The sequence below is a fragment of the Paramisgurnus dabryanus genome, chromosome 3, assembly GCF_030506205.2.
Source record: "Paramisgurnus dabryanus chromosome 3, PD_genome_1.1, whole genome shotgun sequence".
Classification (NCBI taxonomy): Eukaryota; Metazoa; Chordata; class Actinopteri; order Cypriniformes; family Cobitidae; genus Paramisgurnus; species Paramisgurnus dabryanus.
Window position 1 is genome coordinate 4,313,197 of NC_133339.1, and position 60,948 is coordinate 4,374,144.

The following is a 60,948-nucleotide window of genomic DNA, read 5'->3' on the forward strand; positions in this document are numbered from 1 at the left end:
ACGAAGACGATGACGAAAAATATTCGTCAACGAACCTTTTTCACGGACGAAAACTAAATAAAAACTAAATAAAATCATATATGATGACGAAGACTGTAACGAAATATAACTGACACTTTAGTCAACGAATAAAAATAAGACGAAAATGTTAGGGAGGAGAGATCCAATCAGAGCTACTCATTTTGTGGGACAGTTGGGAAGAAATCCAATCAGAGCGAATCTTTGAGGGTAGGTTTATCTACACAGGCAGCAGTCGGCAGAGTTGTTTACATTATATTTAGTTGTACAGTCTTAGTTCCCAGCTTTGGCTGATTTCAGTTGACTTCGCTCGTTAGCAACACGCTAACGTTTTGCGGTGCACCCGGTCCGAAGACATGTCTCATTAACAACAAAAATGTCAGAGCTAGCGTCTAATCTGGTCACACTACAAATATGACAAGACGACAGCCTGTAAAGACGACTCATCCAGAAATACATGCGAAGGTAAGCATACACGCTAAGGTTATTTTATCAGATAAACCACAGTGTTTTCGCTAAACTTGGTATAACATAGAAACGAAAGGAATACACATCTGAACTGTATTGATTGTATTGGGTTGTCTGAATTAATACTGAGTATAAATATTCAGTGTCCTCAAATTGAATGAAATGTGTAACGTTACTATTATAGTAGATGTTGTGGTTTTACATGACTGGACAAAGTGCGTGCGTAAGTGCGTGCGTGTGTCTCTGTCTGTGTGCGTCTGTGTGTGCATGTCATTTAGGGACAATGCATATCTTTTTCAGGGACCATGTATATTTTTAGGTAGAGCGGGCCTTATGCTTATTTTATGTGATATTTTTTTTGGTAAAAAAGCCACGGTCAGTTTTTTTGACATTAAGAATAAAATAAAATACGTGTTTTCTATAACAACCATTAAATCTGTGTCTGTATTGCATATTCAAACCTTAATAACATTCCATAACAGACTAAAAAACTTAAGACTAGACTAAAACTCTTATGATATTTCGTCGACTAAAACTAGACTAAAACTAAAAGATTTCAGATGACTAAAATAAGACTAAAACTAAATGGTGTGTTATTCAAAAGACTAAGACTAAGACTAAATCAGAATTTGCTGCTAAAATTAACACTGGTGAGTGACCTTAGCGTTCCCTTTCAATACGGTTCACTTCGCATTTTTGTTTACATCTGTATATTTTTGTAAAATGGAAGAATTCACGTGTTCCCTAGTTTGGGATATCATTTTTATATATCTTTATTTAATTAAATCTTATATGTTTTATTTATATTATTCAATAAACTAGAAATGTGTAAGATGATTTTTGCATTTACATAAAATAAAGAGAATTGCAGGTAAAACCAGTTTTTTTGCTTCTTAACATCTCACTGTTCCTGTTACCTAGCATAGAATCATTTTAAAACACTTTAATAGGCTAAGTCACCCGAACCGAACCAAAAACTGTGGACAGTAATTTTAAATCAAATTAATTAAACTGAAAAGTAACTTGCATTACTTAAAAAAAGTAACTAAAATATCTAAGTGTACATTTATAAAGTAATGCGTTACTTTACTCGTTACTTCAGAAAAGTAATCATTTTACGTAATGCATGTTACTTGTAATTCGTTATCCCCAACACTGGTAATAAGTAATTAAATACTTTTTGGAGATAGTAATCTAATAATGCAATAAAGTAATCTAATTGCATGATTGAAGATGTAATTACTAACTTATTACTTTTTTGAGTAACTTACCCAACACTTACCATGACTAAAGTACTATTCGGACGGGATTAGTTTTCCAAACGACGTTTGAGTTTCAACGTGTCCCCCAGGACGTCTGTGATTTTATGTACCGATTCGGACGGGATTAAAATTCTCAGGCTATTCCAGAGATGGGAGTGTCTGTTTCATGCATTTGGGCGTTGCAGAAGAGCACGTTCTCTGGATACGTGTTTGTAATGTTTAATATTTTTTCGTTAAATGTAAAATTATGACAGAACATGTAATTTATTAATTTAATTTTAACAAATCAAAATAAAATATACAAATCCTACTAAAGAAGCCTACGTGTTTTATATAACTGGCTGCTTATAATAAATCTTATGAAGAAATAATGATTAATAAAAACAATTTATTATCTTTATTAATTAACATTACCATTCCGGAGCTGAAGAACTTTGAACGGAGTTTCTCATAACGTTAATGAAATTACAGTGGCCAGTCTTAACAGTGTATGATATTCAGCTCGTCTTGATTTAATTATTTTATTTTGCCGAATGTGAAAAAACATTAATATCTGAATGAATGGGACTCAGGAAATACAATATACGCGCATTAGTAAGACCTTACGGCAGATCACGTTGGCCAAAACACGAAATGAACCGCGTTTTCAAAAGATATTGCGGGCAAACACAGACATTTGCATTCGGACGGGATTAAATTTCTCAGAGGACCTCTGAGTTCGGCGAAAAACAGTAGGTATGCTCTGGAATTCTTACGGAGGTCGTCAGAGAAAAACACAGACATGGCCGATTCGGACGGGATTAAAAACACAGAGGACCTCTGAGAAGCACGATTTTCTCAGAGGTCCCCCTGTAAAACTAATCCCGTCCGAATAGGGCTTAAGTCAAATTAAATAATTAATCTTACTGAACCAGTAAACATTCAATGCTTTTAATTTATAGTGAGAATCTCACTTGGTACTGCTTTCAGCAAGAAGTCAAACCACTGTCTCAAAGTAGAGTCTCCCATCATGTAGATGTGTTTGTCTTTCAGGCATTGTGTTGTTGTTTCGGTAGTAAATTGACGAGTGCTACACACAGAGGACTTCCAAACATCATTCAGGTAAAACCCAGCTGGAACTGGTATGTGCAAACCAGGATGACATTTCTGTGTTACATCTGCAGACAAAAGTAAAACTCAAAGTTGAAATTATATTTTCACAATGCCGAATTAAAGTTCTCATTCTTCCTGAGTATTAAAGCTTTGATTGTGTTTACAGTGCGCAATATAACATGTGTTCCCTTTCAATACGGTTAACTTCGCATTGCGTCAGTATGGGGGAAACTCCTGTTTACTCCGCGATTAAAGCCTATTGGTTAATGTCTGTAAAAATTACAGACCAATGGCGCTTGACCCCTTTATAAGTCCAGGATAGAGCACCATGAGCTCTTTCATTCTCCTTCAGCGTTAACATCTCGCTGCTCCGAAGAAGAAGCCCTACTCGCCCGGAAAACTTCATGGGTAATGAAGTACACTGAAAATGGTAAGGCAGTCTACAAAAGATTGTGGGAAATGTAGTATAAGGGGAAAAAAGGAAAACTAGTCTAATTTACAACAGCGCTGATAAACACGGCTATTCCAAGCTGCCGCTGCTTGAAGAGTCTGTTGCCACCCACCTCTCCCCGTCTTCAGCCGGTGTTTGTAGGTCAAAGCTGAACCATCCGTCCAAGCCCTGCCGCCTGACGTCTTCACTGGCTTCGAAGTCGTACGCCGCTGATGGCCACACCGCATCTGCTCTCCATACTATGGCAGTGCTGCAGGTCTATCAAGGGAAGCTCCTCCTCAGCCTGATCATCTTGGAGAGACATCTGTGGCTTAAGCTGACTGACATCAAAGACACGGATCGGGATGCCCTCCTTGACTCACCAGGGTCGCTTCACCCAGCGCTTCACTGAGGCACAAAAATCGGCGCAAACCATGCGTCATTTCTTGCCAAAACGAGCTGCCTCCACGCCTGAGACCGGCCACCCAAAACTGCAGCTGGCTCAGCGCTCCAAGTCGACGTCAGCCCCATTTTTTTTTACCTTTTCACAAAAAAGAGCAAATTTCCTCCTCTATGCACACACACGGCTCACCATCCATAAGCATATCGACGCTCGTCATCAAACTTCAAGCTTGGCAATCCACTCAGTGGGGATTCATAGAACAAGGAAGACATCAGGCCGTTTTTAGAAAAGTGAAAACAGCGCTATAGAGATAAGTACATTTTGTGAAAAATTTAGTTTTTTTACTCTTGAAACATGAACCATAAGGTTACTTATGCAACCCTGGTTCCCTGAAATTACAAGAACGAGCATTGCGTCAGTTGCTGACGCTATGGGGGAAACTCCTGTTTACTCCGCGATTGAAACTTATTGGTTAACGTCTGTAAAAATTACAGACCAATGGCACTTGAGCCCGCGACAGGGGCGGGGCTTACACCCTTTATAAGTCCGGGATATAGCGCCATGAGCTCACTATTATTCGACTGAAGCGCGTAGCCAAATAACACTCGCTGCGTTGGCGTTTTTAGCACGGCCAGCTACGCAATGCTCGTTCCCGTTATTTCAGGGAACCAGGGTTACGTGAGTGACAGTGTTAATTTCGTTGACGAAGACGATGACGAAAAATATTCGTCAACGAACCTTTTTCACGGACGAAAACTAAATAAAAACTAAATAAAATCATATATGATGACGAAGACTGTAACGAAATATAACTGACACTTTAGTCAACGAATAAAAATAAGACGAAAATGTTAGGGAGGAGAGATCCAATCAGAGCTACTCATTTTGTGGGACAGTTGGGAAGAAATCCAATCAGAGCGAATCTTTGAGGGTAGGTTTATCTACACAGGCAGCAGTCGGCAGAGTTGTTTACATTATATTTAGTTGTACAGTCTTAGTTCCCAGCTTTGGCTGATTTCAGTTGACTTCGCTCGTTAGCAACACGCTAACGTTTTGCGGTGCACCCGGTCCGAAGACATGTCTCATTAACAACAAAAATGTCAGAGCTAGCGTCTAATCTGGTCACACTACAAATATGACAAGACGACAGCCTGTAAAGACGACTCATCCAGAAATACATGCGAAGGTAAGCATACACGCTAAGGTTATTTTATCAGATAAACCACAGTGTTTTCGCTAAACTTGGTATAACATAGAAACGAAAGGAATACACATCTGAACTGTATTGATTGTATTGGGTTGTCTGAATTAATACTGAGTATAAATATTCAGTGTCCTCAAATTGAATGAAATGTGTAACGTTACTATTATAGTAGATGTTGTGGTTTTACATGACTGGACAAAGTGCGTGCGTAAGTGCGTGCGTGTGTCTCTGTCTGTGTGCGTCTGTGTGTGCATGTCATTTAGGGACAATGCATATCTTTTTCAGGGACCATGTATATTTTTAGGTAGAGCGGGCCTTATGCTTATTTTATGTGATATTTTTTTTGGTAAAAAAGCCACGGTCAGTTTTTTTGACATTAAGAATAAAATAAAATACGTGTTTTCTATAACAACCATTAAATCTGTGTCTGTATTGCATATTCAAACCTTAATAACATTCCATAACAGACTAAAAAACTTAAGACTAGACTAAAACTCTTATGATATTTCGTCGACTAAAACTAGACTAAAACTAAAAGATTTCAGATGACTAAAATAAGACTAAAACTAAATGGTGTGTTATTCAAAAGACTAAGACTAAGACTAAATCAGAATTTGCTGCTAAAATTAACACTGGTGAGTGACCTTAGCGTTCCCTTTCAATACGGTTCACTTCGCATTGCGTCAGTTGCTGACAGCTTAGCTTAGCAGGCGACTGACGTATTCCTGTGGGCAGGGTTTAGTTAAAAACTCTTATATTGGCGTCATTCAACCGGGAAGTAAAGGGCTGTAGTCCAAACCGGCCATTCGCTGTAAGAAAATATATCGCCTTTGAGCTTTATCATTTTGCAGGTATTATATATGCTCTAACATTTTTATGAAAAATTTTATCAGGAAGAACGTGACCTTTAATTAAATGGGTTTAGTAAATGAAATGCATTTCTACAAGTCACAATTGAAACTGATAATGTGAACCAGCTTGAGAAGCTAATAATAAAACATCTCGGTTACGCATGTAACCCTCGTTCCCTGAAGGAAGGAAACAGAGACGTCACATCGTGGCCGACGCATTGGGAAACCGCTCCGCGGTGACAAATCCACTTCGAGAAACTATTAAAAAAGGCCAATGAAATTGGCATGCAGATATTTGCATCTGCTGCGCCGCCCAGCTGCGCGGGTATTTAACAAGAGGCAGGTGCAATAATCAAATCAGCTTATTTTCGCTGAGAAGCCGAGCAATGGGGCCGGCCGAACTCAGCAGTGGAAAAGCAATTGTGGCGACGTGACGTGACGTCTCCGTTCCCTTCCTTCAGGGAACGAGGGTTACATACGTAACCGAGACGTTCCCTTTCAGGCTGTCACTACAACATCACGTCGTGACCGACGAATTGGGAATCCCTACCAAAGCGCCACTGAAGTTGACCCTTTCAGTGCCTGTGTGAAACCTTCCGTCTTCTATCTACGAGAGGCAGAACTTGGGTTTACAGCAGAAGGCCGGTCACTACTTGTTCCTAAACCCACGGTAGTGAACTAAGCAAACTGGAAATCTTGCCTGGGTGAAATAGGAGATGCTGCGGAGCCAACCCAAGGAGTTTTGTACAAATGGGTGGCGCTAGATAGCCCATAGGTCTATGACATAACTCTCAGACTGTATGAATACTAGAGAGAGCGCAGAGCGGGCTCTGCAAGGGAAACCGTGGTAAAGCTCCACGGAAAATACACACATAGGACACCTCAAGGGGGCACTATACGGGTGCCAGGCCAAACACAAGCGCAACATCGACTGTCAAGAAGATGGAGGAAAGTCAAAACCTTATTTTGTGACGTTTTGACCTTATTGCCTTCCATAGTGGCACAGTCGTGCAGCACCAAAAAGGAGGCTGCAATCCAACACAGGAGCCGACTCTGAGTGTCTCTACTGGTTTGAGGACAGAACACGAGAGGATACCGGCTCAATACGAACACTGTAAAATCTGGTGAACTTGTTAGGTGTTGCCCAGCCAGCCGCTTTACAAATGTCTGTTAGCGAGGAACCACGAGCCAATGCCCAAGATGATGCTACACTTCTAGTAGAATGTGCTTTTAAATTAAAGGGGCATAGAATGCCCTGCTTTTCGTAAGCAAGGGCGATTGTGTCTATAACCCAGTGAGACATCCTCTGCTTGGTGACAGCTTTCCCTTTCTGCTGACCACCGTAACAGACAAAGAGCTGCTCTGAGGTCCTACAACTTTGAGTTTGGTCCACATATATACGCAATTAGCGCACAGGACATAACAAAGCCATGGCTGGGTCTGCCTCCTCCAAAGGCAGCGCTTGCAAGTTCACCACATGATCCTTAAAGGAGTGGTGGGAACTTTGGGCACATAGCCAGCCCTGGGTCTCAGTGTTACACTGCAGTCAGCAGGACCAAGCTGGAGGCGCGGATCCTTTTAACCGAAGCCAATGCGAGTAATATTAAAGTTTTTATTGTGAGAAATGTGATACTCACAGAATGCAGAGGCTCGAATGGGGCGTCCTGGAGTGCGTTCAGCACCACAGACAGGTCCCAAGGAGGAATAGAGGGAGGGCGCGAAGGATTCATCCATAAAAACTTAATGACCAAATCTTGCTGACCCACTGACCTACCGTTTATCGGTGCATGATGCGTGATTATCGCCGCTATATCTACCTTAATAGTAGATGGTGACAGCCTCTTCTCCAAGCGATGCTGGAGATACAAAAGCATGACTCTGATCGGGCATTCTCTGGGGTCTTCTCGTTAAGAAGCACACCAGTCAACGAACAGGCTCCATTTAAACATATAAGCCTGTCTAGTAGACCTCAGATTCTTCTGACTCTAAAGGAGGAGGTGACGGGCGAGATGCGACAGGTGACGAGAGCGCAAACTGCCTTGGCGATTGATATACGCAACAGTCGTAATGTTGTCGGTGCAAACTAATACATTCTTGTCTTGGAGCTCGTTGCTGAAACGAATGAGAGCGAGATGCACAGCCAACAACTCGAGGTAATTTATATGCAAGCATCTCTGGAATGTTTGTCTAGACACCCGAAACTACATGCCCTCCTACATGGCTCCCCACCACGTGTTGGAGGCATCCGTGCACACAATGGCATGTCTGGAGACCTCTCTAAGTGATACCCCTGCTCTGAGAAATGACGGGTCTAACCATGGAGTGAAATGGAGACGGCACGTTGGTGTGATCGTTACGCGATGCGCGCCAGGTAGCCACGCTCTCTTTGGGATTCGGTGGTGAAGCCAATGCTGAAGCGGTCTCATATGGAGCAGCCCGAGCGGTGTCACAGTCGCTGCTGCTGCCACATGACCCAGGAGCTTCTGAAATTGTTTCAGCGGGACCGCGCTCTTGCCTCTGAATGTATCAAGGCAAGTCAGGATGGACTGTACACGCACTTTTGTTAGACGTGCGGTTAAATCGACCGAATCCACTTCCATGCCGAGAAAAGAGATCTTGTGTGTGATCGCAAAGCATCTGACGGGACAGGGCTATTATTAACCAATCGTCGAGATACGCTAGAATGCGCACACCGCTCTCTCTCAGGGGTTTTAATGCCCCCTCGACAACCTTCGTGAAGAAAAAGGGAGAGAGAGAAAGCACGAACGGTAAGACTTTGTACTGATATGCCTGCCCCTCGAACGCAAAGCGGAGAAACGACCTGTGTCGGGGAAGTATCGAGACATGAAAGTACGCATCCTTCAGGTCGATGGCTGCGAACATATTGTTTGGACGAATGCATTGAAATATGCTTTTGTGCATCAGCATTTTGAAAGGCAACCTGTGAAGTGCCCGGTTCATTGAATGCAAGTCCAGGATCGGTTGCAGCCCACCACTTTTCTTGGGTACAATGAAGTAAGGGCTGTAAAACCCAGACCTCATCTCGGCTGGAGGGACCGGCTCCCCCTACGATGCTACGGACAACACCGAGCCACGTGTGGAACTGACGGTTTCCGAGGGCAACGTAGAACATATGCCCCCGGTCTCCATCGCCACCTCCTGCTGTGGATCAGGGTGCTGAATTGGCCGCTGCCATCAGCGGATTTGTTCAGCACCGTGATACGCAGATCTTCCTTCGCCTGAGATACGCAGAGATACGCCATCCGACTGCGCAGATCCACCATAGTCATGTTCCCACAAATGAGACATGAACTATTGTGAAACGCTGCCTCCGCATGCTCGATACCCAAGCATGAGAGACAGCGATCGTGGCTGTCACGAGGATTCATGTACAGCCCGCATCCAGGAGTTGCACATGGCCGGAATGTCATCCTTAAAAGGACGCCACCCGACCTGTGACACGAGAGAATGGCTGCCTTTACAAAGGCACAAGTTCAAGCTCGTGCTGCTCTTTTAGGAAATCACTCTTTGATGTAGTGCATAAGTTGATGAAGCATGCAGGGGAGAGGCAACGGCACACTCAAATTAAATTCAAAAGAGAAATTAAAGAGGTGGAACTAAATGCGAGTCTCCGCTGAGGTGCTGGCTGTTCTACCAACTTCGACACACACACAGAGGTTCCCAGGAAAGATTTGCTTCTCGAGAGCAGATTGCTGCCGGCTTCAAAGCGAAAAAGCTGATTTGATTATTGCACCTGCCTCTTGTGTAATACCCGTGCGGCAGATGCAAATATCTGCATGACAATTTCATTGGCCTTTTTTAAAAGTTTCTCGAAGTGGATTTGTCACAGCGGAGCGGTTTCCCAGTTCGTCGGTCACAACGTGACGTTGTAGTGAGTGACCGACTGAAAGGGAACTCGTTTTCTTGCTGCAGGGTTTTTACATTAATTAAAACCTGAAAATGCAGTATGAAGGAATGAAAAATGTCCACCCTTGAACAGTCAAATTATTTACTGTAGTGCTAGCTAAGTTTCACAATATTTTATTTCATATATAGACAATAATATTTATCAAATAAATCTGCCAATCTGCCAATCTGCTGTCAACAAAGCAGATTTCATTACTGCCATTGCCTCACATTCTGGCCTTTCTGTTTTAGCACTTACTGAGACATGGATTAAGACTTGGACATTTCTTGGAGGAGTTAGACGTACTTCTGTCTTCATTCCCTGAGGATGGTACTCCTTTAGTAGTACTTGGTGACTTCAATATCCACCTGGAGAAACCACAGGCAGCTGACTTTAACACCCTGACTGCGTCGTTTGACCTCAAGCGAGTCCCTACTTCACCAACACACAGGTCTGGTAATCTTTTAGATCTTATCTACACACGCTGTTGTTCCACCTACCACACCCAGGTCACCCCACTTCACACATCTGATCACTTCCTAATTACTCTCGACCACGTCCTGACTCCCCCTGTCGCTACATACGATCCCCCATTGGTCACGTTCAGGCGCAACCTGCGCACGCTCTCTCCCTCCCGCTTATCCTCTGCGATTGTTTCCACGCTGCCCGCTCCCAGCCAACTCTCTCTGTTAGATTCTGACAATGCCACTGACACACTTTGTTCCACTCTTACATCCTGCTTAGACACATTATGCCCTCTGACATCTGGACCGGCCCGGGACACACCTCCTGCTCCTTAGCTAACTGAGGCTCTCCGTGAGCATCGCTCCACACTCAGGGCTACAGAGAGGAAGTGGCGCAGATCGAATGATCCTTCTGATCTCTGCCTCTATCAGTCTCTTCTTGCCTCCTTCTCCAAGGATGTCTCCTCTGCAAAGACCCTATACTACCATTCAAAGATTAACAACTCACCTGACTCTCACACTCTTTTCAAGACCTTCTCTACCCTTCTTTGTCCCCCTGCCCCTCCACCTTCATCCGACCTAACGGCTGATGATTTTGATTCCTACTTTGTGAAGAAAACGAAAACTATTAACAGTCAGTTCTCCGAGCCGCCGCTTCTTGTGCATTCTCAAATCCCTGAGACATGCTCCCTTCCCTCCTTCTCTCTCCTATCCAAAGCAGATGTTTCCAAGGTCTTGGCTTCTTATCATCCGACTACCTGCCCGCTAGATCCCATACCCACCCATCTCCTCCAGGCCATCTCTCCGTCTGTTATCCCTGCTCTCACTCACATTATCAATTCATCCCTTTCCACTGGCACCTTCCCTGTAGCATTTAAAGAGGCCCGGATAACCCCGTTGCTGAAGAAACCCACTCTCAATCCTGCTATGCTAGAGAACTACAGACCCGTTTCTCTTCTTCCCTTCATTTCCAAGACTCTTGAACGCATTGTGTTCAACCAGCTCTCCACTTTCTTCACACAAAATAACCTCCTGGATAGCAATCAGTCTGGATTCAAAAGTGGTCACTCCACTGAGACTGCGCTGCTCTCAGTCATTGAGGCCCTAAGGCAGACAAGGGCAGCCTCCAAATCATCTGTGCTGATCTTACTGGATCTATCTGCAGCTTTTGACACGGTCAATCACCGCATCCTCCTGTCGACTCTCATGTCTATGGGTGTCACTGACACAGCGCTTCTATGGTTCAAGTCGTACCTCTCAGATAGGTCATTTCGGGTATCCTGGAGAGGTGATGTCTCCAAACCCCAACGTCTTGATACCGGGGTCCCTCAAGGCTCTGTGCTTGGACCGCTGCTCTTTTCGATATACATGACATCCCTGGGCTCTGTCATTCGGAAACATGGCTTTTCCTACCACTGCTATGCAGACGACACTCAACTCCACTTGTCGTTCCACCCTGATGATCCTACGGTTTCTGCCCGCATCTCGGCATGCCTGAGGGACATCTCACTCTGGATGAAGGATCACCATCTCCAGCTTAACCTTGCGAAGACAGAACTGCTTGTCATATCATCTGAACCAAAGATTCAGCACAACTTTTTCATTCAGCTAGGTTCCTCGACCATCACACCTTCCAAGACGGCCAAAAACCTGGGAGTGGTCATTGATGATCGGCTTAGCTTCACGGAGCATGTTGCCAGCACCGCTCGCTCTTGTAGATTCATCCTCTACAATATTAGGAAAATTAGACCTTTCCTAGATGAGCATGCTACGCAGGTCCTGGTCCAAGCTCTTGTCCTGTCCAGGCTGGACTACTGCAATGCGCTACTGGCAGGACTTCCAGCCTGCACGACCAAACCCCTACAGATGATTCAGAACGCAGCGGCAAGAGTGGTCTTCAATGAGCCAAAGAGGGCGCACGTCACTCCTCTCTTTGTCAAGTTACACTGGCTTCCTATAGCAGCCCGCATCAAATTTAAGGCTCTGCTCCTGGCCTTTAAAACCATCACTGGGTCAGCACCCCCTTACCTTCGCTTGCTTATAGAGCCTTATGTACCCTCTCGATCACTGCGCTCTGCCACCGAGTGACGACTTGTGGTACCATCTCAAAAAGGGAAGAAAACACTAACGCGTACCTTCTCAGGAACTGTCCCACAACTGTGGAATGATCTGCCGGTCGTGACACGATCAGCTGACACTGTAGCTGTCTTTAAGACTCGGCTAAAAACCCATCTCTTCCACCATTACCTAACTTCCTAATTACAGATTTACTATCTTTATTTAGTTACCCTTCTCTTTTTCTCTTTCTCTATTTACCTTCCTCTTTATCTAAAAAAAAATAAATAAATACTAACATACCCTTGGCTATGTATATTGTGTTGGACTTGATGAGACTATTTCCAGTGCACTTATGTATTGCTGTTCTTATGTTGCCATAATTGCTTCTATTGTTTACCTCACTTGTAAGTCGCTTTGGACAAAAGCGTCTGCTAAATGACTAAATGTAAATGTAAATGTAAAGCTTAATTTAGTAATCACAAATGCATAGAAATCCATTGATCAATTCTTTACGTAGACTTTCTGACTTCATTTATGTTGCAGGCAGTGTAAATTTATCACATACGGTCTAAAAGGTTGCCATACCAATTCCCACTGTTTCATTGGAAGAAAGAATCTTGATCGGTGTTCTTTGGCCATTGATGTATTTGTTGGTTTCACTTCTGTCAAAAAATAACATAATTTCCCTTCAGTGTTCAAACTAGTTAATAACTAAAAAATGCTAAATAGGATGCACTTTTAATACACAAATTTAATCTTACATAAACATTGCTTCTTTGGCAGTCACACGTTTGTTATACCCGCCCATAGAGTGATAGACGCGAGCGCTGCATGGCAGGGATTTGGGTCTCTGACAGCGCCATTCTTCTCCACTGCCAGAATCTTTGTAATCACAGCAGCAATCTCCAGTCCCCATCCTCTCCAGTCCATTCTTGTCCCACTTCACATTACACTTCACTGTTTCTCTCAACCTGTTCCCATTTGGTCCTGGTCCTTCAAAATATCCGTTAAAGTAAACTCGGTCAGAATCAGTGTCTCTGTGATGCTTGAGGACCTGCACCCCTTCACTGGAGTGGATCAGACGCACAGCCACCTGTGCCTGTCCAACCCACGGCAGAAGAAAACGCACCGAGTAAGAGCCATTGAGCAAATCCACCACCTCCCCAAACACACTGGCCTGTGACAGAAAAACATTAGATCATATAAAGATAAGTACTCAGTAAACATCACTGATAGAGTAAACATGTAAGAGGATTTTCAGTACCTTTGGGGGATTTTCAGATGAGAAAAGCTTTGCTTGAAAGAAATCTCCTCCATAACGTTTAGATTCATTGTTAAAGTCCTTGGCATGGATAGTAACAAAAAGCTCCTCCCCTTGGTAGCTGTCTTTCAGGTTCTGAATGGTGAAAGTGGAGTGAGCCGCACTTGTACTCATAGAAACATTTGTGATTGGTCTGTCCGGTTCAGCCCAGTAGATTTCCTGCTGTAAACTGGAGTAACTTTCTGAACTGATTCCAATTTCAGAGTAAAATGATCTTGAATTTGACTCTGAGTCTTTTGAATCTAGCAGAACATCAGCAGGAGGGGTGGAGAAGTTTCTGGAGTTCTTAAGTTTGGCAAAGTTCTGAAACAAAATGCTGATTGGAGGTTTTTTCACATCTTTACTTCCAACGTAAGTCCATACAACCTACAAGGTTAATAATCATAATGCTCTTAAAAGTGTCATGAAAACAAATGTATGCAAAGAAGGCTACAGAGCATTGCTTGTTATATACATAAACTAATGACTGAATAAGATACGCCTTCAGTAGATGATCAGACATGATTTTTATATCCAAAGTTGGATATTCAAATGACTTATTTACTTCCAACGTAAATCCATACAACCTACAAGGTTAATAATCATACTGCTCTTAAAAGTGTGAGATGCAAAGTAGGCTACAAAGTCTTGCATAGTCCCAAGGGTATATATAGAAACTAATGACTGAATTAAAGATACACCTACATGATCAGACATGATTTTCACATAAGTCATCAAATATTCAAAAGACTTATTTGTAGTCTTACCAAGAATCCTGTAATTCCAAGGCACAGGCCAGAAAACAACAACTTTAAGCATCTCTCTCTGTGAACTGTGAAATGAAATTTGTCATTGACACAGTCTCCATTAATTAAATGTGTTACAATATTTCAAAAGAATTACAAACACGTTAAAATAAAGAAAACATTCAATTATAATAAATCTGCAACTTTTCAAGAGTAAGACAAGCATTTTGAATATGAGTTTGAAAAGTAATGTTATGAAAACTAAGAGACTGAATAGGCTATACAAAATTAAAATGTTTTGATGTACCGTATGAAATCTCAATATTAAAAACAGCCTACAGGCTGCCAAAGCGAGTTGTTTCATGAATGAAACCAGATAGATTTAAGAAAATACTTTATGCGTAGCCGTCTCAAAATAAAATATGTTAGTAAAATAATATCATTTGAATCTGGTTAGCAGTTATACGACTTGGTTCATCGTGATCCAATCTAAAAAAGACAGCAAAATAACTTAGGCTAATAGATTGTTCTATTAATTTCATAACTTAAATGTTATTTAAGTATTTTGAAAAATCAAGTGTATTTTTCTATTAAATTCCATACTAAAATGTTATTAAATGTTATTTAAGTATTTTGTATAACTTACTGTATAGTCTGCATGTTTCGAGCTTCATTTTGTTACTTAAAGCCATGTGTAATGAAATTCAGATATCATTAAAATCTGCGTCATCGTGTCTTTATCCAAACTGGTTATTCAACCTGCAATCAAAACATTTTAACAGCGTCCCTTGGAGCTGTATGACTGACACCAAATGACTGAATTCAGAGGGAATCATTTTCAGGCCTTGCAGGTGTTTTTTATGACTGACGATAAAACTACCTAAATTACGTAAAGCCAAAACATCATCAGTTAGGGCCAGAAAAGACCAAACGTGCAAGAGTCCTTCATCAAGCGATTGGTTTGTCGAAATGGGGGCCTATGTGTGGTTTCCCCCCAACAACAATAGCGGCCTATGAGGCAAGGGATTTTTATTATGTTTTAAATCTACAGTATTTTTATTTCACATAAACACAGCCAACGGCAGTGTTAAAGCTACACATGTTTGAATAGTCTGTCAGAGACAATTAAAATCTGTGAGAAAAAAATAACCACCACAGTCAAGCTTCAATTTCTTTATATCCAAGTGGCTCTCCTCTAGTAGCTTGAGACACACTTTGAAAATGCAAATAAGAAATGTTTGTGGTAACTTAATGATTTTTTCAAACATGAAATTAAACCGGCAATAGGTGGCGACAAATGTCTGTCTCAAGCATTGAGTCATCATTCAGACAGCTGATGCGTGAGGACAGTGTTTATAATGGGATCAGCTCTACTGCCCTGGAGCAATTTAAAGGGATAGTTACCTCAAAAATTAAAATGTTATCATAATTTACTCGCGCTCATGTTGTTCTAAACACATATGAGTTTTTTTTACTCTGTTGAACACACAAATATTTTGATAAATGATTGTAAGCACACAGTTGACAGTAGCCTACTTATTGACTGCCATGGTATTTGTCTTTTCTACTGTGGAAATTGGGCACCGTCAACTGTCTTCCTACCATCATTTTTAAAAAATATCTTTATCATTTATCACAATACTTGAATTTATTAAAGTAAATGGCTGTCGGCAGTTGTGTGCTTACCATTTATCAAAATATATTTTTTGTGTGTTCATCAGAATAGAAAACAAAAAACCTCACCAAATACTCACCACATTTCAATTTTTGAAATTTTTTGTAAAAATGACAGTATTACTGGCAAAAATGGCGTTATATGGATGGGGCGCGTACACGGACACCACTGCTGAGCAAAAAGGACAAAAAGTTAATCTCAGTTTAGCCAGAAAACCTCTTGATGATTGGGACTGACGAGACAAAAGTTGAACTTTTTGGAAGGTGTGTGTCCCATTACGTATGCCATTCTGACAGAACATCATACCAACAGTTAAATATGGTGGTGGTAGTGTGATGGTCTGGGGCTATTTTGCTGCTTAAGGACCTGGAAGACTTGCTGTGATAAATAAAAACATGAATTCTGCTGTCTACCAAAAAATCCTGAAGGACAATGTCCTGCCTTCTGTTTGTGACCTCAATCTAAGGTGAACTTGGTTTCTGCTGCAGGACAATGATCCAAAACACACCAGCAAGTCCACATCTGAATGGCTGAGGAAAAACAAAATGAAGACTTTGGAGTGGCCTAGTCAAAGTTCTGACCTCAATCATATTGAGATGCTGTGGCATGACCTTAAAAAGGCTCAAAAACCCTCCAATGTGACTGATTTACAACAATTCTGCAAAGATGAGTGGACCAAAATTCCTCAACGGTGCTGTAAAAGACTCGTTGCAAGTTATCGCAAATGCTTGATTGCAGTTGTTGCGGCTAAGGATAACCCAACCAGTTATTAGGTTTAGGGGCAAACACTTTTTCACACAGGGCAATGCGATTTTGGGATTTATTTTCCCTTCATAATAAAAGCCTTAATTTAAAAACTGCATATTGTGTTATTAGAGGTGGGCCAACACATTGTAGTCTGATGGAAAACCAATTCTTAAAGGACAAGTTTGGTATTTTACACTTAAAGCCCTGTTTTCAGATTGTTTATGATGAAATAGAACGGTTTTGACTGAAATTTCGACATATGCGGCTGCCCCGAGAATTTTTTGGGGTTAGTGTTTCACCTCCCACCTTTACAATGGGTTTAATGGTGCACTGGAACAATCCTTCCTAAAATGCATTAAACTTTCGTTTACAAAGACGTGAAACTCACCGAGTGGTCAGGGGTGTTCACTGGTATGCTCACACAAAAATCACTGCAAAATACGCATTTCAACAGGTTTTATCGTAGTTTTTGCCAACTCCATTGACTTGTATTAGTTGTGCTGTGAGGTACGGTATTACTCCGCGCCGGGAACTTTGTTTCTATTCTTGCAATTGGCAATGGCGGATTAGCTGGAGTGTCTATTATTCAAGCTCTAAGCGGAAGAATGTACAGGTGTGAGGTGTTTGGAAAAATAGGTCCACAAGTTAACAACGAATGCGAAAACAGCTGTTGGAAAGCATATTTTGCAGTGATTTTTGTGTGAACACCCCTGACCACTCGGTGAGTTTCACGTCTTTGTAAACGAAAGTTTAATGCATTTTAGAAAGGATTGTTCCAGTGCACCATTAAACCCATTGTAGAGGTCTGAGCTGAAACACAAACATCCAAAAATTCTCAGGGCAGCCGCAAATGTCGAAATTTCAGTCAAAACCATTCTATTTCACCATAAACAATCTGAAAACAGGGCTTTAAGTGTAAAATACCGAACTTGTCCTTTAATGGTCCACTGATTTCTGACTTACCTGATGCTACAGTATATGTGCAGTGCACACTAACAAACCTGTTAAAAATTTGGCAGCTGCTCTAAAACATATCTTGGTTTCCTGTTTACACCCTAAAACAAACAAACTTTCAATTGTCTTTCTTTACAGAGCATGCAATCTTTCACCACAAACGGGTGTTTTATATTTTTTAAAATACTGTAAAATACTTTGTAAGAAGTCTACATGACAGTTAGAGTTTGGTTAATACTCCTTGACAAGTTCTGTTGCTACTTTCAGATTAAATCTCTGGCTACATTTCCAATATTAATATTGATCATTTAATAATTGTTGAAATTATAAAATGTTTGTTTTATAGGCATCCAATGATTTGATAAATAAATAGCCGATTGCAGAGTATTTAATGTAGAATCACGATATTCAGGTTTGCATACCATTGCATGAATGACTGACTGACACACAATTATTATTATATTTATGACAACAATCAAATGACTAATTAGTTAGGAACAAGTTGCTATAAATACAGGTGACATCAGTTGTCTTCTTATGAATGACTTGTTTGTAAATGTTGCTAATACAAGTTCATGAATGACTTGTTTGTAAATGTTACTAATACAAGCCTTTCTTATCGGTTGCATATGTCAGATTTTTGTATGACTCAATCATAGTCAATGTAATGGTGAAGCAATAGATCAAATTGTCCAACTGATTGAAGGTTTAAAAGAAACAGGAGAGAGTATTTTAAAAATACAAAAATACAGTAGTTTATTTTCATACACTTTCATACACTTGCATAAAGTCAATTGTGAGATGTGAACAGTATGTATGTCGGCTTTCTCTATATGAGTGTGACTAAGTGCAGGTTAGTTGTTGGGGTTTTTGTCATGTGTTCTTGTATTTTTATGGTCATTACTTTTTTTTCTTGAAGTTTCAGGTTCATGTCTTTTATTTTGATAACGTTGCCATGTTTTTATCTTGTTTCATGTCTGGGGTCGGTTTTTAAATGTAAAGAATAGGTCGTTGTTAAGTGTAGTAGGCATGTTTTGTTTTATCATGCCATGCCATGGTTTCTTGTTCATGTTATGTTTATTTGTATTAAAGGTGACCAAGATTGGATTGAAATCATATATTACATTGTTCATTGGTATCTTTTTTTTACAGTCCATGGTGCACACACACACACACACCTACACACACACACACACAATTTGTCTGATACTTCTTATGCAAATACATTGTTTAATTTTTAAGAACACTATATTTGTGTAAATAAAAATTTTAAAATGATATTTTGGATCAAACTGAAACTTCTTTTGACATTTGGGTAGGAATCCCCATAACACACCATGGTTTGGACATCTTTTTTTGTTGGCATTGTGGTTAAAATGCAGTGCTGCCAAGAGAAGTCTATATAAATGGAAATAAATAAAAGTATAAGTAAGTAAATCCATAAATAAATAAATGTGCAAAAAATACAATTATACATAAATAAGGAAATACAGGTATAATTTTTTTTTACATTTCTTTATGTATATATGTATGTGTATATATACACATATATGGCAGCCATCTAGAGGAAGTGGTTCAGGCGTAGCGGGCATCTTGGAAGCTGGTTCGGGCGTGGCGGCCATCTAGAGGAACTGGTTCGGGCGTGGCGGCCATCTAGAGGAACTGGTTAGGGCGTGGCGGCCACCTTGGGAACTGGTTTGGAAGTAGCGGCCATTTTGCATACTGCCCCCCAAAAAATGTTTTAGGTGAAGCCTCCTCCTCAGCCTCGCCCACAGTGAAAGGGGACGCCACTAAAAGCAGAGCATAGTCTAATTGAGCTTTAGTGACCCTCAAGGACATTACAGTTTTTTTACTGTATATTTAAATGTATGTTATTTACTGGCAACAGTTTGTTCAAAGTTAAATTAACATTAAACAATAACAAATCTTTGTCTTTACAGAAACACTAACAACATGTAACATTATACAACGTTTTCTCTGTTTATAATTCATTGCAATATATGTTACTGGAATGAATCAGATATGATGCAGAATTCTTCAATATTTTAAGTAGTTTATAATTTTTTTTTTTGCACTGAGTAATTCCAAAATACAAGAATTTGTTTACACACCATCCACTGATATACATACAATAATAATGCTAAACTACTCTGGTCTTCTCCATTTGGCCAACTGTTTTATAGCATTTATTTTTAGGATTTAAAATATACTTCATTAAAATATTACTGTAGAAATGTAGCAAATTGCTGTCTTATTCAGTTTTGTATTTTGTTATTATTTTGAACATAAGTTTAACCGTTTGAAAACATGTAAGCATGTGCAAATTGGCCTGTATGTATAAAGAGTTTTGGCAGTTGTTGTGTCTGAGTGATAAAAGAATTCATGAAATTTGAGAGATGTAGTCATCAACATGTTTTGTAAGTGTTTTATGTTTTATAGTAACCCTGAAATGACATGAAAGAGTTTAAAATGTGGAAAATAACTGGGCTGATACACGTTAAAAGGCTTTATAGGGATCTGTACGTTTCATCTATTAAGTTTTGGATGTACATATCTCTTTTGAATTGAAATGAAATTCTCTCTTTGCTGTCTATTGTCACAGGAAAGCAAGACAAGGGTTGCAGATACTAATGCAGTTTTTAGAGTTTATTAACTAATCAACACGGTACAAAACATGGGCAGGAACACAGGCAAGAACATGACAGCAAACATAAAACATTCACATTACCAATGACTGACCAACAGGCAATGAACAGACAGAGTATTTAAACATGATGACAACCAATGACAGAGCAGAGGCAATAAATTACAAACAAGGAGACAACAAACTAGGCGAAAGTGGTGAATCAATGAATGTCCATGGCAACAACCAAGGGGGCGGAGCCATAGACATTATATAGACCATTTCAAAAGATGTAAACAACACTGGTCCAGAAGCACTTCCTGTTTCCGTTTTTTAACACTAGAATAACGTTGGGATAAAATAAACCAACAGAACATATAAACCTAAATTAACTGAAATTAAACAAACATCTTAAAGACAATGATATATCTGAAATAAAAAAACTGTCACAAACTGTAACAGGAAGTGTTTCTCGACCAGTGTTGTTTACATCATTTGAAATGGTCTATACGTAGATGCCTCATAGACTGACACTTCCTATTGGAGCTGACGTATTAGTGTGGCCGCCATCTTGGATGGTTCTCCAATGCACCCCCTGTATTTATTTCTACTGAGGAAGGTGTATCCCCAACTAAAATAATCATAACTCTGCGAAATTTTTACCATATTTCCACACGGTTTGGTTAACGTTAGTTACGATGCCATAATACAACCCCAAATCAGAAAAAGTTGGGACACTGTGGAAATTGTGAGTAAAGAAGGAATGGAATAATTTACAAATCTCATAAACTTATATTTTATTCACAATAGAGTATAAATAACATATCAAATGTTGAAAGTGAAACATTTTGAAATGTCATGCAAAATATTGGCTCATTTTGGATTTCATAAGAGCTACACATTCCAAAAAAAGTTGGGAGAGGTAGCAATAAGAGGCCGGAAAATTTTATTGTACATATAAGGAACAGCTGAAAGAGGACCAATGTTTACGAATAGGAATGTTGTCCCATTCTTGTCTAATACAGGCTTCTAGTTGCTCTAATGTCTTAGGTCTTCTTTGTCGCATCTTCCTCTTTATGATGCCCCGAATGTTTTCTGTGGGTGACAGATCTGGACTGCAGGTTGGCCATTTCAGTACTTAGATCTTTCTTCTACGCAGTCTTGACGTTGTAATTGATGCAGTAATTTTCATGTTGGAAAATGCAAGGTCTTCCCTGAAAGAGACGACGATGCAATACTGCGTCGGTTATTGCAACCGTAAGCTGCACAAAGTACGGGCATAGTAATATGTTGACTTCGATTGATTCTAGTGCTAGCGTATAGTGAGGAAATCCAACCAATATGGCGGCGACACTGGATTACGTTCCAGTACGTCATGGGCCGTCTACATATATAATGTCTATGGGCGGAGCAACATAGGAACAAGAGGGAACAAAACAGACTAAGGGGCTAATCACACCAATTGGGCTTTAAACGCTTGGAAACGCAGTGTGACGCGGCTTTTTATATTGCTAAGCAACCACAGAGTCAGCTGTCTTGTCAATCAAATATTGAAGCGCGAGCACTCTTTTGCTGTTAACTGTCATATTAGCAGAAACTTTAAAAAAAGGTCACTTGCTCTGACCTTGTTTGATGGTGAGAGGTGCGCAAACACGCAGGAGAGAGTGAGCGAGTGGAGTCCGGTTCTTCAAAGCAACTGTAAACTTCCCTCACCACAACGTAAGGTCTGGCGCTTCTCCACTCTCAGCGCTCTTTCAAAAGCGTGTGCTGCAGCTGGCGGCAAAAACAGCGTGCAAACGCTCCCTGCCCATAGAATATAATTCAAAAAAGGCGCCTGCCTTTATGGCAACTGCCATTAACGCTGTTGGTGTGATCAGCCCCTAAGACAGGGCAGACACGTACAGGACTTGTGACATCCACACTAATACGGCATAAGTTAGATAATTATATAAAGAATAGTAATGAGACAATAAACAAGTAATTAAGGGTTGTTATATGATGTACACAGTTAGGTTATATAAATGAACCTGCAAAGTAACAGCAATGTGCAAAGTAGGAACAATGTAAGTGAAAAGAAACACCTTTTTAGTTTGTTTGTGCCAGATTTTGTTTGACAGTTTGTAATTTATCTGCCACCCTCGGCAGTTTCTGCCACTATTTCTTATATTGTAAAAGAAACTTATAAGTGTATTACCATGTTTAACACATTCAATATATATATTTAAAATAAAATTGAAGACTGTACTTTTACCTCCTGATTACTGACAAAATCATTCAGGGCAGATGAAAGAAAGCAAAATGTCTATCTCATTTTTGATGATGACAGGACCTGGATGAATGTCCTCTTTGTTGTAGTGACAGGATGTCATTTGCCAAACATCCAAAATATAAACATTAACATCCTGAAAAGCCCACCGCATGATTCTGTCCAACTGCAGAGAATACCAGTCACTGCCAAACACATCCTATTACAAAGACAGAAATATACCTTAGGCTAAATATACACGTTTCTCTGTAAACGATTTTGTTTGATATTATTAACTAACTTACCTTATAGCCGGTGTTGACAGTCTTGATTATAAAGGTAGTGTCTGGTGCCCGTTGTAACATATCTAGCACAGCTTTGCGGACCCTCATCACTCTTCGGGTGAAGTACTCGAGAGGGTATGTTGTGAAGTGTGGCCCCAGATTAAATACAATAACAGTGTGAGGTCCTCCAGTCAGATCATCAATCTGATTACATATGTAGTGAAGATTAGTCACTTGTGTTTTAACAAAGCGTAGAGGAAGACCGTGAGACCTCCAGTGTAAGTCAATGTTGTTCTCCACATCCACTGCTATAAGAGGCCCTGCCTGATATTCAACATGCAGGTTCATCCGCTTTAAAGCTGCAGTGAAAAACACCAACAATGATCATGATGCCCAAATTTGTATTTGTCATATGGTATCGACATATAAACCATGAACAGTGTTGGATGTAGTTACTCAATAATTAGTTACTGTAATTTAATTACTTTTCCCTTGAAAAAGTAAAGTAAGGGATTACTCTTATTTTTCCAGGTATTTAATTACTTACTTAAAGGCAGGATAGGCAGGAATTATCTAAAAAAACTTTTTTACATACCAATACATAAGTAAAATGTAAGTCCTCTGAAAAAGAGAGTATAAAACTAGAGTGTCTGTAGACCTCTCACGATTGTTTTAAACACAGTTAATTATTTCCATTCGGGACGAAACAAATGATTGGCTTGCGCGACTATCAATCTCTCTCGCGACCCCTGTTGCTACGTGATCTGCCCACACACAATTGATTTGAACATGCACGAGGCACTCTAGGAAGAGCAAAAGTATGGCAGAGAAAGAGCATTCAGAACTCACAGTACCTACATATGCAGTCAGCGAAGGCAAACAAGGCAAAAAAGGAATAAACGAAGAAATCAAACGAGAGTAAATATCGTGTGGCTTTTCCTCGAGTCGACAATGCGGTAGTGGTATTGTCTACGGAGTGTAGTCCTCATCAGAGTCAACAATGCTTTCATCACGGACACTCTTACATGTAAAACACCGTTATGAATCTTCCACGAAATTCACCTTCATCACAGTGTAACTGATGGTAATAAAAAAACTTGTATCAATGCAATCTGTTTTTAGCTTTGTCTTATAAATACAACTAGCTCGTTTGTTACCGAATCAAACTAAATTTATTGTAAACTTTACCAGTATTGATAGGCTAGCTTAATAGTGAGTACTAAAAGCCATCTTATTTGTTTATATTCATAGTGATAAAGTTAGGTGTATTATTACATGTGTATTGTTACATTATTACATTCCTCTCCGCTCGTCTGAGGTAAATGCTTCTCCCAGCAGAGCCTAAGTTTTTTTAATAGCAATTTGCATAACCTTCCTCCCCGCAACCTTCCCTGCTTTGCTCCTATTGTGTCGTATAGTCTTGTGTCTTAACTTGAGAGACTCTCTCCGCACTGCTCTCGAAACTAAAAATCATGGATTTGATCAACTGGTCTCTCAACACAATTGACACCATATTCTCGACAAGAAGCTTGGGTTCGGGGGAACCTGTCTGCCCTGCCGGAACGTTCGCAGCTGGCTACACGATGGACGCATGGGAGAGGTGGCGGGTCGTGTGTCTGGCGGCTCTTTCCGTGGAGGACATTGAAGATATCTATCTATTCGGAACCATGATAACCTGGGGTTTGCTGACTGGATAAGGCTTTGCCCTGGTTTATCGAGAAATTAAGAAGACGGTGACAGCTGCAAAAAGTCCAATATAGCTGCCCGGGATGATTGAAGCGGTGGGCAGAGCGGTCAGCGCTCAGGCTGGGACTATTAACCGCATTTTGGAGAACAACTTGGAAATGACCCACAATATGGATATCATCAAGAAGATGCAAACGGATTTGAAAAGTATCAAGGAGATGTTAACGGATTTGAAAAAGCTGATGAACCAGAATGGACTAAGAGAGTAGTCGTGTAAAGGAATGCGGCTACTCGCCCCAAGACCAAATAATTCCAATCTTATCTGCTTTCGGCCCCCCTTATCCAGCACTGGCCTCGGCCAAGGCCGCTGCTGGAACAACAACTCCCTCGGAAGAGCACTGCAGCGAGACGCTCTTGCATTCCCTTACCCCTCTCCCACTGACACCTGATGATTGTTTACTCTGTTTGGACCTAATCAAGGTTGTCTCTACGGCAATCTGCTGTGTTAACGCTTTAACATCTTGCGGACTGAGGCACCGAGATTTGGGATGCCGGGCAAAGGCACTCTCTCAAGGCCTACACACACACAAACTCTTACACACACATATATATATGCAATCACCACCCAGTACTCAAATCCCTCGCCTTCGCAGCTTTGTACCCCCCAGCCGGAAAGACCGGTCTGTGACCAGCGGCGAATATGGCTGCAGGACAGGATGGCTGCTTGCCTGCGTTGGGCTATCTCGAACCCCCATTCCTTCCTATCGTGTTGCAAGTCGTGTGTTGTTCATGTTGTAAGGTGTACTGACTATGTGCTTATGTTGCTGAGGTGTTTTTTCCCTGTTCCCAAACTGTACTCGCTTTGGAGCATAGTCTGGAGGTTTATTTTTTTAACATACCCTTCCTCATGTAATGCTGTATTTCTTCTTAATGCTCTGTCGACCTGTTTCTGCGTTGCATAAAAATGGCTTCACAGGCAAGGATATTGTGGCTACTAAGGTTGCACCTACATCAACCATTTATAGGATCATCAAGAACTTCAAGGAAAGAAGTTCAATTCTTGTAAAGAAGGCTTCAGGGCGTCCAAGAAAGTCCAGAAAGCGCCAGGATAATCTCCTAAAGAGGATTCAGCTGCGGGATCGGAGTGCCACCAGTGGGAATGGCAGCAGGCAGGTCTGAGCGCATCTGCACACACAGTGAGGTGAAGACTTTTGGAAGATGGCCTGGTCTCAAGAAGGGCAGCAAAGAAGCCACTTCTCTCCAAAAAAAACATCAGGGACATATTGATCTTCTGCAGAAAGTATAGTGAATGGACTGCTGAGGACTGGGGCAAAGTCATATTCTCAGATGAATCATCTTTCCGATTGTTTGGGGCATCTGGAAAATGACTTGTCAGGAGAAGAAAACGTGAGCGCTACCATCAGTCCTGTGTCATGCCAACAGTAAAGCATCCTGAGACCATTCATGTGTGGGGTTGCTTCTCATCCAAGGGAGTGGGCTCACTGACAATTCTGCCCAAAAACACAGCCATGAATAAAGAATGGTACCATAACACCCTCCAACAGCAACTTCTTATAACAATCCAACAACAGTTTGGTGAAGAACAATGCATTTTCCAGCACGTGGGAGCACCGTGTCATAAGGCAAAAGTGACATCTAAGCGGCTCGGGACCAGAACGTTGAAATTTTGGGTCCATGGCCTGGAAACTCCCTAGATCTTAATGCCATTGAGAACTTGTGGTCAATCCTCAAGAGGCTTGTGGACAAACAAAAACCCACTAATTCTGACAAACTCCAAGAAGTGATTATGAAAGAATGGGTTGCTATCAGTCAGGATTTGGACCAGAAGTTGATTGAGAGCATGCCCAGTCGAATTGCAGAGGGCCTGAAAAAGAACGGCCATCACTGCAAATACTGACTCTTTGCATATATTTTGGATTTCATGAGAGCTACACATTCCAAAAAAAGTTGGGACAGGTAGCAATAAGAAGCCGGAAAAGTTAAATGTACATATAAGGAACAGCTGGAGGAGGACCAATGTTTAGGAACAGGAATGTTGTCCCATTCTTGTCTAAAACAGGCTTCTACTTGCTCAACTGTCTTAGGTCTTTTTTGTCGCATCTTCATCTATATGATGCACTGAATGTTTTCTGTGGGTGACAGATCTGGACTGCAGGCTGGTCATTTCAGTACTCAGATCCTTCTTCTACGCAGTCTTGATGTTGTAATTGATGCAGTATGTGGTCTGGCATTGTCATATTGGAAAATGCAAGATCTTCCCTGAAAGAGACAACGTCTAAATGGGAGCATATGTTGCTCTAAAACTTGGATAAACATTTCAGCATTGATGGTGCCTTTCCAGATGTGTAAGCTGCCCATGCCACATGTAACCCCAAACCATCAGAGATGCAGGTTTCTGAAATGAGTGCTAATAAAAACTTGGGATGTCCTTGTCCTCTTTAGTCCGGATGAAATGGCGTCACAGTTTTTCAAAAAGAACTTCAAATTTTGATTCGTCTGACCACAGAACAGTCCATGTTTTAAATGAGCCTTGGCCCAGAGAAAACGCCTGCGCTTCTGGGTCATGTTTAGTTATGGCTTTTGTTTGACCTATAGAGTTTTATCCGGCAACGGCGAATGGCACAGTGGATTTTGTTCACCGACAATGTTTTCTGGAAGTATTCCAGAGCCCATGTTATGATTTCCATTACAGTAGCATTCCTGTATGTGATGCATTGCCGTCTAAGGGCCCGAAGATCATGGGCATCAAGTATGGTTTTCCAGCCTTGACCCTTACGCACAGAGATTGTTCCAGATTCTCTGAATCTTTGGATGATATTATGCACTATAGATGATGATAACTTCAAACCCTTTGCAATTTTTTCGCCGCAGCATTGGGGGATTTGGTGATTCTCTGCCCATCTTGACTTCTGACAGACACTGCCACTCTGACAGACTTTTTATACCCAATCATGTTGCCAATTGACCGAATAAATTGCAAATTAGTCCTCAAGCTGTTCCTTATATGTACATTTAAATTTTCTGGCCTCTTATTGCTACCTGTCCCAACTTTTTTGGAATGTGTAGCTCTCATGAAATCCAAAATGAGCCAATATTTGGCATGACATTTCAAAATGTCTCACTTTCAACATTTGATATGTTATCTATATTCTATTGTGAATAAAATATAAGTTTATGAGATTAGTAAATTATTCCATTCCTTTTTCACTCACAATTTCTACAGTGTCCCAACTTTTTCTGATTTGGGGTTGTAGTAACTCATTACTTTTTTGAGTAACTTACCCAACACTGACCATGACTGAGTCAAATTAACTAATTAAGCTAAAATCTTACTGAACCAGTAAACATTCAATGCTTTTAATTTATAGTTATTTAAGAGAATCTCACTTGGTTCTGCTTTCAGCAAGAAGTCAAACCACTGTCTCAAAGAAGAGTCTCCCATCAGGTAGATGTGTTTGTCTTTCAGGCACTGTGCTATTGTTCCGGCATTAAAATGACGGGTGCTACACACAAAGGACTCCCAAACATCATCCAGATAAAACCCAGCTGGAACTGGTGAGCGCAAACCAGGACGACATTTCTGTGTTACATCTGCAGACAAAAGTTGAAATTGTACTTTCACAATGCCAAATGAAAGCTCCCGTTCTTCCTGTGTTTTTGAAGCTTTGATTGTGTTTACAGTGGGCAATATAACAAAATAATAACACATCATTTTTTACAGAATTTATTTATCTGTTTTGTTCTGTTCTCACTGTCCTCAAAACGTGCTGATGTCTTCCTTGTAATATGAAGTCCCTCCTTCAGAAATACGTAACAAGTTCTGATTGTGTAGTTTGTTTAGTGTGTTGTGATTCGACAGCAGCTTAGTTTAGCCGAGCCGTTTGAGCTTAGCTAGCGACTGACGTATTCCTGTGGGTGGAGTTTAGTCAAAAACTCTTTTATTGAGGTCATTAAACCAGGAAGTGAAGGGCTGTAGTCCAAACTGGCTGTTCGCTGTATAGGCTTTGAAAGGGGAATTATGTTAAAGAAAATATATCGCCTGGCAGTGAACTTTGAGCTTTATCATTTTGCAGGTATGATTTATGCTCTAACAGCAACATTACACACTAACTAAAGCTTGAAAAATGGGATCAGGAAGAACGTGAGCTTTAATTAAATGGATTTAGTAAACGCAATGCATTTCTACAAGTCACAATTGAATTGATAATGTGAAGCAGCTTGAGAAGCTAATAATAAAACTCGTTTTCTAGCTGCAGGGTGTTTATGTTAATTAAAACCTGAAAATGCAGTATGAAGGAATGAAAAAAATGTTCACCCTTGAACAATCAAATTATTATTGTAGTGCTAGATATGTTTCACAATATTTAATTTCATATTATAGACAATAATATTTATTAAATAAAGCTTATCACAAATGCATAGAAATCCATTGATCAATTCTTTACGTGGACTTTCTGATTTATGTTGCAGGCAGTGTAAATTTATTACATCAGGTCTAAAAGGTTGCCATACCAATTCGCACTGTTCCATTGGAAGGAAGAATCTTGATCGGTGTTCTTTGTCCATTGATGTCTTTGTTGGTTTCACGCCTGTCAAAAAATAACAATTGGTTTTTCACTTCAGTGTTCAAACTACAAAATGCTAAATAGGATGCACTTTCAATGCGAAAATGTACTCTTACATAAACATTTTTTCTTTGGCCGTCACACGATCGTAATACCCGCCCATAGAGTGATAGACGCGAGCGCTGCATGGCAGGGATTTGGGTCTCTGACAGCTCCATACTTCTCCACTGCGATAATCTTTATAATCACAGCAGCAATCTCCAGTCCCCATCCTCTCCAGTCCATTCTTGTCCCACTTCACATTACACTTTACCGTTTCTTTCAACCTGGTCCCATTTGGTCCTGGTCCTTCAAAATATCCACTAAATAAAATTCTGCCTGAATCAGTGTCTCTGTGATGCTTGAGGACCTGCACCCCTTCACTGGAGTGGATCAGACGCACAGCCACCTGTGCCTGTCCAACCCACGGCAGAAGAAAACGCACAGAGTAAGAGCCATTGAGCAAATCCACCACCTCCCCAAACACACTGGCCTGTGACAGAAAAACATTAGATCAGATAAAGATAAGTACTCAGTAAACATCACTGATACAGTAAACATGTAAGAGGTACAGTACCTTTGGGGGGTTTTCGGATGAGAAAAGCTTTGCTTGAAAGTAATCTCCTCCATAACGTTTAGATTCATTGTTAAAGTCCCTGGCATGGATAGTAACAAAAAGCTCCTCTCCTATTTGGTAGCTGTCTTTCAGGTTCTGAATGATGAAAGTGGAGTGAGCCGCACTTGTACTCATAGACACATCTGTGATTGATCTGTCCGGTTCGGCCCAGTAGAGTTCCTGCTGTAAACTGGAGTAACTTTCTGAACTGATTCCAATTTCAGAATAAAATGATCTTGACTTTGACTCAGCGTTTTCTGAAGTGATTTCTAGCTGAACATCAGCAGGAGGGGTGGAGAAGTTTCTGGAGTTGTTAAGTTTGGCAAAGTGCTGAAACAAAATGCTGGTTGGAGGTTGTTTCACTTCTTCACTGCCAACGTGAGTCCATAAAACCTACAAGGTTAATAATCATCATGCTATTAAAAGTGTCATGATAACGAATTTAAAAATGAAAAGGGAATGAACTGAATACAGTGATTAAGATGCAAAGTAGGCTACAGAGCATTGCTTGTTATATACAGAAACTAATGACTGAATTAAAGATACACCTACAGTACATAATCAGACATGATTTCATATCCGAAGCCGGATATTCAAATGACTTATTTCTAGTCTTACCAAAAATCCTGTAATTCCAAGGCACATGCCAGTAAACAACAACTTTAGACATCTCTCCCTGTGAACTGTGAAATGAAAATTTGTCATTGACATAGTGTCCATTAATTAAATGTGTTACAATATTTCAAATGAATTACAAACACGTTAAAATAAAGTAAACATTCGATGATACTAAATCCGCAACTTTTCAAGAATAAGACAAGCATTTTTATTAGTAATGTGAAAAGTAATGATATGAAAACTATTGGTAAGACTGAGACATTAAATAGGCTATACAAAAATTAACATATTTTGATGTACCGTATTCTCAAGAAAATACTTTAAAATACTTTATGTGTAGCCTTCCCAAAATAAAATATGTTAGTAAAATAATATCATTTACATCTGGTTAGCAGTTACACGACTTGGTTAATCGTAATCGTATCTAAAAAAAGGCAGCAAAATAACTTAGGCTAAATAGATTGTTCTATTAATTTTTATTTTAATGTTATTTAAGTATTTTTAATAATCAAGTGTATTTTCCTATTAAAATTCATACTAAAATGTTATTAAATGTTTTTTAAGTATGTTGTATAACTTACTGTATAGTCTGCATGTTTTGAGCTTCATCTTGTTACTTAAAGCCATGTGTAATGACATTCAGATATCATTAAAATCTGCGTCATTGTGTCTTTATCCAAACTGGTTATTCAACCTGCAATCAAAACATTTTAACAGCATCCCTTGGAGCTGTAAGACTGACACCAAATGGCTGAATTCAGAGGGAATCATTTTCTAAAAAAAAACATTGAATTCCTCTGAAATCTTTCACATCTAATTCCAAGAAGACCACCCCACTGTTTGGAGACAGAAGAGTCACACCTCACCAAGATTACTCACATCTGTTTCTCGTCTCCCCCGCTCTGTAAAACCTGATAAGTTAAGTTAACTTAACTCAAACCATTTGAGGAAACTGATTGCCTTAAACTGTAAGTTTTAAAACGAGTACTGTGTACTTAAATATAATTGCATATGTCTCAATTTATCTATGTTCACAGTACTGCATGTTGTTTTCCAACTTAAATGGTTTAGGGCAATCAGTTTCCTCAAAGAGTTTGAGTTAACTTTTTTGGTTTTACAGTGTATTCTCTTTGGGCGCACTCACATTATCCAAACCAAACCAAACCATGCCCCAGCGCGATTGTCACCCCTTCCTACTCCCCCAGGTGCACGCACTCACACTGTACTTTTTTATCGATCCGAGTCCGGGCGCGCTTTCGTCATTAAGATGTGATTGTTTTGAAAAAAGCAGGAAGTAAAGCGCTCTCTTAACACTGGAACCCACCACCAAACAGTCTGTGTTTTTTATTTGGAGTCGTGTCGTGTGGTGCGCGATTACAGACAGCCCTCTCACATGTCATCATATTGCTTAGTTGATCTGCTCGCATCAAAAGGTTTTTACGGAGGCAGATGAAGGTGAGTGGTCGCGCAACTGACGTCGCTCACACCAGAGCCTTCCGCGCCTGAGCCCAAGTGAACCGCGCTCCGGCCCACCTCTGCAACCTGGCCGCGGCGCGATTAACCAATCCGCGCCCGGGCATGGAACAGAGCGATCACACTAGTCAAACAAACCAGGCTTTGGGGGTCAAACGCGCCCGAGCGCGGTTTGGTTTGGATAGTGTGAGTGCGCCCTTACCCTAAGTCTCACCCATGAATTGTGTTATATGAAATGTTACAAATGGTCTAAGTGGTTATGTTTGATATAATTTGAAATATTATCTCAGTGAAAGTTGTACAATGGTCTCACTCCCATAACAACAGAATTCAATGATAAAGTGTAACAATAAATTAAGCTCAATTCATTCAATGTTAAGAGACACCTAACAACAACATAACAACCAGTGTTGGGGAAAGCTACTTGTTGTGGCATTACAGTTACTTTTCATGGAAAGTAATGCTTACGTTACTTTTTAGTTACTTTTGCGTTACTTTTTCTTAGCTGAGGCTTGATCTCTTTCAGACCTTCCGGGTGTTTTTTATGACTGAAAATTTCATTCAGAAATTGCATATTTCATCACAAAAATGTTGAGTTCTGGTCTAAACCTAAACCTACCCCAAACCCCAACCCTAACCCTAACCATAACCAAACCCTAAAATCAGAGGGACATGACAAGTAAAAACAATGGTCTAGAAACAGATAAATCCTGGTTATAAGCTTAAACTTAAAACAAACTATAATCTTATTTCTGAAATCTGATTGGTTGATTTAAATTTTGTCTCAGGGTCAACATAATGTTGGCTTGAAGACATCAACCACTTGGCAAAATCAGGAGAGCCTCACGTAATGCATGTTACTTGTAATGCGTTACCCCCAACACTGATAACAACTTAGTTAAGTAAGGAATAATTAACGACCAGCCGTTGACTTATAAGAAAATAATTAAACGGCCCATGCATAAATAATGCCCAACCCCGGTGTAAAGGCACTTCGCTTCGCATCGTGTCACATTGCCACCTTGGGTGTGCATAATTTTCTTATAATTCAACGGCCCATCGTCAATTATTTCTCAGTTGTTATGTAATCGTAACATATGTGGGCTATCAAAGTGGTAGTCATATCCCTTGCTCATTGTCCCTGCTTTATTTAAGTTGTTATAGTCATGTTGTTTGCTATATTCAGACGGATGTCATTGGCCTGAACCCCTGATTATTCTGGTCTTTGCACTAAGTTGTGTAGTGGGCGTGGGGTAACATGGGGACCTTGTAGCAATAGATTGTGGGAGCGGCATTGTTAAATTGCTTAAGTCATAACTTCTGGTATGATCAAGTTTGCGTTTGAAACCCACACAATGGCCAGTGTGGAGCGAAACAACATTGGTAACTGATTGAATAAGCGCAAAATCGGATAAAGAGGTAAGACAGAATAACCAAAAATGTATCCAAGTTCCACAAAGATAATTGATTTATAATTATGAATAATGAGATTTTTTCTATATAAAATAGTCTAAACTGTGTAACTTTAAAATGTCATGGCGAAAAAGACAGGATGCTCAAGGACCCTTCCGTTGGCTGATTCGTTTTCTACCATTGGGCCAACGTATGTTTTTCCATACAGGGCTATTCCAACACATTTTGTTTATTTAATGTAGGGGAGAGCAGGGGCGAAAGCACAATTTTTCAAAAAAATAATTTCCTCCTCTTTTTGTGTGATGTCACATACTGTAAATCAAGAGCCCCATCTGCTGGAGCTCAGCCTAAACAAGTTTATGTTCTGTATTTCACTTAACTAAAGCATGACTATTAAAATATCCTAGAATTCAAGTATTGGGTGTTCGCATGGTGAATTCTGTTCATCCAATGTCGTTCCCTAATTTATACCCAAAATCCCAGCACTAAAAAAATTGGTCAATCATTTAAAGCATCAAATCTGTCAGTCCAACACCCGAGAGATTAATAAATAAATCACTCAGGTATTAATATTTGAATAAACAAAATAATATACAATCTCCTAATATAAAAATTAAGTGATTAATATAAACAGAGAAAAATTCCAAATGCTTGCAATAATGCCAATTAATCTGACAGAATCTTGATTATAAAGCTAAAATAAAACATTCAATTGATCAAGTAGAAATAATTCATTTATTGATGTTCCAGAAACCCATATATAACGATAAAATAACTAAATATACATCAAATAAAATGTATTAGGCATATATGAAATTAGTCAATGTTAGTAAATACATATATAGGTAAGAATTTAAATTTATAGTAATCAAAATACTTCACCAGTGTATGCTTTTCTAAAAAACTAAACATCTATGTGTACTTCTATGACTACACTTCCGCAGAAACTTTCTAGCTCAGGTTTTTCGCCAGCCAGTGTAAACTTATGAAGAAATCTGGGAAACGATTGAGCATGTTCTCCCCTTTTTATCCTTTCTGTTGTACAGCAAACAAATGAGATTTAATTTAACTGCAACTTAAACAGTAGTATTACAGTAAACATTAGCCTGTTAAAATTAATATTTAGAGGATTTACATTTGTATGATTCATGACTGTAAAGTTACATTGCAATACTAAGAGAAAAGAAGCCACACCTCAGGACAAGCTTTAAATAAACTTGCTTAAAATTGACCTATAAATACCACATTTAAAAATATTTGAACATAAATGTGTGCCCACAGTATTTGTAAACAACAACCCTATAATGGCACAAAATACCCTTTTCTTTTTGATCATCCCTACAAATCAGAAAAAAGGTGTCTTGTGGTAAAAATTTGCATTGTTTTAAAACGTTGACAGGAGTCACACAACAGTATGTTTATTTCTTTAAAACACGTATGAAAGATTTTGATTATTGGTGTGCATTGGCATTTCTAACAAAACACACAAGACTATAAAGTATTTGTAATAAATCCATTGCATGGTTAGTCAAGACTAAAGAATTTAAAACGTTAATATGTTCTTAATCCTTTCTCCTTCATGGCGCTTTTTGTCTTTTCTGCTCCGCACGGATTGCTTTGTTAGTAACCATATCCATATATCAGGACTCATTTCGATATACGTGTCAACTGCATTTGTTGACTGATAAATGAAATTTAAGTAACGTGAGATCAGACACAACTTTTTCTAGAAATAAAAACACATTTAGGCTTTAAAACTCATAAAAGTTGTGTTCATCTTTGATAATTCTCTAATTGGACAAAACATGTAAATGTCATACTTTTGATAAGAGCTTGACAGAGCTTATTTTTTTGCAATTATCCAAAAGTCTAAGGGAAAATGAATGGGTTTTTTAGCAAGGGAACCAGTATCCCACCAACTTTGAGTACTGGCCTACAAAAATAAATCATCCCTGCGGCAGTCTATGCTTTCAAATGGCTCTAGCAGCACAGTGCTGCATAAAGTTAAGTGCAAGGGGGCCCCCTAGTGGTTCGGGGAACTAGGCAGCTTGCGTACCATGCGTATAGTGAGGTTCGGCTCTGCATAACAAAAAACAATCACAAAGCAGAGACAATAAGTAACTGTGACAACAAATAGGCAGTGGGAAGAGTGTCAATAGCTGCATCCCAATTCAAAGGCTGCGCCCTTTTCTAAGACCAATTGCATCACAGCAGCTTAACTGAAGGCTAGTAAGACCATCCCAATTCAAAGGCTGCTTAAAATGAAGCCTCAAAATGCGTAATTTCTCTGCACTGCTAAGAATAGAACAAAGGGATCCATATTTATTGCAATGAGTCAAAAAATGTCTCCGCTGGGTCCCAATTGCAGGTGACGCAACTTATGGATCCTCCGAAGGCTAGACCGTCTCATTTCAGTTTTCTTTGTGTACTGGGGAGGTTGTGACCTCCAAAGAACGAGTACTCGATTTCGAGGACGTGTCTTTTGAAAGACCTAGCCTTTGAATTGGAACACAGCTAATGAAAGTCCATGGTAACAAACGAGAGAATAGAACAGCAGAGAAAACATGACATCAACAGAACATAAAAAAATTCAAAATAAGAGCACAAGACAAGACAGGGGAAACACAAGGCAACACGATATCAAGGGTGAACAATTGCTAAGATCCTTTGAAAAAAATGTAATGACAAAAACAAAAACAGATATAGTAAAAAAATGTGTTTGTTCATGGTTTCTCTTCTGCATCATCGATTTTCCAGCTCAGGTCTTTCGCCAGCCCATACAAACTTATGAAGAAATCTGGAAAATGATTGAGCATGTTCCTCCCATAAAATTCATCTTGTCTGTTGGACAAACAAAAGAGGGAGAATGAACAGGACCTTAAAACTGAAGTATTACAGTGATCATATCTCTGAAAATTAATATGTGTTATACTGAGGGATTTATATACACTTCATAGTTGCATATAAAGTTTAAAGTCTCAATATTAAAGATTCGCAGAAAATTCTAAATAAATTAATATTTGTAAAAAAAAACATGTAACATATTACACGATTAAGATATCTAAATTTCCTCAGGGCATTAAATGACCTTTATCGAAATTATTTTTATTATAAAACAGATACGGGATCGAAATACCACCCTCCATTGTTAACTTACGCATGCTTCATTTTGTTGCACAGAGCGCGTAGGAGGCCAATCAAGTCCTCCGGGAGCTTTGTGCTAATGTCATTCCATATCTCTGAAAGCTGTGAAGAAACAAACAACCTCAGTCATTTAAAGATGTTAACCAACCTTCTGGTCATATCGTGAAGCCACCACGGAAGTAACTTAAGGGACACTTCACCCATTTGCATTAAGCTTTGTATCGTTCGAACCCCAGTCATGTTTTTGAATAGTCGTGCATCATTTTCTAGTTTCCGCTTAGACAGGAGAAATACAGTTTTCAGTGTTACACTTCCTTCCTTCAATGATGCAAAATGATGATTTTTACATCATTGAAAGAAGGAAGGAAGTCCAATATATTTGTTGAGGGGGTGAGACTACAAACACCCCTTTTTTTGGTCAAATAGGCACCAAATTCGAAATCTGTTACATTTCGACTACAAATATGACACACTTTCAATAAAGATGAATGTTTCTACGGGTGAAATGCTCCTTAAAACTGCAATTCATCGACTGGCCACTAAAGACTCTAAAAGGGGTCAATCCCATAGACCAGGAGTGCCCTCGGTCCTGGAGGGTCGGTGTCCTGCAGAGTTGAGCACCGACTTGCCTCAACGCACCTGGCTGGAAGTTTCTAGGATGCTGAGTAAGACCTTGATTATGTGCTTAAGATGTGTTTGATTTGGGTTTGAGCTAAACTCTGCCAGACACCTGCCCTTCAGGACCGAGTCTGGGCACCCCTGCCATAGACCCACATGTTAAAATGCCTCTTTACAGCAGAAACATGGTACAAAAAGTGTTTTTGGTCTACACAGTATATCCATATATCCACTGTGAGGTGGTGAATTTTTTGTAAGTTTAATTTATATTAAGTTCTGAATAATTAAGGGTGTGGCCACTTTGTAAGATGCTTTAACTCACATCTGTTTTCCAGCGAGAAAAGGTTTTATCGTTAGTGTACTTCTTTGCAGTGTCGCAGAGATTTGGAAGTTTAGTTAAATCCTCACCCATCAGTTTAAGGATGTCTTCCCTAGAAAGAAAAAAGTGCAAGTAAATGTAGCAAACAAAAAAGTTATCCCTTTTAATACACACCAAGCCCCACTTATTCCATGTATATGTAAAGACAAAATAATTGTATTAAAGAAGATTTTAAAGGTGCAGTGTGTAAATTTAAGCGGCATTTATCGGATTGCAACCAACGGCTCAGTCCACCGCTCAGTACTCCCTTTTTAAGCACATAGAGAAATATATTTAGTCAGTAAAACAATGTTATTTTGAATCTTATTGTTACTTGTACATCATTGTGTCAAAGTTGCTGACTTTAGCTAGCTTTTTTGCATGGTAGTTAGTACAAGGTAAGAGTAGTGAAGTAGCCAACGAAGAAGATCAACACTTGAAACACACTCTGTATAGAAGTTTTTCTGCTTAGGGCTAATGTAGAAACATGGTGGAGCAAAATGTCAAGCCGCAGTGAATAAAAGGCTCATTCTAAGGTAAAAAAAGATAATGGTTCATTTTGTAAGGTACACCACTGATAAAATACGTATGTTTATTATATTGCATTTCTATCAATAGATCCTCCTAAAATCTACACAATGCACCTTTAAATAACAATTTATAGGAATATATAAGCCAAAGTTTACAATAAATTCCTGTTAACAATTTTTACTGGTGTCAGGACCTGTCTGAATCCTGTCTTTAATTATATCTAGTCCTTGTGACAGGGTCCTGGCAGTACCATGTTCTATGTGGGAGATGCATGGTTTTAGTATTGAATTATTCTGACCACGCATTTCCCGGGTCTCGTCACTTTTTACTCGCTCCCTTACTTGTCATTGATTTCAGCTGTGTCCCTCATTAGTTCTCCCTATTTATTGTCCTTAGCCGTTTCTCAATACCAAGTATGCCAAACTCGAACTTGTGTCCTTCGTAGTTCTAACTTGCAAGTTCAGACTCGGAAGAACGAACTTCTGACGCGAAATGCATTCTGGGAAACTTCGCTGTCATAAGTCCACACAAGTCTCCTCTGATGCATCCTCGATAAAATGGGCGGATCAAGAACACATCCGGGGATTTTATGTGAACTTGGGCTTGATGCGAACTTTGAATTGGAACAGTACTTGGGCCGCGACCGATGACGTTTCACAAGTCCACAAGAACAGACAAGAACGCATATTGAGAAACGGTGTTTGCTGTTCTGTGCTCGTGCGTCTGTTGTATTCCTCATCGTGTTCCTGTTTTGCATCTGTGAGTATTTAAGAACATCAAGTCTAGTCTGTTATATGTAGTGTGAAGTTTATTGTTGGTTTATGTTTAGTTTAGTGTTAGTTTAGTGTTCCACTCATCCTGTCATGTTTTGCCCCCTCGTGGGTTTTGTTTTCACCTGTTTCTTGTACAATAAATCATTCATTTTGTGTCACGTCCGCACTTGGGTTCATTTCTTTGTTAATTAATTCCTCACATTTGGTAGAACTTTTTTTTTTTACTTTTCTTTTTGCTCTCTTTAAATATTTTATTTTGACCATAGGCCACCTGCTTTCCAGATATCACTGTCAACCACTACTCTTATTAACTTACCTCCTTTCAGCTGGGATTTTATTACAAGCCTCAGTGATCTGTTCTGCTGTTGGGTCTTTTCCGTCACCATTCTCACTTCCGTTATTTAAGATACTGTAAAGTTTTCCTAAATCCTCATAATATTGAACTTCTTTTCTCTCACCCAGGTTGCTTAGAACAGTTTTTTTCCTAAAGGAAATACAATTAAGCAGACACAGAGTAGGTAAATAACAGTGTTTTGATCTTTCTTTTGTGTTTTTTTTTTTTTTTTTTTTTTGATTCACGATACATGATTTAATAAGGTTTGCAATTGTGAAATTACTTGTATTTGGTATTTATTAACGCCAAAAAAGCATGTCTTAATATTGTGGTTGAAATTGTTGCATTTGTTGCTGCTAAGAGAGATCAGAGAGCGCATGGTAGAAGGAAGAGGATTTTTCTCCACACCAGAAGAACAAAATATGCAAAAATATTGTTTGCTAAGCCATGTTATTATTAATTTGCTGGAGGAAATGAAAGTTGACTACTCAAATACAGTAGGAGGAGTCACGCAATACCAGGTGTTTTCAAAACTTTCTGAGGTTTTCTACTGATGCTTCATTAGCTAAGATTTTTACATGCGCTGTCCGTGGTACTGAAGTCACTAATGAAAATAGTGCATGAGCATATAATATGGGTGGTATAACCAAAAATCTATTTCACTTATTGAGTCAATTTATTTCACGGTAATGGTATATTTCAGAAAATGTTTCATATTTTAGAATTAGAAATTAGGATTTAATTACATTTTGGTTTAAGAGATCCTGCAGCTGCCTGCAAGTGGAAGAAAAGTTTACCCTAAATACTTGACACTTCAGCTTATACTTGTATACAGTTTTTAACATACACATTTCCTGTATTTCTGGTTGTATTCTAATAAAGAGACTGAGAAATAATTATATATGATCACTATACAATTGCAAAAACATGTAGCATGGTGCCCTAAGACTTTTGCACAGTACTGTATATTATAAATATGACAGGTGCTATAAGATGATAACCATGGAGCTAGTTTTAAGGTCTTGACGCTCTTTACTTTCTATTACTTCCTATCTGATCAAAGATGTTTGTACAAAGAGCAAATAGCGCGTCAAACTACATCGCTCCGGCTACGCATGTGTCACTGATATAAACGCGAGTCTTATCTTGCTTAAAGTTCAGAAAACTTTAGCATTATGTGCGAGAGGTGCTTTTTTATTCGGTGATGCAGCTCCTTGTATTCAATGGCGCTTATTATGAAATTACACAAATAACTTGTTCATTTGTTATGAGTGGATTATTTTACACGTTTCTCTGTCACACTCACATGCATGAGTGTCGAGTTAGACACGCCCACAGTATGCACGGAATACAAAAATCTGTTACGTCTGACAAGCTACTTCAATAAAAGTAGTTTAACTACAGCCAAGCTGAAAAAGTAGGTAGCTACACTATGGGCCCTATCATTTACCCGGAGCAATGCAGCGCAATGCACAAGTGTCTTTTGCTAGTTTCAACCCAGCGCAATAATCATTTTCACGTTTAGCGCCACGTTGTTTAAATAGCAAATGCATTTTCGCCCAATTTTGCACCCATGGGCGCTCTGGTCTGAAAACGAGGTGTGTTCAGGCGCATTGTTAGCGCGTTGCTATTTTGAGGCAACTAAAATAGACTACGCCATTGACAAACTAAAACCTGGTCTAAATCAATGGCGCAATATTGTTTTTGTTATTTAATGAGCGCGTTCTACTGGACAACAATGCATGTTTGCTTATCACACAACGAACACATGGATGCGCAGCAGAACAATCCTTTTATAATATGAAAAATTAAAGGATTAAAATATAAACCTTATTATTGAGTCTCTTGGACATAAATGAGGACCGATTATGAGACGTGTAAAGGCGTAAAGAGCTGCTTCACCTGTTGCCTGGTAAGTAATTAAATATTTTTCCTTAAACAAATGCAAATATTGCATATATTTTTAAAATATTTTTTATGCTACCACAGATTTATTTTATATGATAACCTATGGTGATATGAGAAACATTTTAAGTACTGCTTTTAAAAATAAAAACTCTGTCCGAGTGCTGAAACGGCTCTCTGCACGTTTGTAAATTCTTTATCTTCTGTTTGTCACAAAAAAAGTATTTTTAGAGTACAAACCTTTCTTACATACTTGTAAATAATTTTTTGATGATGTTGAATATCCATACATTTATGGCAATTAAAAGCCGGCTATTTTTACTTCCATGACTAAAAGAAAACTTTTAAAGGTTGTAATCCAAAAATATAACAATTTCAATACAAATGAAAACAACACAATTATTTAACTTTAATCTAAACTGGGGGTCTTCTTCCTCTGCTTAGTTTTTCAGTTTACAAAGTCTGTCATCTAAATAGCGATTAGACATAGCGCCAGTGCAACTGGCGTTTAAAAGGGATGAGAGCTGAGACTCTTATTGGTTTATTGCACATTACGCCCAAAACACACCCATTACTCATTACAAGAATAGGAACAACCCTTTCCGAACATGCATTTTGCGTATTAACCATTTTTCCCAACGTTAAAGCAACACTAAAAAGTTTTTGCTCTTTGCTCCCCCTACAGGTTGGAAGCGGAATTGTCCATTACAACTGTCGTAAATTATTTAGCCTACTGCAGCAAAGGTGGTTCTGATTGGATTGTAGGTTTGCCGTAAAGCAAGTTTTTGTAGTATTCACTCGAACTACAGGACCGCAACCCGATGGTTGGAAACTTCTTTAGTGCGGTTTTGGCTGATAGAGGGCGCTGCAAAGTGAATGTGAATGTGAAAGTGTCGTTCACCCTGTTTCGAGTGGATGAATGACGGAAACTTTTTGGGAAACGTTATTTTAAGGTAAAAAAACTCTTCAGTGTTGCTTTAAATGAGCAAAAGTGGAATTGGACACCCGTTTAGATCGTGTGCTTTAGACAATGCGCTTTGATCGTTAAAATAGGGCCCTAATAGTTAAAAAGTAGCTAGCTACATTAAAACTACTTTTTTTACTACGGCATAATATTACACATAAAATTATGAAATGAAGAATTGAAAGGATTGAAAGTTAAAACAATGTAATGTAATACAGTTATGATTTTAGTATTTAGTACATGTGTACCGCAACACAAAGCACTCCATTAACGTCCAGGTAGTGTGTGACTTCACAACCCTAATTACCAACGTTGTGGCTAAATACCCAGTGTCTGTTCTCGATGCATTTATTTTTCTATTCGCCTCAAATGTGTCTTTGCGCAAGTTGAAAGTATTAAACTCAAGCAAAAAATTAATATGACATGAAGTTAAATCCCATGAGTAGAGGGAGGAATGCAATGCTTTGTGTTTGTTGTGTACGCAGCATAACTGGGTGTACACACCAAATGCAAATTCAATGATTTGCACTAGTAGATTACATACAAAGTCAATGCAAAGACGCGAATAGGCGCGCAAATATTTCCACTCCAATCAGCGCTTTTTTGGAATTACCCATTTAGTAAATCTGGCCCTTAATGTAATTAATCATTTACCTGACATCATCCCAGAAATAAGGGTGATTTAGGGCTTCATGAATGGTCGGTCTCTTTTCCGGGACTTTGTTGATCATTCTCTCGATGAGATCTTTTGCCACAACATCATCAACTTTATCAAGAGAGTAATTCCCTTCTCTAATTTTAGCCTCTTGCTCCCAAAGGTTATTTCCTTCAAAAGGATGTTTCCCATCAGAGAGGATATAGTACAGTAACATGCCAGCAACCTAGAATAAATGACAAACTGTATGAAGCACATGCTGATCTGACAGTGATATCTATATCAAGATATGACATTAAAGCTTTCCATATTTGCTATTATTCACACACCTGTGTCTTTCACTGTACATACAATACGATAAACTTTATTGTTCCTTTAGGGAAATTTTTCTTTGGCAGTGATGTATGGTGCACATTTCTGCAGTTTCATTGTATAGAAATTTGTTTTAGAGTTTAGATTAACACCAGAGAAGACACTTTTATCCAAAGCTATTCACAAACCTGGACATCTGAGCTTCTTTTGTATCCAGTTTTTTCAGTCTGATCAAGGGTCTCCACTGCCTCCCAACATTTGGTCCCAGCTCTCGCAGTGTACACTGTACTTTTATCATCCTCCAGTCTCCGGCTTATACCAAAGTCAGCCAGTCTTGCATTTTTTTCTGAATCTGTTAATGATAGATTATAGTTTTGATCTTACTTTATAAGAAATAAAGTGTACAGTACAAGAAAACTAAGAAAAACAACATTAATCCAATTTTTAATACCTATCAAAATATTTTGAGGCTTTATATCACGATGTATCACTTTAGCACGGTGAAGAACCTGAAGGCCGAGAAGCACCTCCTTCACTACTTTCTTCAAAGCAGTAACTTTGTTTTCAGTTTCTTCTTTACGGAGCTCATCCATGTAGCCCTCTAAATCATATTCACAAAGCTGTAGCGCAAGATAATAAAAATCCTCATCCTGTTCAAAGTCTACATATCTGACTATGTTCTTGCTCTCAAGATTTAAATCTTGTAAAACCTTCACTTCATTTTCAAAGTTTTCGTTGTTCTTTATAATTCGTTTGATGGCTACTTCAGTACCATCTCTTTTCAGACCAAGATAGATTTGTTTTCCTCTGAGTTTTGGGACAATTAGGTATTTGTCATTTTTAGAAATTAAGATGCTGCCAATCCATTGTCTTGAGCCGTCTTTCAGTAACTCCTCTATTTTACTTCTGTGCTTAATAGAGTAGCGGTTCCACCTGATAGGATCTGCTTCTTGAGATTGCAGAACTCCAGGAGAGGTCTGTGAGGAAGATTCTAGACACCCAAACCAAGGGGAAAGATTTCAATAACTGAGATCCAAATTCAAAATCAATTACTGTTTTTATTACTGCACCACTCTCACCTTCAAGCTCTTGACAAAGTAAAGGCTCCTCCTCTTTCAGTACTTTGACAAGGCATGACTTTGCCATAAGTGCATTTTGCATCACACGACACAAAATAATTCGCATTTGATCATGACTTGTATTCTTTGCTTTGATCTGTAAGTACTCCTCCTCGCAAATAATTTGTTCTTTAAACAGCTTATCAGCGATAGGCATCACAGACTTTACTCTACTGACGAAAACGCTGTAGTGTTTTTCCAAAAAACCTGAGAAGACAAGATCAGACGTTTCATTAAATGAATAGAAAACTCCACAAGGTGTCTTTTCTCGCATTTAATACACATTTCTATTACGATCCAGTAATACACAACCTGGCATAACAAAGTCAATTCAATTTCAGATGTGACAATATTGTATAAATTAATAACAAATAAACAGTATGTTGCATGTTTTAGTGAATGGAAAACTTACCCTGGTCTTCCATTGCTTTGGCTTATTCCTGTAAAACAGCAAGTCAAAATGACACTTAATTTTTGCATATTTAAAATCCCACTTTAGTCAAGGATTTTATCAGTAAAAACGACTGATCTATATAAATGACTGGATTGTGCATGACGTCACAATTGTGAAGCACCCACGCCGTCATATTTATGCCCAAACATTCTATTAAATCAATGGACGTTATCAGATTTTAATGATAAACATAATTTTTCTAGTCTCCGTTTTTATATCTGAAGTCTCCCTGTATATTATTACAATGTGTATATATTTATTACTGAATGTTGTACATTTTTCTTTTTAAACAGTAAATTACTATACATATCAGATCAGCAGACAGACCACATATTTAGTATTAATGACAAACGTGCTCATTGTGAAATCTCAATAAATAATCATGCTTTGTACCGTATGTGCATGCAATAATTTGCTGGTTTTGTAATTATGTTATCTTTACAAGCTACCTAAACTAACGCTAACCGTGTACCTTAATGTAAAAAAACTTTATTTATACCCTTGTCATTAAAAGAATGCAGCAGACACACTCACCTTAACGTTTTTAATAAATCCATTATCCTGCCCGATTAAAACATAAACATTGCAAATAACACCAGAATTAACAATTACTTAACATACACACATTCTAAAAATGAATCTTGTGTGCAGTGGCGGATGCAGAACGTGATATATGGGTGGGCATGGATTAAAGGGATAGTTCACCCAAAAATGAAAATTCAGTCATCATTTACTCACCCTCATGTTGTTACAAACCTGTATAAATTTCTTTGTTCTGATGAACACAAAGGAAGATATTTTGTAACCAAACCATTCGTGGACCCCATTTACTTCTATAGCACTCGTTTTTCCTACTATGGAAGTGAATGGGGTCCACTAACGGTTTGGTTACAAACATTCTTCAAAATATCTTCCTCTGTTTTTATCAGAACAAAGAAATGTATGCGGGTTTTTAACAACATAAGAGTGAGTAAATAATGACAGAATTTTCATTTTTGGGTGAACTATCCCTTTAAGTCGGGGTGGGCGTGAATCTATGGGTGTCACTTTTGAACAAGAAACTATAACAGGTCTATAAAATTCGTCAAAACTTCAATCACAAGCGTATTGGTGAGAACACTCATTAAACAGCATAGCCTACACAAACACCCGAACTGCACGTCACATTTTTGACATTATTGATACTTTAAATTGTAATGCAACGTGACAATAATTAAACCTTTTTGGTAAAAAAAAGTTATTGGGCTGTCATATAGCCTAGAAAAAAAAACCTGCACACAGTGACAAGAAATATACATGAACACAAAAAAACTAATACTTTTTTAAATAGCCTATTAAAGTGTTCATTACAAATAAATTAGGCTACTAAATACCTAAAATGAAGCTTCTAACATCATATTCTCTTCATGCAAATCACTAAACATATATTTTCGTTCTCACATATTTAAGTTAACTTACTAAATAAAGAAAGAAAAAGAGAATTGCTAGAATAATTGTAGACTCTGAGGTTAAACGAAATGACAAATAAATAAACATTTAATTCACTTTTTGATGAGCACAAGAGCAAGCGGGTAGCCTACTCGTGAAGAGCGGAGCCGAGGAGCGCGCATATCAGATGTGAAGACGAAAGGAATAATGGGTTTAATTATGCTTTCACTTCTTTTCACTTTTATTTCGTTTCACTAAGGATAGTAATGACTGACAAGATGACGCCAAATTACATACAATATAATTACCTAGCTAAACTAAAGAGAATGCAAACACATTACAATATTTTTCCTCCGCCCGACGGGCAGGGCGCAGATAAATTTTTGTAGCCCGACAATTCGCCAATAAGCCCCTGGACTTCTGGCTAGCGATTTTGCGAGCCCTGTATAGGTTTGTTTTGTAGAAAGACTTTCTTTAAAGTGAATTTCGTTTTGTATAAATTGTATTTTAATATTAATCAATGTTTAATCAAACAATTGCCTCGGTTTAATAAATAAGAAGGAAACCAAGAACGTCGGGTGTGGTGTGGATTGAAGTAAACCCACTAATATTTTTCCGCGGCCTACGTCTTTCTGCTTTTAATGCATTTCTTAAATGAATGTCTCAATTATACAGTAGGTTTATATAAAGTTATGATAGGCTATTTGTTGCTTAAAAGCAATAGGATATATTGTATAAAGTGTAGCAATAAACGTGGCGTGACTTATAGTGCTGAGTTAGAGAGCTGGTAGGCTATATCAAACAACATCACTGTGATCAGCATTTAACTGCTTTATAATAGTTTTTAAATAGTTATCAGGCTTACTTTTTACTGTTTTTAACATAACATGCTATAGATAAAATACACCACATAAAGTAAGATCCATGTCTACCTATACAGAGAAGTATTTTTTTTTTAATTTCTGATTGGGCGGGCCAGCTGTCAATATAAGGGCGGGCCCAGGCCCGTCCAGGCTCGCCCATAGCTCCGCGCCTGTTTGTGTGACTGATTTGCTGTAGAGCGGGTGAATTTAGATCATGATTTTGAATGTAAGTAAATGGCGCCCTCTGCAGGTTTGGCACACCAAGATGGCCGCTCAAACTCATCTTTCAGCATCATAATAGCATATAAAAAGTTTTATAAATATACTGAAAAGGCATTACCCACCGACAAAACAATGGTAATATGTGACACAACACAATACTTTGATTTATTGAACATTTATAATAATTTTTTGCTACTATCTTTGTGCTCTCTGAGAAAACATTTGACATATAAAAAGATGGTTCATTGATAATATTATTATTAAAAAAATCCACCCCTCTCATTTGTCCTGAAGGGCAAAATTAGCTATAAAGACCAAAAACACTTTTTGTACCAGGCTTTAAAAATATTTGGGTCTATGGGAAGTGCAGTTACTTCCGTTTTGGCATCACGGCAGAAAAAAAGAAGGTTGCCCCTTGGTTGTATATTATGAGGGTTTTTTCTACATTTTTGCTACAGTATGTCACACCATATGACACATTTACATGTTAACTACCCACATAGATACATACACACATTAGTGTAGAGATTGTTTTACTCTGCAGCACTACAGTATTTTAAGGAAGTGTATTGCATTCACTTGTTAATTATCTCAGAATTACGAGATACAATTTCATGAATAAAAGTTTTTTTGCTCAGTTTTTTCAGAATTAAGGACTTAATTATCTCAAAATTATGAGATAATTTTTTTTTTACTTTATTCACTCTGTTTTTATGAATTAATGAGTTAATTATCTCAGAATTATGAGACTAATCTTAATGGGGAAAAAAATATTTTTGCTCTGTTTATCTGAATAGACATAGAAGTGCATAGAATAATTCAGAAAAACAGAGCAAAAACTTTTTTCCCATGAAAAATTATTTCGTAATTCCGTAACTCGTTAATTCAGAAAAACAAAGTAGATTTTTTTTCTAAAGTGAATGCAATACGCTTCCGTAGTATTTACTGCTGTTGTTTATAAATATTTAAAGTGTTTGTAGATTTTTCGTGTGTTAATGTATCTTAGTTCAAGTTAATTTCAGCATTTACTAATACCTGTACATTTTTAAAATCAAAAGGTGTATATAACATTATGAACTAACATGAATAACTGTATTGGCATCAAGAAAGAACAAATGATGAAAACTATAGGCTATTGCATTTTGTTAATTCATGTTAACTATAATGTATTTACTAAAGTTAACAACACAACCATATTGTAAGTGTTCCCAAACATACAGTAGTTAGATTTTGAGTCACTGGAGGAAACTGAAAGTAAAAACGAAGGTGATCGAGTGCGAAGAAGGACAAGGATGCGAACCTTTTTTGAGAGAGAGAGAGAAGAGACGGACATTTAAAACTATGACAAAATTTTAAATTTAGGCTAGCGCTTGTTAAAATGCTCGTTTTAATGTACATAATTTACCTTAGAGTTTGAGATGCTTTTAACTCGAGATCTACTCTAGGATGATCCACTCCACGTTCACGTGTAGACACGCCCATATGCGCGCATTTTTTCCGCATACTTTAACGTCATAAACCGATCATTTGCACTTAAAGGTGTAGTTCACCCAAAAATCTAAATTCTGTCATCATTTACTTATCCTCGTGATGTTTTAAACCTGTATGAATTTATATTTTTTTGATGAACACAAAAGAAGATATTTTGAGAAATGATGGTAAACACACAGCATATAGTGTCCATTGACTTCCATAGTTGGGAAAAAATATTTTGGAAGTATTGTGATAAATGATGAAGAAAATATTTTGATAAATGATGAAAAGCACAGAGTTGACGGTACCCATTAAATGCCATCATATTTGTTTATTCCTACTATGGAAGTCAATTTACACTATATGCTGTGTTTATCATCATTTCTCAAAATATCTTCTTTTGTGTTCAAAAAAAATCATACAGGTTTAAATCAATGAGGATGAGTAAATGACAGAATTTAAAGGGATAGTTCACCCAAAAATAAAAATTCTGTCATCATTTACCCAAAGTCATGTTGTTTCAAACCTGTAAAAATTTATTTGATCTGCTGAACTCAAAAGAAGATATTTTCTAGTGATGGGTCGTTCATGAATTATTTGTTCATTTAACAAATCTTTACTATGACTCGGGAGTAACGAGTCATCTCTGAAAGTGATTCACTCATTTTGTGTTGACCGCGTATGTGCAACATCTTTTGGTTCTGTGCCAGAAAGAGAATTGATTAGTTCACCTGTCGAGTTTTCGCATTCTTAGAGTCGTTCCTTTCACACATGACAACCCAATGGGCTATGCTATCTTTACTGGAAAGAGAATTGATTAGTTCATTTCTCGAGTATTCTGCCCAAGTCGTTTGTTCACGTGACAATGGGAGCTGTCATGCGACAGAAGCACAATGGCTTGTACACGAGGACTGACTTAAGAGGTAAGCTAATTGATTGTCTCTTGTGGTTTCAGCTATGTGAATGTCAAGGAATAATTAAATAAAAAAATTATAAACTTGTTAGAAATTTTATAGTTTTTTGCATAAGTGGTCGTTTGTAAAATAACACGTAATCATATTCAAATGAACGAAAGAACGAAATGACTCGGAAAAAGTCTTGTAAGAATTTTGTAAGGTTTTTATACACCCATTATACTATAGTTATGTACATTGCTTTCTGTCAAGAAATTTTATACTAGTTACAATGCACCTTCAAGTAAAATTATTATTTTTGCTTCATTCTGTCAACTATTGACAATTCTGCCACATTCCTCATAACAACATATTTCTTTACATTTTTCTACGCAAATAAATGGGAAAAATGTGATTGACAGAATTTTAAATCACTTTATTCTGTATTGCAGAACTCAGAAAAGAAGCTTCTCCCCTTGTGTCACTTATGCAGGAGTCCCATCTACTGGAGCTCATCTAAAACAAGAATAAATGTATGATTCTTTATTATACTTTTTATTTTCAGCTTGCGAATGGAATTATATTATTGTAGATTTTCAGCATTGTACTTTCTCTAAAATGTTGTGCATCTTATAGGGAGTCCTTTAAGCTGTTAAATAATAGGTTGACATATTTGAGTAAGCGTTTTTTGAATCCTACTACCATTTTTGTTTAATTATACATGTGTAACGTGGGTGCTTAACGTAAGCGAAGGAGAGTAGAATCCATGTGCAAAAGAGGTTTATTAAGTAAATCCCAAAAGGAAACACATCCAATAAGGGGCAATCCAAAATGTAATCCAATGACAGGCAATAGGTCAGGGCAGGCAGCAAAACAAACAATATCCAAAAAAACAGGCACGGGTCAAAAAACAGGCAGGCAAAGAACAGAATAACCAGATAACAGAATACAGACAGGCTAAACAAACAGGCTGGTCATACTAGGTAACAGGCTGGAGATACTAAGTAATAATCAGCAGTGACTGAACAGAACTGAAGTGGCTATAACTATACAAACAGGAAGTGGGATGTGAAGTGTTACATTGCAAGATGAATATCAAAATAAAAGTCAGAACAGAACAGGGTATCAAAATAAAAGTACAACACACAAAACATAACAGAACACAACAAAACCCTTACAGCATGCAAAAATATTTCTTCTGACACATGTAGGCTAAATCAATTATTTAAATGACAGTATAAGTACAGTGGCAAGAAAAAGTATGTGTTCCCTCCACCCTATTTCACTGCTGGACTGATGTTTTAATGCTGGTAACTTGTGCCATATATAACAGACTGAGACAAAAAAATGCTTGCAGTAAATGTCAAGGAATCTAAAGCCCTTTTCACACAGAAATTCCGTAAAATACACGTAAAATGCATCCTGGATTTTTCCGGAATAGTTAGAGTTTTTGTTCGTTCACACTGCCAAGATTACACGGCATCTGATGGTCCCGGAAAGACACGTGACATGTTGAAAGTCCCGCCCTCTCTTCTACGCAGCGTCTGAAGTTTGCATATTATTTATTATTTCTCTCTCCAGAAACAACTCGCGTGCATTTTTGTTTATGATAAGACTACAAAGGAGCGCGTGAATGCACAGTTCTATTCTGGTGAATGATCTCAGCTTCAGAGTGGATATTTGACAAGCTCCCTGATTTCTGCTTTGATACAGTTTTCAGGCATTTCTCATCGTGATTGTTTATATGCATTTAAAACCCGCATTTTGAGGAGCTGAACAATATATCTCGTTGGGATGACATGCGGGTATTTTCGTTTATTATAGCTCAAATGAGCACGTGACGCGATATTCTTTTATGCTGCTGAATGATCTCCGTTTCAACGCAGTAAGTAACGAGCTAACTTACCTGATATCCGCTTCAGTCTAGTATGCTGACATTTCTCGTAGTGAATGTTGTAAATCCCTGATTTTAAAGAGTTGAACCAACTTCATGTTGCCATGACACGCGCGTCCTCACTACGGCACGTGCGTCATTGTTTATGCGTCTCATATATCATTTCCTGATAACTGCTTCAATCTAGTTTGCAACATTTCTCGTGGTGAATGTTTATATACATGTTAGTTTGCAACATTTCTCGTGGTGAATGTTTACATACATGTTATCTCTCGTTGTAAGGAGCTGAACCATAACTTGTGTTGTGATGATGACGCGCGCGTCCTCACTTCGACACGCCCTTTATGGCATTCTTGTTCACACAGAGGGTTACCCGCGTATCTTACTAGGTCCTCTTTCCGGCAACGATCCCAGAAGATTAACGGAACGAGTTTTTGTTCACACAGACGCTTGTCTGGCAATTTTACGGGTATTTTCTGGGACCAGAGGTCTGTGTGAATGAGGTTTAACATTAACTGAAAAATTAAAATAAAAAAACATTCAATTGATCATATAGAAATAATTAATGTATTCAGTAGTCAATTCTGTTAGTCAAAAATGTAATTAGAGTGCTTTAATTTTTATAGCTTAACCATCAGTTTTGCATTGATACATCATTACAGAAAATAAAACAATAGATACAGTACACATTATTTACAGTGAATTGACTAAATTGATAACAACGGCATCTATTTAAACTACTTGAAGAAATAAATGCTTGTCAAAAATACATACCGTTTTATCCGAAGGCGTGTACCTGCTTTGTTCTTTTATGAGAGGACAACACATCAAGACAGACTACTAAATATATACAGTACTTGTTCTGAGATCATTTAGAAACTGAAAGCTTAAAGGAAAATAGGACAAAAACAGGAATCTTAAAAGATGGGCAATCACAGAAACTGTCAGAAAAATCTTGATTTCTTCAAATTTAGGTTTAAAGAAAACCCGTCAAAGCAAAGATAGAAAACAGAACTGGTAAAATCTGCATTCATCAAAGACATTATGTACACTATGTTTCCTCTTCAGTAATCCCAGTTGAGGTCTTTCGCCAGCCTTTGTAAACTTATGAAGAAATCTGGAAAATGATTAAGCCTGTTGATCTCATCGAATTTATCCTTTCTGTTGGATAGGATAACAAAAGAAGGAAATTAAATTTAACTTAAAATAATGATAGTGTTAGATAATTATTACAAAACTATTACAGTGATCATTCATCTTAGAAAATAATATTTAGGGGGATCTATATTTGCTTGTTTCTAGACTGTATAAGGTTACATGGCAATATAAGAAAAAAGAAGTCACGTCTCAGGAGGACAAGTTTTTGTTATGCAAAATTGGGTCACATATATTATAAATAATTAGGGTTCAAACACTTCAAGAACTGTAATTCTGTAGGTCCCCTTTAGTACAAATTAAACTGACTGGATAATTGAGATCTATATTCAGATGTTAGACCGCATGCTTCACTTACTCATGCACAAGTTTGTTGCGCATAAAACGTAGCAGGCCCAGTAAGTCATCCGGAAAAGGTATTTCTTCATTTCCTGGAAGCTGCAAATGTACATAACATAATAAACAAGCACCATCAGTCATTTTAAGATATGAACATAGTGTTAAAGACAATAACTTCATAAACAACGGTTTAATGGGGTGAGAAAAACCCATTGCCCATTGTTCTGGCATGGCATGCCATTCGATGCGTTTCCTCACCTTTGTTTTCCAGGTAGAAAAGCTTTCATTGTACTTCTTTACAGTGTCGCACAAGTTCACAACTTTTGCAAAATTATCACCAACTATTTCAGTTAAGGTTTTCCTAAAGAGAAAAGGCAAGTTAATGTAGCAACAAAACATGGGAGTCTGTTTAGATAACATACATAACATACAGTAAATACAGTAACACGATTTAAAATAACAAATTACTGTATAGGAATATACAGGTTTAAAATGTATAATAAATTTGAGGTCATGAAACTGGTCATAATTTCTGTTACTATAGTTACAAGCTCCATATTCCTGCCTGGCTTACTTTACTAAACTTAGTTTATAATAGTCTTTTGGCCACCTGATCTCCAGATATGACTGTTAACCACTACTGCTGTTAACCAAATGATAGGAGTTCTTAACCCTCAATCGGTTCTTGGAGTCTATATGACCCCAAACGACATTTCATTTAAAAAAAAAGGTTCCCTTCATCTCCGAGATTAAACTTTGTGACTTTTTCTAAATAATCTATCTTTACATACACAAAAATAAAACTAGGCTTGATTCGGTTGTTCTTAAGGTATGTAAAAAATTACTAATCTTTTAAAAATTAAAAATCATTAATCTGTCCTTGAAAGCGAATGAAAAATGCAAAAAAAAAAAAAAATGTAATTTTTCTCCCTTAGTCAAAAAATAAATATAAATAAATACAGCATATATCTGAAAATTTTGACAAAGAAATTAAGTCCTGGTTCTTGTGCACAAATGCAATGCAAAAAACACACACACGACTGCCACAGAGAGCATTTTTAAGAATTTGGCAAATAAAATCAGCCACAAAAAATATATAAAGGAGTGTGACTTAATGCACGCACATGTACACTCTCTCACACACAAACACAGACACACACAAACACAGACCAAAACATGCTCTCTCTCTCTCTCTCTCTCTCTCTCTCTCTCTCTCTCTCTCTCTCTCTCTCTCTCTCTCTCTCTCTCTCTCTCTCTCTCTCTCTCTCTCTCTCTCTGCCTCTCACACACATTCTCTCACGCACACATCCAGGCTCTCTTTCTCTTTCACACGCGCACACACACACACACACACACACACACACACACACATACACACACACTTAGTCAAATGTCTGTGGCATTTTGTAAAACTCAAACAACAAAGCCAAGACAAAACACACTCTCATGGGGTTCGAACCCATGACCTTAGAATCTATATGCATGTGATTTACTAGATGCACCACTGAGTTGACACAGCTCTGGGGGCAGCAGAAAGGGCTTACAGACCTGCAAGAATTGACATATGCCAATAACTGAAGATGCAGAGCTGACACTGCAGAGCAGAAATAACAGAAATACAATGTATATGAAAAGCAGATAACTCAAACAACAAAGAAGTCAAGACAAAACCCACTCTCAAACATAGGCAAAAATAGAACATATGTGAACTACAGACAGGTTGAAAAGAATTGATGAGGAAGAACAAAACTTTAAATGAAGAACCTAATACATGCCTCGGGTGAGATTCAAACCCATTATCTCAGAATCTCAATGCATGTGATTTACTAGATGCACCACTGAGATGACACAGCTCTGAGGGCAGTAGAAAGGGCTTACAGACCTGCAAGCATTGACATATGCCAATCACCAAAGATGCAGAACTGACACTGCAGAGCAGAAATAACAAAAATACAATGTATATGAGAATCAAAAAGCTTAAGTGAGATTGAAGTCAAGTAGGTAATTTTGTATAGTAATGATATACAATGTAATATACAGTCACATTAATATACTATGACAAATAGACAACGTCACAGGCAACTTTGGAGCAGTATTTCTAAGACAGAGAACAGAATATCAAAAATCTGTTCAGTCATTTCTGTGCGGATTGCTCCAAACATTATACGAGCAGAATCTGGCAAAAAATAAACAAAATTTGTAAAAGGAGTAGCTTTTTAAAAAATCATTTACCACATGCCTTACAATAACACATGAACAGAATGTTGGAAAATGACAAACAAGGTATTGTTGCGATCGGCATAAACCAGTGAATCCAATTTCACAAGGATAATCTATATCAGACAAAGTATTCAGAAGTTATAAGCAGTTCTATAAGAACTGTTATAGTTTATAACCCCTAGGTGGCGCTGTGACTTCCCAGGTACCTTCAAGACATCATGCCGAAGCTCCCTACCTATTTTTGCACGAATATGTCCAATAGTTCCAAAGATATAACAATTTATGACAAAATTCAAAATGGTGGACAGGCGGTGTGGTCAAACCCGACAAAATACATATTGACAGATTTGGCATGAACCAAGGACTCCGTAGACACCAGGATCACAATTTTCTGACAAACATTTCAGTAGTTATGGGCAAAAATAGCCTTTTTTAAATCTCATGACCCATAGGTGGCGCTGTCACCAAATTTGGCATGGACCCCCAGTTCATGGTCGGCATGACATGTACCAAATTCCATTTCAATTGATGAAGGAATGACCCAGATTCAGCTTCAGAAACATCTTTGCGTCAACCTCTTTATGTTTGCGCATTTATTACATTTGAACAAAGATAAAAATCAAAATTCTGTTCAGTCATTTCTGTGCGGCTCACTCCAAAGATCATATGTGCCAAAATTCATAACAATTGAACCAAATTTGAAGGAGAAGTAGCGAATAAACGAAATACTGTACATTTCAAAATGGCCGCTACTGTAATGGGTGGAGTCTTACTGTATGGCATTAAAACAATAGGTGTACTAAGTAGAATTTTCATAGATCAAATGGATCACCAGTTATAACCATTTGAACATTGAATTTTTGAGCTGCTGATGGCGCTATAGAGTTAGTGCTAGAGACCTAATTTTTGGTCACATGACTTTTTAAGACCACCACTACAACTGTGCAAAATTTCATCATTTTCCTACTTACAGTTCATAGGGCTGCCATAGACTCCCATTGGGGAAGAAATAGAAGAATAATAATACTGACAATTCCAATAAATGTCACAGCACCTTCGGTGCTTGACCCCTAATGACACATAATATGTTAAAATTACACATCTTGGGCCCTATTTTAACGATCTGAAACGCAAGTGCGAAGCGCAACGCGCAAGTGACTTTGTGGGTGGATCTTGGGCGCTGTTGCTATTTTCCCGGCGGGAGAAATAACTCTTGCACCGGGCGCAAATCACTAAGGGGTTGGTCTGAAGTAGGTTCATTATTCATAGGTGTGGTTTGGGTGTAACGTCAAATAAACCAATCAGAACGCTATCCAACATTCCCTTTAAACGCAAGGGCGCAAGTTCCATGGCGGGTTGCTATTACTATGACGAATTTACCAGGTGCACGCCAGGAGCGGTTCACAGCCGAGGAGACCCACGTTCTTGTAAGAGCAGTCAAAGACAGAGAAGTTGTGTTGTATGGGGATAGGAGAAACCCGCCCAAATCAGCGTAGGTTAAACAGGCGTGAGAGGAAATAGCCACAGTCTCATCAGCTGGCATCCCCATCGTTGCGCCAAGCGCTACAATGATGTCAGGAGACAGGGGAATCCCAAGCTTGCCAGCATAAATCGGGCACGCCGTGTAACGGGAGGTGGATCTGCCTCTACACAGACACCAGCAGAGGACATCGCTGCGTCCACCCTCACCTCACCGCTGAAAGGGCTTGGGGGCTTTGAAATCGGACCCAAGAAACGCAAGCAAGGTCCAACCCCAAAGTACTCTTACAAATCAAGTTCATATACATTAAGGTTTCTTATGAAAACATTTTAATTATTATTTACATAAAATAAACGTAATACAGCCACACAACAAACTTAATATTTTAATCGTTATTTGCATGAGCATTTTTTAACGCAGCCACACAATAAATAAAAACTATCACCACAATGCTCACCACAATGATTTCCCTTATCTCGTGTATTAATATTTTTTAGTGTAACAATTTATGATTTGCAAAAATAACTATTGCATCTGTGTAGATAAGATAAGCAAAGTGTATGCGCGTTGTGCACGCTATACATTATGGTCAAGCATGCGCCCTTAAAATAGCATAATGAACAACGTGCAACGCGCCACTGACTTTAAACATTTTTTTCTGGTCAGTGGCGCAATTGTTTTTTGAAACTGCAAAATAGCATCAGGGATGGTTTGCGCCGGAACACGCCTCTTTTTTTGTGCTGAACCGCCCAGGGAGCGCAAGTTCATTCCATAGTTTGCCGACGTGTGTCTGTGGAGGGAAAAACCCGCTGTGCGCCGGTGCAAAATACGAATGATACATGCGTCACTGACAAACTCAATTGCGCTGGGTGCAAGATAGGGCCCAATGTGTTAAAAGCTTACCACACAATGGTGTGTAAAAAATTAACACATCCTTTCTAAGAGTGTAGTTGAGGAATTTAGTGGTAACCAGGTACAAAAGTGCTTCAAATCTCTCAAAACACGTCTTTATTGTATAGATGAGAATTTATTGTATAGAGAGATATATTATTTGTATTATTGAAAATGTATATTTTTCTTACAATTATGCTTTCAATTTTGGGGTCATATAGACCCCAAGGGCCAGAAGTGTAAAAAGAAAACGAGGAGCGTTTGAGGGTTAAGTTACCTTAAATCAAGTAGCTTCCTCTTAGGTGTGCTTTTAGGCTTGGATGTTATCAACCTGTCAATGATCTGATCTACTGTTGGCTCTTCTCCATCACTGTTCTTCACTTCGTGGTAGAGGATGTGAAGTGTCTCCAAGTCCAAATAGTATTGAACTTCTCTTATATCACCCAGTTTCCTAAGAACTGCATCCTTCCTGAATGAAATACAATTGTGCAAACAAAAAGTATAAGAAATGTTTTGTTATTGTGCTGGTATTATTTACAGTCTTCTAAAGTCATAAAAAAAGATCTGAAACAGTACAGTCTACTGTTGCCATATTAGATTTGAGAGCTTACAACTTAGTCGGTTTTTCTTGAAAAGCTATTTTATGTCTTCAAGTAAGTCATGATAGAAATATAATTTTGAAAAACCTGTTCCTTCAGGAAAGATGCCAAGATGAAGAGCCAGAAGTCAAATACAAGATCCTGACAGTTTTAAAGCAAAGCAAAGGAGTTGCTTATGTCTGAGTAAAAAACCCATGGACAGAATTGGAAAAAACTGAAGAAACAATCTGAGCAAGAAAGAAGAAATTTAAAGTGGAAGATTAAGCAGAAGGTCACACAAATCATGCAAGTGGCAGAAATATTTTCTTAAAATTCATTCCACAATCAAACAAAAAGTAAAACAAAGTTATTTAAGTAACAGCATAAATAATCATTATATATTAAATATTTATATTTTAGTTTTAGGGTTGAAATTACTATTTCCTACATGAGAACTTACCTCCTGGTGACAGCATTCTCCTGTGTAAAATCAATTCACAACTGTTTATTTTATTCACATTTTCTACAGTCTAAAGTCAATGGCGCAATATGTTTTTTGTTATTTAAAGAGCGCGTTAGTAATATGCGCCTATAAACGGCAGGACAAAGCAGGTTTGCTTATCACATACATGAATGCGCAGCAGCACAAAAATGCTTTTAAATATGAAAGATTAAAGGATTGAAATGTAAAAGATTATTATTGAGTCTCTTGGACATAAATGAGGACCGATTATGAGACGTTAGAAGGTGCAAAGAGCCGCTTCACCTGTAGCCTGGTAAGTAAATAAATGCTTTGCTTTAAACAAATACATCTTTTTTTTTTTTTCTTTTTTTTTATGCTACCTCACGGATTTATTGTATATGATTACTCTGTACCTGTGGATATGGTGAGATGAGAAACATTTTTAAGTAATGCTTAAAAAAACTATTTGCTTAAAAAAACGCTGTCCAAGTGCTGAATCGTGCAGAGAGCCGTTTGTAAATTCTTTATCTCCTGTTTGTTACAAATAAAGTATTTTTAGAGTACAAACCTTTTCTTACATACTTGTAAATTTTTTTTTTGATGATATTGGATAGCCATACATTTAAAGCAATTAAAAGCCTGCTTTTTTACTTCCATGACTAAAAGAAAACGATTTTAAAGGTTTTATAAAAAAAATAACAATTTCAAAACAAGTGAAAAACAACACAATTAGCCTATTTAACATTAATCTTAAACTGGGGATCTTCTTCCTCCGCTTAATTTTTCAGTTTACAAAGTCCGTCATCTAAATGGGGATTAGACATAGCGACAGCCCAACTGGCTTTTAAAGGGGATGAGAGCTGAGACTCTCATTGGTTTATTGCACGTTACGCCCAAAATACTCCCTTTACTCATTTAAAAAATAGGACCTACCCTTTTCGACCATGCGCTCGGCGCACAAACCATTTTTCCCGTCGTTAAATTAGCAAAAGTGAATTCGGACACGCCCATTTAGATGTTGCGCTGTGCGCTTTAGACAATGCGCTTAGATCGTCAAAATAGGGCCCATAAAGTTCTTACTTTTCCCTGAAACTCAAACCATTATCAGATGCCCCCTCCACCATATATATATATATATATATATATATATATATATATATATATATATATATATATATATATATATATATATATATATATATATATATATATATAAAAATAATAAATGAATATCATAAACTATCGACTAAATTAACGACTACTAGTGAAAATCTGGAAATTCTTTGGTCGAGGGCAGCACTAATTTTAACTTTACATTCTAATTTAACTGAATTCATCATCAGTGTTGGGGAAAGTTACTTTTAAAAGTAATGCATTACAATATTAAGTTACTCTCAAAAAAGTAACTACTTGCGTTACTTAGTTACTTTTCATGGAAAGTAATGCTTACATTACTTACGTTGCTTTTGCGTTACTTTTTCTTGGCTAAGGCTTGATCTTTTTCAGGTATTGCATGTGTTTTTATTACTGAACAGTTCTCCATTCAGAAATTGCATATTTCATCACAAAAATGTTGAGCTCTGGCCTGCCATCTCAGTTTCTGACTCAACATGTGTAAAATGGTCGGAAAGATTACTGAAACTTTACTAAGGCATAATTCATCATTTACCTGACATCATCCCAGAAATAAGGGTGATTTAGGGCTTCATCAACAGTCGGTCTCTCTTCCGGGACTTTGCTGATCATTCTCTCAATGAGATCTTTTGCCACAACATCATCAACTTCATCAAGAGAGTAATTCCCTTCTCTAATTTTAGCCTCTTGCTCCCAAAGGTTATTTCCTTCAAAAGGATGTTTCCCAACAGAGAGTAGGTAGTACACTAGCATTCCAGCCACCTAGAATAAATTACAAAAACACGCTGATCTGACATTCGCACACCTGTGGCTGTCACTGTACATTATTGTACTTACAATGTATAGAAAGAGTTTTAGAGTTTACATGTACATGTGAGAAGAAACTTTTATCCAAAGCTATTCACAAACCTGGACATCTGAGCTTGTTTTGTATCCAGTTCTTTCAGTTTGATCAAGGGTCTCCACTGCCTCCCAGCATCTGGTACCAGCTCTCACAGTGTACACGGTGCTGCCATCCTCCAGTCTGCGGCTTAAGCCAAAGTCAGCCATTCTTGCGTTTTTTTCTGAATCTTTAAATTATATGTTAGAGTTTTAACATTACTTTATAAATCATACCAATAAAGTGCAACCAGTACAAGAAAACGATTATTAAATCTAGTTTTTATACCTATCAAAACATTTTTAGGTTTTATATCACGATGTATCACTTTAGCACGGTGAAGAACCTGAAGGCCGAGAAGCACCTCCTTCACTACTTTCTTCAAAGCAGTGACTTTGTTTTCAGCTTCTTCATTACGGAGAGTCTTCATGTAGCCCTCTAAATCATATTCACAAAGCTGTAGCGCAAGATAATAAAAATCCTCATCCTGTTCAAAGTCTACATATCTGACTATGTTCTTGCTCTCAAGCTTTAAATCTTGTAAATGTTTCAGTTCATTTACAAAGTCTTTGTCGTTCGTTGGATTCTTAAGTATTCGTTTGATGGCTACTTCAGTACCGTCTTTTTTTGGGCCAAGATAGACATGTATTCCACCACTTCCTGAGCCAATGATGTATTTCGCATCTCTACAAAAGTAGATATTGCCT

At 38.3% G+C, this 60,948-nt stretch overlaps 3 protein-coding genes across 5 annotated transcripts; all 3 read right to left on the reverse strand.

Moving 5' to 3' along the window:
- Positions 1-20,229: 20,229 nt before the first annotated feature.
- On the reverse strand, positions 20,230-31,022 carry LOC135734163 (NXPE family member 3-like). Its single transcript, XM_065253059.2, has 7 exons — positions 30,277-31,022; positions 29,620-30,051; positions 29,120-29,535; positions 28,951-29,027; positions 27,826-28,029; positions 22,753-23,090; positions 20,230-22,667 (listed from the first exon to the last, which is right to left on the reverse strand). Exons 1-7 carry the CDS (start codon positions 30,376-30,378, stop codon positions 22,473-22,475), a joined length of 1,764 nt encoding a protein of 587 aa, XP_065109131.1. The 5' UTR covers positions 30,379-31,022; the 3' UTR covers positions 20,230-22,472.
- A 2,904-nt stretch (positions 31,023-33,926) lies between these two features.
- LOC135734167 (uncharacterized) lies at positions 33,927-48,314 on the reverse strand. Of its 3 annotated transcripts, none has more exons than XM_065253083.2 (11): positions 48,247-48,314; positions 44,287-44,314; positions 43,836-44,081; positions 43,467-43,747; positions 43,208-43,376; positions 42,945-43,108; positions 42,444-42,670; positions 38,903-39,070; positions 37,247-37,355; positions 36,320-36,408; positions 33,927-36,003 (listed from the first exon to the last, which is right to left on the reverse strand). In XM_065253083.2, the coding sequence occupies exons 2-11, from the start codon at positions 44,297-44,299 to the stop codon at positions 35,886-35,888; spliced, it is 1,584 nt and encodes a 527-aa protein (XP_065109155.1). In that variant the 5' UTR covers positions 44,300-44,314; positions 48,247-48,314; the 3' UTR covers positions 33,927-35,885. The 3 variants fall into 3 exon arrangements, with proteins under 3 accessions (XP_065109155.1, XP_065109154.1, XP_065109153.1); XM_065253082.2 differs by adding an exon at positions 48,060-48,141 and having other exon boundaries at positions 43,208-43,747; positions 48,247-48,310; XM_065253081.2 differs by having other exon boundaries at positions 43,208-43,747.
- Positions 48,315-51,613: 3,299 nt separating this feature from the next.
- On the reverse strand, positions 51,614-60,420 carry LOC135733761 (uncharacterized). The gene is made up of 6 exons (XM_065252551.2): positions 60,271-60,420; positions 59,897-60,123; positions 57,464-57,655; positions 52,854-52,956; positions 52,615-52,694; positions 51,614-52,262 (listed from the first exon to the last, which is right to left on the reverse strand). Exons 1-6 carry the CDS (start codon positions 60,409-60,411, stop codon positions 52,166-52,168), a joined length of 840 nt encoding a protein of 279 aa, XP_065108623.2. The 5' UTR covers positions 60,412-60,420; the 3' UTR covers positions 51,614-52,165.
- Between the last annotated feature and the right edge of the window lie 528 nt (positions 60,421-60,948).

Coding starts and splice junctions, on each gene's coding strand:
- LOC135734163 (XM_065253059.2), bottom strand. CDS start 30,378: ATGGACACTATGTCAATGACAAATTTTCATTTCACAGTTCACAGGGAG. Junction 30,052..30,276: donor TTGGAATTACAGGATTTTTG/GTAAGACTAGAA, acceptor TTAACCTTGTAG/GTTTTATGGACTCACGTTGG. Junction 23,091..27,825: donor CTTGCTGAAAGCAGAACCAA/GTGAGATTCTCT, acceptor TTTTCACTGCAG/CTTTAAAGCGGATGAACCTG.
- LOC135733761 (XM_065252551.2), bottom strand. CDS start 60,411: ATGGCTGACTTTGGCTTAAGCCGCAGACTGGAGGATGGCAGCACCGTG. Junction 57,656..59,896: donor TATTTCTGGGATGATGTCAG/GTAAATGATGAA, acceptor TATTTCATTCAG/GAAGGATGCAGTTCTTAGGA. Junction 52,263..52,614: donor CGCAACAAACTTGTGCATGA/GTAAGTGAAGCA, acceptor CCTATCCAACAG/AAAGGATAAATTCGATGAGA.
- LOC135734167 (XM_065253081.2), bottom strand. Junction 37,356..38,902: donor AAAATCCCAGCTGAAAGGAG/GTAAGTTAATAA, acceptor TTTTCTTTCTAG/GGAAGACATCCTTAAACTGA. Junction 36,004..36,319: donor TGCAACAAAATGAAGCATGC/GTAAGTTAACAA, acceptor TTTGTCCAACAG/ACAAGATGAATTTTATGGGA.